General features: G+C 39.2%; 3 protein-coding genes across 6 annotated transcripts; all 3 read right to left on the bottom strand.

Moving 5' to 3' along the window:
* Positions 1-5092: 5092 nt before the first annotated feature.
* On the bottom strand, positions 5093-8221 carry LOC120441476 (mucin-13-like). The gene is made up of 10 exons (XM_039616707.1): positions 8196-8221; positions 7906-8012; positions 7681-7739; positions 7395-7546; positions 6812-6940; positions 6677-6722; positions 6552-6589; positions 6272-6359; positions 5816-6095; positions 5093-5711 (listed from the first exon to the last, which is right to left on the bottom strand). The coding sequence occupies exons 2-10, from the start codon at positions 7960-7962 to the stop codon at positions 5553-5555; spliced, it is 1008 nt and encodes a 335-aa protein (XP_039472641.1). The 5' UTR covers positions 7963-8012; positions 8196-8221; the 3' UTR covers positions 5093-5552.
* Positions 8222-44046: 35825 nt separating this feature from the next.
* Positions 44047-56089, bottom strand: LOC120441366 (mucin-2-like). Of its 2 annotated transcripts, XM_039616009.1 has the most exons (13): positions 55918-56088; positions 54509-54592; positions 51527-54235; positions 48040-48162; positions 47180-47289; positions 47023-47081; positions 46736-46893; positions 46131-46259; positions 45986-46028; positions 45863-45900; positions 45579-45666; positions 45211-45424; positions 44047-45079 (listed from the first exon to the last, which is right to left on the bottom strand). In XM_039616009.1, the coding sequence occupies exons 1-13, from the start codon at positions 55970-55972 to the stop codon at positions 44921-44923; spliced, it is 3969 nt and encodes a 1322-aa protein (XP_039471943.1). In that variant the 5' UTR covers positions 55973-56088; the 3' UTR covers positions 44047-44920. The 2 variants fall into 2 exon arrangements, with proteins under 2 accessions (XP_039471943.1, XP_039471942.1); XM_039616008.1 differs by having other exon boundaries at positions 51527-54592; positions 55918-56089.
* Positions 56090-63666: 7577 nt separating this feature from the next.
* On the bottom strand, positions 63667-71719 carry znf281b (zinc finger protein 281b). Of its 3 annotated transcripts, none has more exons than XM_039616866.1 (7): positions 71537-71719; positions 68664-69188; positions 68260-68373; positions 67986-68109; positions 67084-67176; positions 66851-66969; positions 63667-66518 (listed from the first exon to the last, which is right to left on the bottom strand). In XM_039616866.1, exons 2-7 carry the CDS (start codon positions 69114-69116, stop codon positions 64896-64898), a joined length of 2526 nt encoding a protein of 841 aa, XP_039472800.1. In that variant the 5' UTR covers positions 69117-69188; positions 71537-71719; the 3' UTR covers positions 63667-64895. The 3 variants fall into 3 exon arrangements, with proteins under 3 accessions (XP_039472800.1, XP_031584528.2, XP_039472801.1); XM_031728668.2 differs by having other exon boundaries at positions 67084-67167; XM_039616867.1 differs by having other exon boundaries at positions 71541-71719.
* Between the last annotated feature and the right edge of the window lie 211 nt (positions 71720-71930).

Raw genomic sequence — 71930 nt, 5'->3', positions numbered from 1 at the left:
GTCAGATGATAACAAAGAGAGGGAAGGGAGTCACAACTAAGGGGATTGAACTACCAGAAAGCAACATTGCAGACATGGAGGACAGCTACAAGTACCTGGGAATCCGACAGGCAAATGGGAACCACGAATAGGCCGCTAGGAAAGCTGCAACCATTAAGTCCCTGCAGAGGGTCAGGCAAGTCCTGAGGAGTCAGCTGAATGGTAAGAACAAGAACTGGGGAATAAACACCTATGCCCTGCCCATGATCAAGTGCCTTGCTGGGATAATAAGCTGGCCAAACGATGATCCTGCTGACATCTAGACCAGGCAGCTTCTCACTATGCATTGAAGGTTTCACCCAAGTCCAGCACACTGAGACTATGTGCTGAGCGGAAGGAAGGAGTTCGAGGACCGCTGAAGTCAGAACTACAGTCCAAATGAGACAACAAACATCCACAAGTACATCAGGAAGATGGCCACAACCGACCACGTGCTCGGTGAATACCTCAGGCAGCAGAAACCCAAGAAAGAGGAGCAAGAGGAGGAACCATGATGGAAGGACAGGCCCCTGCACGGTATGTACCACTGGCAGATAGAGGAAGTGGCTGACATCCAGAAATAGTAAGTAAGTAAGTAAGTAAAGTTTATTTATTAAGCGCTTTTCATAGACAGGTAGTCACAAAGCGCTGTACACAAAGATTAAAATAAACAGTACGATAAACAGCAAAATGCACAATATACACAATATAGAGGTTAAATGTAAATTAAAAATGTAAAAATGTAAAAAGCATTGGTCAACAGAAGGCTTGTTTAAACAGTTTTTAACTGCTTTTTAAAGGATTCCACAGAGTCAACCAAACGTAGTTGTAGAGGTAGACTGTTCCACAGCCTTGGTGCCACAGACTGAAAGTCTCTGTCCCTTTTCGTCTTCAGTCATGTTCGGGGAGCAACCAACAAACCCTGAGTCTGTGAGCGGAGATGGTGAGCAGCAGTGTATTTTGTGAGAAGCTTGGATAAATAATCCTGGGCCTGGCCATTTAGTGCTCTGTACGTTAAAACAATAATCTTAAAACAAATTCTAAAATCTATTGGGAGAGAATGTAAAGAACATAAAATAGGAGTGATGTGAGCTCGCTTGCTAGAGCGAGTTAATAGTCTGGCTGCTGCATTTTGTATAACTTGGAGGCGAGAAAGAGATGATTTATCCAAGCTGGTAAACAGGGAATTGCAATAATCTAAACGTGATGACACAAATGCATGGACAATTTTTTCCAGTTCAGCTAAGGAGACCATATGTCGCAGCTTAGAAATATTCCTTAAATGAAAGAAACAGGAACGAGACAGAGATTTTACATGTGAGTCAAGGCCCAAAGAAGAGTCAAATATTACTCCAAGATTTCGAATATTTGAACTACGACCCTTAGCAGAAGAACAGAAAGGGGCAAGAACCTGACTGATTTTAGAATATAGATCAGGAGGAGCCATGGTCTCTGTCTTGTTCATGTTTAAAACAAGGTAATTGTTAGAAAGCCAATCAGAAACCTTGGTTAAGCACTGGACTATGGTGGACAGCCTATCCAGCTGATGAGGCTTAAAGGACATATACAGCTGAATGCCATCGGCATAGAAATGATAAGACAGGTCACTAAAAGACTGAATAACGTCAGCTAAAGGAAGCATATAAAAATAAAATAATAATGGACCCAAAACTGAACCCTGTGGAACCCCACAGGTTAGGGCAACAGTGTTAGAGGAGAACCTATCAGTCCTAACAGAAAAGGTCCTGTCTGATAAATAGGAAGAAAACCAGTGTTAAGTCAAATTGTTGAATGTTGTCATTGTGTTTCTTAAATTTGTAAAGTCTTAGTTCAAGCAGTAGGATCAAAGCCATTCCTTTGATCCTGACCACCTCTCCAGCCACCCTGTGCTGGGGGAGGTTTTATTGTAGATACATCCTATCTGAAAGATCTGTTTCTTGTGTTATAAGCTTCCTGCTTTGATGATCCTTTTGGTGAGCAGGAGGTCACACAAACGCACCCCCATGACACACACATACACACACATTCCCACACACACACACGTTCTTGCACATGCATACATGTGCACACACATACACACACATAGTGCCTTGTCTTAGAACCATTGGGGGGTTTTACGGTGGGAGGTGCTTGTGTTGTGTTGTATTGTGTAAACTGTAACTGTCATGGGAATAAAAAGCTACAAGGAGAGCTGCTCTTTGAAGGATTTGGGCTAGAGACAGGTGAGGAGCATTGCTCCACCGCCTGGTTCTGACCAAAGCTCTCCCTTGTTAGCGAGTTAAAGACCAGTTGAAGATGTTCTGTCTTGTTTTCCGTTCTTCATGAGGAATAAGTCTCTAAACTAGCGGGGCCTGTGGAAATACAGACCCAACAACCAGTCTAAGTCTAAGTCCATTAGAGCACTTCGCTCTCGCTCTGCAGGCCTACTTGTTGTTCCTAGAGTATTTAAAAGTAGAATGGGAGGCAGAGCCTTCAGTTTTCAGGCCCCTTTTCTGTGGAACCAGCTTCCAGTTTGGATTCGGGAGACAGACACTATCTCTACTTTCAAGATTAGGCTTAAAACTTTCCTTTTTGCTAAAGCATATAGTTAGGGCTGGACCAGGTGACCCTGAATCCTCCCTTAGTTATGCTGCAATAGACGTAGGCTGCTGGGGATTCCCATGATGCATTGAGTTTTTCCTTTCCAGTCACTTTTCTCACTCACTATGTGTTAATAGACCTCTCTGCATTGAATCATATCTATTATTAATCTCTGTCTCTCTTCCACAGCATATCTTTATCCTGTTTTCCTTCTCTCACCCCAACCGGTCGCAGCAGATGGCCCCGCCCCTCCCTGAGCCTGGTTCTGCCGGAGGTTTCTTCCTGTTAAAGGGAGTTTTTCCTTCCCACTGTCGCCAAAGTGCTTGCTCATAGGGGTCATATGATTGTTGGGTTTTCTCTGTATGTATTATTGTGCGATCTCCTGTACAATATAAAGCGCCTTGAGGCGACTTCTGTTGTGATTTGGCGCTATATAAATAAAATTGAATTGAATTGAATTGAATTTGAAGTGTTCTCGATGGACAACCAGCCCAGTGGACTTCCAGAGACGCTCTGCTTTTCGACAGGAGCGTCGAAGACCACGGGTTTGATTATTTAACCATGGTGTGCGGGAACTAACAGTGCAATGACTAGTTTTGAAAGGAGCAAGCTGATTATGAATGGCAAGACAGTGTTCATTAAAAGAATTAATAAGGATGTCAACATCATCAGAAGGTTTAAAATTAAAAAGAGAAGAAAACTTAAAAATGACGGAGTCATCAATAAAGCGCCTGCGCCTAATAAAACTTTGGGGAAGAGACTCTGAGTTGACAGACACATTAAAAAAGACTGACTTATGGTCGCTAAAAGCAACATCATTTAAGTTCATGTGGTCAAGGAAAACACCACAGGTGAAGACCAAGTCCAGAGTATGCCCAGTCGTGTGAGTAGGACCTGATACATGCTGAACAACATTAAAAGAGTCCATAATGCTCAGGAACTCCTTAGTGGTACTATTTGATGAGTCCTCTGCATGAATGTTGAAGTCACCAACAATGATGACCTTGCCCAGTTTAATGGTGTAAGTTAAAAATTCTTGTAGGTCTGACAGAAAAGACGCAGCAGACCCAGGTGGACGATAAATTAAAATGCCGTATATGGGGTGTTCTCGTCCAATTTTTATCATAATCATCTCAAAAGAGTTGTAACAGCTTGAGGAGATCATCTGGCATAAAAATGTCTTTTTAAAAATTACCGCTGTTCCACCTCCTCGTCCAGATATCCAAGGTGCACAGAGAAATGAACAGTCAGCAGGACACAGCTCTAAAAGATGTGAGACATCATTCTCACGCTGCCACGTCTCAGAAATAAATATAAATCAAGCTTCTCCGTACAGGACAAGTCATTTAAGATATAAGACTTGTTGGCAATTGAGTGGCCATTAATTAACATCCATTTAATGCTGCAACCCACTGGGACAGGGGTAGAGTTTCCAGGAGCAGAGTTCGCACTATGCGGTAAGCTGCGCAGCAAAACAGGGTTCCTGCCGCGATGAGGCATTGCTTTAAATGTTTTCAGGCAAAAGCCTGAGTGGTAAACACAGTGGGTTGTGGGGATTAATCCAGCTCCGACAAGTTTCAGGCAGAGCTTACTGCTAGCAGCCAAGGAATAAAGCCCCCGAAGATCTGCCTCTTTCCGAAGACGATGGAGCAGGACAAATCCTACCAGTGGCTGGACTGAAAGACAGCACAGAAGCACTGATGGTAGTACAGGAAAAAGTTCTGAGCACAAGATCTATCTTTAAAGGATCTTGTGCTTATCTTAAAAGGAGTCATATGTGCCTTCTCAGCTGAATCACTGAAAAAACACCTTTATTTCAAAACCTGGTTCGTGTATTTTGCTACTGTATAATGTAAACATAAATTAAAGACTAATATACTTACATTTATTATATAGTGATAATAAAGAGATGCATTACAAAACTGGTAAAATATATATTTATTTTGCTTATAATTACTGACTTTAATCAGTTATTGAAGTTAAAGATATAATATACTCTATGTATACAAAGCAGGATATCATCCAATCTGCAACTTATAGATGGAATAGTAAGATATTTTTTATAAGCACCAGTGTAAATGATTTATAGGGACTTGTTTATTTATATACACATATAAATAATTTAAAAAAATCCCCTTTCACTCCTGTGGGCGGTCTATTCTTCTCGCTTGGAGCTTGAGGGTCCTGCACAGTATCTTTGCTGTACCTAGAAATGCGCTTTTCTGGACAGAGATCTCAACACCTGACTCTCACCTCGTTTATTCGGATGACGTCTGAGCTGGTATGGCTTCAGTTATCCGTCTCTCATTCATATCCAAGGTAAGCTTAGTTAGCATAGGGTATCTAGCAGAGGGACCCTTACTCAATACAGACGCTCTGGTCGGGAATCGAACCGACAGATTAGACATCAAGACTTTGAATCTTTAAGTTTCCTTTTTAGACACACACACACACATATGTGCAACCTCAATGCTTGATGCTCCACACACAGGTTCTTATAATTTTATTAGAAGATGCTGGTCTCATCCACAAAAACTGAATTAAACATTAAATTTCAGTTCATTACAAAAATTTAACACATTTGCATAAAAAAGTGAATTCATAGACAAATGAAGTATTAATCGGACAGCAAACAATAATAAGCAGCTCCTCATTATCGCATTATATTTGGACATGAGTGTCCATGTTTCTCATTCAGTTTAAATAGACAACTCTTCAATAATTCATACTTCAATTAACCAAAACAGATGAAAAAATGAGACCAGTCCTCGAAGTCATGTCTCCAACTTGATATAAAGTAGTCACGATCAGACATGAATGGTTTATGACAGCTTGTACTATAGTCAGTCACATAAGATTCAATAAGATTCATTACATAGAGTAATAATAAAAAAGAAATTAAAAACATAAATCTTCAAAAATGTCATTGCATGGTGAGCTTCTCTGATTTTGTACTAATAGTAGCGTCTTCCATCATCGTGTGTGTAGTGCGGGTTGCTGTGGCCTTGGTTCTGAGTATATGGGTTCATCCTGGGTTGATTCTGGGCATACGGGTTGCTCTGAGGTCGAGTCTGAGCGTATGGGCGTATGTTGTCTTGTTCATCATATATCTGCTACAGAGGAAAAAAGAATGAGAGTAAATTTAACGCCAAACACTAAGAAACCAAAAAAGTCTAATGAACGTATCTCTTCTTTGGACACACAGAGGCATACTCACTGAGCCACTGTTCATATGACCAAAGTTTTGTCCGCCATTGCTTGGTTTCATCTCCAGGTTGGTCCTGTTGTCCATGCTGTTGGTGGGGTTGGCAGCTCGTGGGAACATGGGCACCCCACCATTCTGAAAACCTGAATGGCCATTGGCTGACCCATTAAATGAGAGTCCCTGGCTGTGGCCAAACTTGTTGCTAGCCATTGGTTGTGTGGCAGAACTCAGGTTAATGAAGGGTTTTTTCATTTCTGCACTTTTGCTGTTCTTGGAGCTTTTGTTTGATTTTCTGAAATCACAGCAGGAAAAACATATTATAATTTATTATTGTATCTGTCAATGTCTGTCAGACATGAATGAATTCTCTTGATTTTAAATGCATTTGCATCTACAATCAAGTCTAATTCAAAATGAGAAAAACACTTTCTCGCATTTATGGGGCGAATGAGTTGGTAAGAAACTTACTGTGTAGCTACTACTGGTAGCAGGATGATGGCTATGAGCAGCAGTCCTCCAAGCACAGAGCCCACGATTACCAGAACGAGCTTCCAGTCTAATAACACACAATGAAGAGGACATCAAGACATGTTACTTAAAAACTTTTATGACAGTTTTTCAGCTTTTGAATAACCTTTCTAGCTATTGTATCATGTGTTGTCATTAATCTTGTGAGTTTTCTTTTAAATAGCTGTCATTAAGTAACCATGTTTCTGCATTCACTTTTAATAACATGCAGTATACTCACTTTCTGAGCAGTTAAAACCAGAATAACCAAACGAGCATCTGCAAGACAAAAAGGTTTTTTTTTAGTATTTTTTTAACACAAACTTGCATCAATAAAGGACATACAGGAGGAGGAGGAGTACTTACTTCATGCACTTATTGTCTTTCAATTTTTCCCCAAAGGAGCAAGCAGCTGTAAAAAAGAAAAAAGTTGTAGTTTGTTTCCATAGGACACACAAAGAAACAAACACAACACTTATCTTGCTCAATAAATTGTCTTACCAGTGCAAATTCTATCACTGTTGTCTGTTTTCCTGTAGCCATCTTTGCAGGTACACTCGTAAGTTCCATCGCCTGGTGTGCAATTTGTAGTTTCTTTATCACAGGAATTGGTAGCACAAAGGTCCGTAGCTTTAAGGGGAGAAGGGGAGAAAAAAAGTCTCAGTACTCAAAGACATGTTTCATAACATGTACAACAGTAAAATAAATGAATCACTAACATGCCATGAAATAAACCCTGGACTGAAATTAACAGCATGACTTCAGTTTAAAAATATCATCATCATCATCATCATCATCAGGACATCATAACTCACTGAATTATAAATGTAAAGATTATAATGCATGCAATGGCAGCTGCTGCCCTGATTGTGACACCCATGATATTTTTATTACAGCTAAATCATCTGGAAATAGTTAAATTCAGACAGTATAGATTTAGTATAAAGGATTCTGAAACACATCTTGTCAATTATATTATTTCTGAAAACAAATCTATATCTACTGTGAGTCTCATTCTAGAAACATATTGTCATAAAAGTGACTGAAACAACACAACATGGTGGAATACAGGTAACAAACTTACTCTCAATGGTGTTCTCAATCAGGACACAGTCCTCACACTCTGTTAATGTTTGTACAACTTGATCTTCTGTAATTTTAGAACTGGCCTCGTAGCTGATCTGTACTGATGCATCGACATTCACTACATTTCTTGACACTGGAGTGGTGCTTGGCCTGTAAAAACAGAAATCACATTTACTGAAAATTTGTATCCTGTGTTTACTCAGGACAATACCATGTTAGTATACTGTGATGTGAAATAGACTGAAGGATGGTATGATAAAAGCTGTTGTCAGTCTGAGACTTACCGGAGTTCCAGCACTATAGATCCAGAGTAACCATTCGTCCCTTTATAAACTTTATACAGCTGTGTTTTCAAAAGAAAATATGTTTTGCTCAATATAAGTAGTGATACTGATTAAACAAGTTATAGAATTGTTTTTAGTATAACTTTATCTTATAATGTCAAGTGCATTTTAAAAAATGTCCATAAAGACACATTCATTGATAGAGAGTACTAACCGATTACTTACCTCAGCAATAACTTTATCTGCAGTTTCTTTAAATTCCTTTGATTTGCGGTCTCTCATTTTTTCATTAAATGCTTTTTTCAGTTTAAGTTTTCCAGGGAAGACTTTGGCTGAAAACAAGAAAATATCATCAGAAGAAACTTGAAAACTAATAAAATTATACTTTATAAATATAATTTTCTTGCTGATAGGAGGAAGATTGATCCCAGTCTCATACACTGTCTGTCTGTTAAATATGAAGCTACAACTAACAGGCACAGGTAGCTAGTTGGGTAGCTAGCATAAAATCTAACCTGCTAACACATGGAAACAAGAATATTTGAGGATGTCCCTTCACCTGTCCAAAGTTAGTCCCAGACAAAAATCAAATTTGCCATTCTTACACTTAGCTTTGCATGGATAAAGTAAACTAAATCTAAAATGTTAATTACTGACATGAAATTTTGTTTCACAGATTGTATTAACTTTGCTAAGCCAGGCTAACAGTTTACCAAACTCAGCCACTATTTATGCCTATAGCTAAACTAATTGTTTTGAATGACCTGTCCTTCAGTGATCTACTCATCTTCCTCCATCCCACGTAGAATTGTATATTGCTGTATAATCTTCATTATGTCACTGTTAAATAAAGTAAAAACTTCATAGCAGCACACAAACAAATACTTACAACGTTCACAACTGTTTGAATCATTGCGGTAGAAATCACCAGGCAGGCACAAGCATACATAATCATCATAACGGGCCTCACAGGTGCTTCCAGTGCCACAGGGGTTTGGGTTGCAGGGATCTTAAAAGTGAGAAACAAAACAAATGCAAATGGAAGCACACACACACGCGCACACAATTTAAAACACGGTGGGAGGACTATAACCCGTTTCTGTCATGCTCATGCTAGACCTGACTGAACCAAGATGGCTGCTGATTGGGAAAACTGTGTTTGTTACTCTTAGCAATCCAACAAACATCACGAAAAGAACTTAACATCCAAACGATTGGTTAAGACTTGTATCTTCACAAAGAAGTTCTGCTTCATTTTGTGTGAGTATTTCCACAAATTTTGAAGTTTAGGGTCCTTTTTTTCATCACATGTGCTCTACAAGTAACACCTGGCCTATTGGATTACCTGGAGTCTGGAATTCATTTTGTCTTCTAAGAATTCAAATTGGTGATCAAGAAACATGACAACTAAGAGGCTAACAGAAGATATTGAAGAAGTTAAGAAGTCTCTTAACTTCATGTCAGAGGAATTGAGTAAGGTGGTGAAACAGCAAGCAGGACTACTGGACTTAATTGAAGAAGTAAGACAATTGAAGATTGTGATTAAGGAAAAAGATAAGAAGATTGAAGAGCTGGAAAAAAGAGTTGAAGATTTGGAGCAGTATACAAGAATGGAAGATGTGATTATTTCTGGACTGAAGACAAATCACTACACCTATGCACGGAGTACAGCAGGTGACAAGGAGGGGGAAGATGCACCAAGAGCTGAAAAGGATTTGCTTGAGCAGCAAGTTATTCAATTTTTCAAAGACAAAGACATTCTTTTGGATAGCAAAAACATAGCTGCATGTCATACTATTCCACAAAAACATACCAAGATGCCAACTATCATACTACGATTTGTGAACAGGAAATATAAAGTTGAACTGTTAAAGATGGGAAAGAAGTTAAAGGGAACCGACGTATATGTGAATGAGCATCTCACCAACAGAAATGCTGAAATTGCACGACAGGCAAGACTATTGAAGAAGGAAAGGCACATCCAAGATACCTGGACCAGGAACTGTAAGGTATTCATAAGACTTAATGGGACACCAGAACAAGCTAAAGTAATTGTTGTCAGAGACATTGCAGATCTTGAGAGATTCAAACAAAAGAAATAGAGTTCAGTGTAGAAAAGAATTGTGTTGCTGACTGTGATATGAACAATATCTGATAAGTGTGAGAAAAATAACTATGCATGTGAATGTGTGAACAAAAAAAAATAAGGCAAAATAATTTAATATTTTGGATCTCATGATTATAAATTTTATGAGTTGGACAATAGTATTGATCCAGATATCCATCTCTATCAGAATGTTGATATGACATGTGAATATTATAATGGGGAAGAGTTGGATCCCAAGATAAAAGATTTTTCATTAATCCACTTTAACAGTTGGAGTCTTTACAGTAATTTTTCTAAAATCAAAGCGTATCTTGATCAATTCCAAAATAAGTTTGCAGTGGTAGCAATTTCAGAAACATGGTTGAATGATGACAGAGAACTGCAGGATGGACTAGAGGGCTATGAAATGTTTTGGCAAAATAGGAAGAATAGAAGAGGAGGAGGTGTTGCTATGTTTGTTATTTCGTATCTTAATTGTAAAGTTGTTAACAATATGACTGCTGTGATTGATAACTTGATGGAATGTTTAACCATTGAAATTCAGGTTGAAAGATCTAAAAACATATTAGTTAGCTGCATTTATCGTACACCTGCATCCTGTATAGATCAGTTTACCAAAGAAATTTCTGTAATATTAGAAAAACACAAGGAGAAGGTGACTTTTTTTTGTGGTGATTTTAACATTGATCTATTGAAGGCAAACGACCATAATAAGACTTCAGAATTTATTGATACAATGTTTAGTTTTGGATTCCATCCGTTGATTCTAAAGCCAAGCAGAATAATGATGGATAGTGCTACTTTGATAGACAATATTTTTGTCAATAAGATAGACGGCAAGATACATAGTGGACTGTTAGTCACAGATGTAAGTGATCACTTGCCTGTCTTTTCAGTGTTTGAAATGAACAGTCAACTTCATTTTCAAGAGGAAAAGCAAATTGATTACAGTGGTAGAATAAAAACACCAGAACAAATTGTGGCTTTTAAAACAGATTTAGAAAATTATGACTGGCAAAAAGTTTATGTGGAAGACACTAATGATGCATATAATGCATTTTTGGATATATTTTTGTCAATCTATGACAGCCATTGTTCAATTAAAAAGTTTTCTGAAAATTATAAAAAGAAAAAAACATGGTTTACACAAGGTCTGGAAAGAGCCTGTAAAAGGAAAAATAGGTTATACAAGATTTTTTTGACACATAGAACAAAGGAAAATGAAGACAAATATAAGAAATATCGAAATAAATTAACATCTATTATGCGATATGAAAAGAAAAGATATTATGAACAGCTGCTTCAAAAACATAAAAATAATATTAAGGCTACCTGGAGTGTATTAAATAGGATAATAAAAAATCAACATAATATATGTTCTCCAACACGTATTGTAAAAAGAGGTAATGTAGTGATTGAGAATATTGAGAGCATAGTTAATGAATTTAATGATTATTTTGTTAATGTAGGTCCCAACTTGGCAAAAGAGATTTCTGTACCAGGAGGAAATGATGATAAAGTAGATTCTAGTTCTTGTAAATGTAACTCAATGTTTCTTGGTGGAGTCTGTGAGAGTGACATTGTAGAAGTGGTGAGTAAATTCAAGAGTAAAAAATCCATGGATTGTGACGACCTTGACATGTCGCTAATTAAAGAAGTTCTTCATAGTGTCCTAAAACCGTTAACATATATTTGTAACAAATCATTTCAAACTGGAATTTTTCCAGATAAAATGAAAATTGCCAAAGTGATCCCACTATATAAAACTGGTGATGAACAGATTGTGTCAAACTATAGACCGGTATCTTTACTGCCTCAGTTTTCAAAGGTTCTTGAAAAACTATTTGCAAACAAACTAGATTCTTTTATTGATAAATATGATTTATTGAATGATCATCAGTATGGGTTCAGAAGAAATCGCTCAACATCTCTAGCTGTGATGGAATTTATTGAAAATATTGCAACGGCTGTGGATGAAAAACAGTTTGAAATAGGTGTGTTCATTGATTTACGTAAAGCCTTTGATACGATAGATCATTCTTTACTTTTACAGAAGTGTGAAAGGTATGGTTTAAGAGGTGTTGTACAATTTTGGTTAAATAGTTATTTGAATAATAGGTTCCAATATGTGAGTATTAATAACATGAAATCTAAACTTAGAAAAGTTACTTGTGGAGTTCCGCAAGGATCTGTTTTGGGACCTAAGTTATTTTTACTTTATATAAATGATATTTGTACAGCCAGTGATACTTTAAAATATGTGATGTTTGCTGCTGATACAAACTTATTTTGCTCTGGAAAGGACATAAAGAAATTACTGAAAACAGTGGAAACAGAACTCATGAAGTTAAATAGATGGTTTGTATTTAATAAACTATCATTGAATGAAAGTAAAACAAAATTTATGTTATTTGGAGGTAGTAAAAGTAATATTAAAGTAAAATTGAATTTAAATAATGTTGAAATTGAAAGAGTATAGGAGACAAAATTTTTAGGAGTAATTATTGATGATAAACTTTGTTGGAAGCCCCACATAGAACATGTGAAACGGAAATTATCTAAGTCTATTTCTATTCTTTATAAAACAAAAGATTTTGTGAATAAGAATTGCCTTTATTTATTGTATACTTCCCTTTGTTTGCCTTATATGACCTATTGTGCAGAAATTTGGGGGAACACATACAAAACATATTTGGATTCAATATTTAAATTGCAAAAAAGAGCTATTAGAATAATAAATAAAGTTGGATATAGGGAGTCCACCAACCAGTTTTTTGTAGGATCATCTATGTTAAAATTCATGGACATTATATATTCTAAAACTTTAGAAATGATATATCGAGTGATGAAAAAGAATGTTCCAAATTGTATTTTAAGTATGTTTCAACTAAGAGATGGAAAATATGATTTGAGGGGGTCTTATAAGTTTGAAATACCTAAAGTGAGAACCAATGTTAAGTATAGATGTGTGTCAGTTTTGGGAGTGAAATTATGGAATGGACTTAATGATGAACTGAAGATGTGTTTTTCTTTGATATTTTTCAGGAAGATTTTAAAAATTTGTATTATACAAGGTTATAGAAATTTGGTTTGATTAAAAAAAAATTGTGTTGATTTAATTTACTGATTTATCATTGATTTCTTTCAAACTGTTATGTAACTTATTTATCAATGCTATTTATTTTCTTGGTTAAGGATTTGATTATTTTTTGGGGGGAAAGGGATAGGATAATTATAAGCCACAAGGCTTCCTTTTTCAGTTACTGTTTGAGTACTTTTATGTAAAATTATAATCTGTTGTTATTGTTGTTGTTGACTGAAATAAAATTTCAATTCAAATTCAAATTCAGCATTTGGATCCACAGGAATCAAATTACCTTTAAATGGTGGTGTTGATGTTCCTGAAGCAGTTCCTGCCGTTTGATCGGCTGGCACAGTTGCTGCAGTTTGATCGCCTGGCACAGTTGCTGCCGTTTGATCGGCTGGCACAGTTGCTGCCGTTTGATCGGCTGGCACAGTTGCTGCCGTTTGATCGCCTGGAACAGTTGCTGCAGTTTGATCGCCTGGAACAGTTGCTGCAGTTTGATCGCCTGGCACAGTTGCTGCAGTTTGATCGCCTGGCACAGTTGCTGCCGTTTGATCGCCTGGCACAGTTGCTGCAGTTTGATCGCCTGGAACAGTTGCTGCAGTTTGATCGCCTGGAACAGTTTCTGCAGTTTGATCGCCTGGAACAGTTTCTGCCGTTTGATCGCCTGGAACAGTTGCTGCCGTTTGATCGGCTGGCACAGTTGCTGCCGTTTGATCGGCTGGCACAGTTGCTGCAGTTTGATCGCCTGGCACAGTTGCTGCCGTTTGATCGCCTGGAACAGTTGCTGCAGTTTGATCGCCTGGAACAGTTGCTGCAGTTTGATCGCCTGGCACAGTTGCTGCAGTTTGATCGCCTGGAACAGTTGCTGCCGTTTGATCGCCTGGCACAGTTGCTGCAGTTTGATCGCCTGGCACAGTTGCTGCAGTTTGATCGCCTGGAACAGTTTCTGCCGTTTGATCGCCTGGCACAGTTGCTGCAGTTTGATCGCCTGGCACAGTTTCTGCAGTTTGATCGCCTGGCACAGTTGCTGCCGTTTGATCGCCTGGCACAGTTGCTGCCGTTTGATCGCCTGGCACAGTTGCTGCCGTTTGATCGCCTGGCACAGTTGCTGCCGTTTGATCGCCTGGCACAGTTGCTGCAGTTTGATCGCCTGGAACAGTTGCTGCAGTTTGATCACCTGGAACAGTTTCTGCAGTTTGATCGCCTGGAACAGTTTCTGCCGTTTGATCGCCTGGCACAGTTGCTGCAGTTTGATCGCCTGGAACAGTTGCTGCCGTTTGATCGCCTGGCACAGTTGCTGCAGTTTGATCGCCTGGCACGGTTTCTGCAGTTTGATCGCCTGGAACAGTTGCTGCCGTTTGATCGGCTGGCACAGTTGCTGCCGTTTGATCGGCTGGCACAGTTGCTGCCGTTTGATCGCCTGGCACAGTTTCTGCCGTTTGGTCGCCTGGCACAGTTGCTGCCGTTTGATCGCCTGGAACAGTTTCTGCCGTTTGGTCGCCTGGAACAGTTGCTGCAGTTTGATCGCCTGGCACAGTTTCTGCAGTTTGATCGCCTGGCACAGTTTCTGCAGTTTGATCGCCTGGAACGGTTTCTGCCGTTTGGTCCCCTGGCACAGTTGCTGCCGTTTGGTCGCCTGGAACAGTTGCTGCCGTTTGATCGCCTGGAACAGTTTCTGCAGTTTGATCGCCTGGAACAGTTGCTGCAGTTTGGTCGCCTGGCACAGTTTCTGCCGTTTGGTCGCCTGGAACAGTTGCTGCAGTTTGGTCGCCTGGCACAGTTTCTGCAGTTTGATCGCCTGGAACAGTTTCTGCCGTTTGGTCGCCTGGCACAGTTGCTGCCGTTTGGTCGCCTGGCACAGTTTCTGCCGTTTGGTCGCCTGGAACAGTTGCTGCAGTTTGATCGCCTGGAACAGTTGCTGCCGTTTGATCGCCTGGAACAGTTTCTGCCGTTTGATCGCCTGGAACAGTTTCTGCCGTTTGATCGCCTGGAACAGTTGCTGCAGTTTGATCGCCTGGAACAGTTTCTGCAGTTTGATCGCCTGGAACAGTTGCTGCAGTTTGATCGCCTGGAACAGTTTCTGCAGTTTGATCGCCTGGAACAGTTGCTGCAGTTTGATCGCCTGGAACAGTTTCTGCCGTTTGATCACCTGGCACAGTTACTGTAGTTGCTCTTGTTGAAGTTGCTTAGAGTTGTGTTAAAATGCAGTAGTTAGTACAATATAACCTTTGTTCACAACTTTGAAATTCGATACCAAAGAAACAAACAAACAAAAGAAAAAAAATCAACGTTATTAAAGCAGGATCATACAGTATATGAGTAGGCATGAAATGCAGGAGAAAAAGAAAAGGTAGTTTATGTGGATGTCAGTGTCAAATTCACTGAATAAAAAAGTTTATTTTTATTTAGAAAAAAATGCCCCTTTACACTAATCTGAACAGTACAAAACACTAATAAACGACATTAGTTATTTACTGCTTTTAATTAGGAAATGCAGTGTTAAGTAGGGCAATTTCACAGTCTCAGTAAGAGAGCACCAGCAGTGACACAGACTCTGCATGGAGACCATGAAGTTCACTCAACCATCACTCATGTAAAACATTACGCAGTTTGCCGGATCTGAAGTGAAGAGACTTCCTTCATCATGCCTTGCCAAAAGGACCATGGTATAAAAACATGGTCATAAAACATTAAAATGAAATAATGTTGGACTGTTGACATGAACACACTGGTCAAATTTGCTTATGTATGTGCTAAACCAGCCCAGATTCACAATGGTTGCAAAATAAAGCTGTGCAAGTTAGACCATTATTGCAAACATATGAGTCCTGGGCAAGTGTATAGTCTTTGTATAGAAGCAAAACAAAAGGAGAAAGGAAGTAGTAGCTGTTAATCATTAAAATAATATTCTTATATTCAAGCTAATTTGAGATATTTTGATTAGAGGACATTTATCCAGGCAGTCTTACGTCATTGGTATCTCTCCATTTTGATATTACAGCGGTAATCTTGGATCAGGAATGACTGAAAAGTCTTGAATATAATAATCAATTTTTCTGCTATTTATGTAAAGCCTATTAAAAATCCACCTGTGTACATAACAGTATAGATTGAATTAAAATTAAAGCCTGATGATTTTTTTTTAAAACCAACAAACAACTATATTAAAATGAATATTTCACCTTTAAAGTTTATCTGATGTTTTAATTTCTTAACATGTGCTCTGCCCTGTCACTCTATCATACACTATCAAACTGAAAAAAAAAATAGGATTTTAAAGTTGATGCAATGAGAATCAGGCTACTTACCAAAAATGGCTACAACTAACCAAAGGACAGACAGGAGGATGAATTTTTGAGCCATTGGAAAAATCAAAAACAACTTTACCACAGGAAAGAAAGTCAGTGAAGGCCAGAAGTGGCCAAGTCTGTAGTTCTCTAAATTTTTGAGCTGAAAACTGCCAATTGTCCTCTACTGGCGGTTTTAATCAGCAGCCACTCCTCGTTTAGTGTGCTAAAAAAAAAATAAAAAAAAATCCACGCCCAAATTTTGACCGATGGATGCAAAAACCTGAGATGCAGTGCAGAGAATTGGTCTTCTTGATCTTCAAAGCAACCAATAATTTGTTTTTGTTTTTGTTAATCTTACTCTTTTTTTTAGTTTTTTACTTTATACTCTGACTTCCTCATGTCCTTGTCCATTCCTTTATGACCACAGTGTACACATCTACTGACTGCTGCTTCCAGCAGGATGACGCACCACCTCATGAAGCTCAGATCATCCTAAACTGGTTTCTTGAACATGACTCAAATGGGCTCCACAGTCACCAGTCCAATAGAGTGTCTTTAGGATGTGGTGGAATGGGAGACTCACATCATGTGAAAGTGACAAATCTTCAGCAACTGTGTGATGCCATCATGTCAATATGGACCAAAATATTTTTTGAATTTTTTCATCACCTTAGAAAGAATGAAGGAAAAGGGGGTTCAGCTTAGTACTACCAAGATCTACTTGGCAAAGTTTCAAAAAATTGTGACTTGCACTATACCTGTTAAATCATAGTTAATACTGTTTTGACAGTTGTAGTACTTTTGCACAATATACACTATTAAATATTGTCAGCCATTTGTGCACAGTCAAAACAAGCTTATGTAACAATTTTTCACACAGATGGGTATTTCATGTCTCTGAATTGCCCTCCCCTCCAGCATGGCAGCCTTGATGTCAAATTAATGCCACATTACTGAAACATTATAACATTTACTGACAGCTTCTGCTGACTTCTTTATTACACATTATTACTGCAGTGTATGACCTTGTCAAAGCAATTCTGCTCAATTGCTTTATAGCACAAATGAAGATTTCATTACGGGAGAAACATATAATGATTGATGTTCTTACAGAAGAAATAAAAGTAGAGCTTAAAAGCCTAATAACAAATGCTACACAAGTGAGAGGTCTGTAAGGAAAACTTTTCCGTTAGATGTATTCTTTAAATTAAGTCTATCCCACGTATAAGATTCAAATTTCACTCACATGTTGCAAAAAAGGCAAAATAACAGAAATTGACATAATATAGTTGTGAACCCCAGTCATGGCTCAGACTAATCAGCGTACTTGTTATGGTTTATTTTTATTCACAACAACAGAGTGTTACAACAGCGTCGTACAGTCCACGACTACACAGCTCTCCGGCTGACTCCACACACCTCTCCAGGTGAATAAAGGGAGAGCCCTCATTACACAGATGAGCTGCAGCTGCTGCATCTTCCTCCCTGGCACTGCCTCTGGAGGCTGCTGCACCATCCTTCCCCCGCAGCGGAAGCATAGACCACACCCCTGCCACAAAAGTATTTTGTATTTATATTTTCTCTCTCTCTCTCTCTCTCTCTCTCTCTCTCTCCATAGATAGAAAGGAATTATCATTGCAAATAAAATAATTAGATTACTGTTACTTTCTTGTAGCACGCTGTGTTACTGCGTTAATAAACCGTGATTTTGTTTGTGAGAGTGTCTCATGACAATGACATACGAGCGTGCAACGTCAAAGGTAGCAACAGACGTGTGTAGATCAACAATGGATAAAATGGAGTGCGGGAGAGAGTACGACAATGCAGCGTTTAAAGCTTGGAAGTACTGACATTACTTTGAGTTTGATTCTGTAAAAAGTGACAAAAACATTAGTGTTTGCTGTACACTCTGTGTGGGAAGAAAACTTCTTTCTACAGCGAAAAATAAACTTATCCTGAACAAATCTGAGCAAGCACCGAGCATGCTTCCACGGGAATGTAAAATTCGGATCCCCCCACTGACATGACCGCTGCGGCACTGGTCAAACCTCCACCTGCCCCACTCCTGCTAAACAGGTGAAAATAGATTTAAAAATGACAGGACTTAGTGCAGCTGAATCTTTGATTTATTTTATTTTTGCTGTGTTTTACTTGCATCTATTTGAAAGAGTGAGTGTAAACAAAAAAAATTATTTTCTTTTATATGTTGGAATACTCAGTAAATCGGTTTAAATATTAGGCTAATTTCTTCAAGTCAGAGAATTCTGAATATATTTCATTTTTGCTTGATGCAATGTGCATAAAGTTAAAATATTACAACTAATAAAACAGGTTTTAAAAATAGAGTTTTTCATTTGATTCAATTATATAAAGTAACAAGATTACTTTCTTGGAAAAGTAATCAGTAATTAATAACTAATTACACTTTTCAAGTAAGTTGACCAACACTGACTGAGACTCACCAGCTGATCTACACTATGGCAGCAGGGATCAGTGAGCTGCTTGGCTACAAGTTAAACAGCCACATGGAGCAGTACCCTCTATAGAGAAGGAGACTAGAGGCTAAGATCAAGGTCATACAGAGGGAGGTTAGCCAACTTTTGGAGCTGCAGAAAGGTGCGATGAAGAAGGTGCCTAAGAAGTACAGCAAGCTGGCCATACCTGAGGCCTTGGAAACTGCCAAGGAAAGACACTTGAAGAGATATTCCAGAGAGATAGAAGGCAGGGAAGAAAAACACCTGTACTCCACAGAACCATCCAAGGTGTACTCTCAGTGACAGGGGAACAATATGAGTTCAGCAACACCAAGGCTGGAGACTGAGCAATACTGGAAGAGCATATGGAGGAAGGACACAACCCATAACAGCAATGCTCAGTGGCTAGTGGATCTAAAAGCAGACCGCAGCAACCTCCCTGAACAGGGAGGTTGTTTGAACAGGGAAGTTGCTGTGGTTGTTATTCGGTCCAGTAACCATCACAGTGCTGGCAGACATCCAAAAAGGGTCTCCAGTATGAAGAGTTGGACAGCACCAGGTCCTGACATGGTTTACGCCTACTGGCTGAAGAATCTGACTGCACTCCATGAGCGCTTGGCAGCACAAATGAACCGGCTGCTTGTCAATGAGAGACATCCGGAATAGCTAACTGAAGGCCAGACAGTCCTGATCCCAAACTACTCGAAGCTCCTGTCAGGCATCATAGTGGCTAAGATCAATAGGCACATGGCTCAATACATGAGCATTGCACAGAAAGAAATTGGTAGGGATATCAGAGGAGTGTAACACCAGCTACTGGTAGACAGAGCAGTCGCCCAAGACTGCAAGGCCAGACTGACCACCCTGTGCACTGCCTGGATTGATTAGAAGAAGGCCTATGATTCGATGCCCCATACCTGGATCCTGGAATGCTTAGAATTGTCTAAGATCAACAGGACCCTAAGAGCCTTCATCGGGAACTCAATGGGGATGTGGTGTACTAGAGGCCAACCTCAAGCCTATAACACAAGTCACCATCAAGTGCGGGATCTATCAAGGAGATGCTCTGTCCCCATTGCTATACTGCATAGGCCTGAAACCCCTCAGTGAGATCATTGACAAGACTGGCTACAGATACCGACTACGGACTGTGGAACAATTGTGAGGCACCTTCTCTTCATGGATGACATCAAGCAGTATGCCAAGAGTGAATGCAACATCAATTCACTGATCCGCACCAATAGGATATACAACAATACAGCAATGACACCCTAATGTACTATGGATTGGAGAAGTGTTGTCAGATGATAACGAAGAGAGGGAAGGTAGTCACAACTAAGGGGATTGAACTACCGGAAAGCAACATTGCAGACATGGAGGGCAGCTACAAGTACCTGGGAATCCCACAGGCAAATGGGAACCACGAATAGGCCGCTAGGAAAGCTGCAACCATTAAGTCCCTGCAGAGGGTCAGGCAAGTCCTGAGGAGTCGGCTGAATGGTATGAACAAGAACTGGGGAATAAACACCTATGCCCTGCCCATGATCAAGTCCCTTGCTGGGATAATAAGCTGGCCAAACAAGGATCCTGCTGACATCTAGACCAGGCAGCTTCTCACTATGCATTGAAGGTTTCACCCAAGTCCAGCACACTTGAGAGTATATGCTAAGCGGAAGGAAGGAGTTCGAGGACCGCTGAAGTCAGAACCACAGTCCGAATGAGACAACGAACTTGTGGATACAAGTACATCAGGAAGATGGCCACAACCACAACCGACCACGTGCTTGGTGAATACCTCAGGCAGCAGAAACCCAAGAAAGAGGAGCAAGAGGAGGAACCATCATGGAAGGAAAGGCCCCTGCACGGTATGTACCGCTGGCAGATAGAGGAAGTGGCTGACATCCAGAAATCCTACCAGTGGCTGGACTGAAAGACAGTACAGAAGCACTAATGGTAGAACAGGAACAAGTTCTGAGCACAAGATCTATCTTTAAAGGGTCTTGTGCTTATCTTAAAAGGAGTCAAATGTGCCTTCTCAGCTCACTGAAAAAACTGAAAACCTGTACTCCACAGAACCATCCAAGGTGGTTCTGTGGAGTACAGGTTCTGTGGGTGAAAAAACACCTTTATTTTAAAACCTGGTTAGTGTATTTAGCTACTGTATCATGTATACATAAATTAAAGACTAATATACTTACATTTATTATACAGTGATAATAAACAGATACATTACAAAGCTGGAAAAAAATAAAATTATTTTGCTTATCAGTTACTGACTTTAAGCAGTTATTGAAGTCAAAGACAAAATACACTCTGTATATACAAAACAGGATATCATCCAATCTGCAACTTATAGATAGAATATTCAGATATTTTTTATAAGCACCAGTGTGAATGATTTATAGGGACTTGTTTATTTATATCCACATATAAATAATAAAAAAACCTTTCACCGCTGTGGGTGGTCTATTCTTCTCGCTTGGAGCTTGAGGGTCCTGCACAGTGTCTTTGCTGTACCCAGAAATGCACTTTTCTGGAGAGAGATCTCAACACCTGACTGACCTCATTCATATCCAAGGTAAGATTGGTTAGCATGGGGTGTCTAGCGGAGGGACCCTTACTCAATACAGACGCTTTGGAAAAACCCAGGCTTTGAATCTTTAAGTTTCCTTTTTTAGACACACACACACACACACACACACACACACACACACACACACACACACACACGTGCAACCTCACTGCTTCATGCTAATACATCCTACACACAGGTTCTTATAATTTTATTAGAAGAAACTTGTCTCATTCATAAAAACTGAATTAAGATAAGATAAGATAAGATAAGATAAGATAAACTTCATTAGTCCCACATGTGGGAAATTTGTTAAACAATAAATATTAAATATTAAACATTAAATATCAGTTCATTACAAAAATGTAACATATTTACATAGAAAAAAAAGTAATTGTGATTTCATGAACGAATGAAGCAATAATCGGACAACAAACAACATTAAGCAGCTCACATTATTGCATTATATTTGTACATGAGCTTCCAGAACTCTGGTTAGTGTAGGGTTTTTCCATTTTGGCACTTTCGTTCTTCTTGGAGCTTTTGTTTGATTTTCTGAAATCAAGCAGTGAAAAAACAACAACCAAAAGGTCTGATGAATGTATCCCTTCTTTGGACACAGAGAGGCATACTCACCGAGCCACTGTTCATATGTCCAAAGTTTTGTCCACTGTTGCTTGGTTTCATCTCCACATTGGTCCTGTTGTCCATGCTGTTGTTGGTGGTGGCAGCTCGTGGGAACATGGGCACCCCACCATTCTGAAAACCTGAATGGCCATTGGCTGACCCATTAAATGAGACTCCCTGGCTGTGGTCAAACTTGTTGCTAGCCATTGGTTGTGCAGCAGAACTCAGGTTAATGAAGGGTTTTTCCATTTCTGCACTTTTGTTCTTCTTGGAGCTTTTGTTTGATTTTCTGAAATCACAGAAGTAAAACAACATTATAATTTATTATTGTATCTGTCAGTGTCTGTCAGACATGAACAAATTCCCTTGATTTTAAATGCATCTACAATAAAGCCTAAATCAAAATGAGAAAAACACTTTCTCGCATTTATGGGGGACGAATGAATTGGTAAGAAACTAAGTAAGAAACTAAGAGAGTATTTCTCAGCAGTTAAAACCAGAATAACCAAACGAGCATCTGCAAGACAAGAATAAGTTGTTTTTTTTTAAAGTGCAAACTTGCATTAATAGAGGAAGCAAAGTACTTAGTTCACACACTCATTTCATTTACATAACACACACACCTTTTATGTTCCTCACTAAATTTTCTTGCCAGTGCACATGTTTTCCACTGTATCCTGTTTCCATGTAGCCATCTTTACAGCTACACTGGAAAGTTCCATCGCCTACTTCACAGTTTGTAGATTTTTTATCGCAGTCATCACACTTAATAGCTTTAAATGAAAGCAAGAAAAAAAGTCTCAGTACTCAAAGACATGTTTCATAACAAGGACAACAGTGAAATAAATGAATCATTAACATGCCATGAAATAAACCTAGACCTAAATTAACAGCATGACTGACTTCAGTTTTGAAATATCATGATCACCAGGACACCATAACTCACTGAATTATATGCAATGGCAGCAGCAGCCCTGATTGTGACGTCCAAGAGAAAAGATCATATATATACGCACACATATTTTGACCAACTATCTTTGTTTGACAGATGGGTTGATTAACGCATTTTAGACACAAAATCGTTTGTGCTGTATCTACACGATATAGCAAAAAGGATTTTGAAAATGGTAAACACTGTTGTCACTCTGAGACTTATGGAAGTGCCAGAAGTGCCAGATCCAGAGTAAGGTGGTCCTCCAAAAGCACTGCTCAGCTATGTTTTGGAAAGAAAATGCCATTATTTTTAGATCATCTCACACAACAGGCATTAGAGTTGATACCAAAATGTGACATGTGTGAGAAATGTTTGTCACTGTTGTTAGTATAACTCAGTGGTTCCCAAACCTTTTTTGCCAGGCCCCCCTTTGTTTTACAAGAAAAATGTTCGCGCGCCCCCCTGCACAAACACATCCTCCAAACACACACACCCATTGTTTACAAACTCCATTGCGGTTTATTTCACACCTCAAACATTTAGTAAACAATTAAGCAAATACAAGTAAACGGCAATAAATTACAGTTAGTAATGAAATATACTACTAACTCTTTTACGCTACGTCCACACCTACGCCGGTATTTTTTGAAAACGCAGCTGTTTCTATGCGTTTGGGCCTTTGTAAACGGCGTTGCGATTCACCGAAAACGGAGATTATTTAAAACTCCTTTTTTGTGTTTATGTGTGGACGAGGAATACAGAGTTCGTCATGCAATGACAAAGGTATGTGCCTCTTTTCACGTCACGCTGTGCGCCACGTTATTGTTTACATGAAATGGATTGCAGAATGGCAGATAGAGACAAAATACTGTTACTGTTAATCTGACTATCTTCAGTTTTTAAACGCTTACATATACACACGCAGTTACTGTTCCTCCATTTAGAAAGGCAGAGGCGTCACGGTGTAATTATTTTACGTGTAGTTGTTTTTTTCCCTGTGTAATAATATTCAACATTGCTGTCAATACATTTTTCAAAAAATGCCTCTCTGTGCAAAATGGGTTCAAAAACAAAAACAGCTGTGGGATACTGTTTGTCCGTGATTTGAACAGGGGGAACAAATTATGGCAGGATCAGCCTGATATTATTTGTATCCCGCTGTAACTTTACTGCATAAAGAGCTAACATGTCCAAAATGTCAAGAAGTGTTTGTGAACTAAAAATCAAGAATGTTGGATACTGTTTGTCCGTGATTTGGAGAGCCCAGCGCTGCTCCCGACACAGGGAAACTAATTCTGCAGGGGAGCTTCACCATATTTTCTAGTCTTTGGCTTGGAAGGAAGTTGGTTTGGAAACATATTTGGCGATGCTTCATCTCCTGCTTTGCGTTTGTGTGGGAGCCCCGGCAAAAACCTTTCCATTATTCATTACTAGCCGTGTCCAAGCGTTCTTTTTTTTTTTTTTTTTTTTCATACCGCACCCCCCCTGCAATCGCTCTGCGCCCCCCCTAGGGGGCGGGCTCCACACTTTGGGAACCTCTGGTATAACTCAAAGTTACAAAAATGTTTGCAAATACACACTGAAAAACAGTGAGTACTAGTGATTGTTTACCTCAGTAGTAATTTCATCTTCAGTTTTATTTTTAATTCCTCTGAATTGTGGTCTTTAATGTTTTCATGATATGGTGTTTTGGGCAATTTTTCCAGGGAAACCTTTGGCTAAACAAGAAAATCTGATTAGAAGAAATTTGAAAACTCATTAAAATAATACTTTATCGTTTTAGGAATATAATTAACTTGCTGATAGGAGGACAATTGATCCCAGTCTCATACAGTATTTGTCAGTATCTGTATCTTAAATATGAAGCTACAACCAGCAGGTAATAGCATTAAGACAGGAGGTTTCCATGAAATCTAACCTTGTAACACATGGCAACAAGAATATTTGAGGATGTCTCTGCACTAAGTTAGTCCCAAACATAAACTCAGAAAAATCCCCCAAAATAAAACATTTGTCATTCTTACACTTAATTTTGCATGGATAAAGTAAACCAAATTTAAAATGTTAATTACTGAAATTAATTATTTTTTATTTCACAGATTGTATTAACTTGGCTAAGCCAGGCTAACAGTTTACCAAACTCACTCACCGTTTATGTTTAACTAAACTAACTGGGAGATAGCTAGTTCGAAAGGTACCTAGTATATATCCTATTGGTGCAGATCAGTGAATTGATGTTGCATTCACTCTTAGCATATGGCTTGATGTCATCCATAAGGAGGAGTTGCCTCACAATTGTTCCATAGTCCGTAGTCGGTATCTGTTGCCAGTCTTGTCAATGATCTCACTGAGGGGGTTCAGGCCTATGCAGTATAGCAATGGGGACACTGTGGCCACCCCAGGTGCCACCTCGAAGCTAAAATAAAATTCAATGAAATATGAAATGTACGATTATGTTTTCACAGTGAAGCTCAGATATCCGAGTCTAAGTGAATGCAGCATTGGATTCTGCACTATGAGCATCACCTTAGGAAAGGAAAGAGCCAAGCACGAAAGACGGCACCACAGAAAACAATTTTTCGGCAAAAGAAAATGAGGAGAGAATAAATGTCCCGATAAGTAATATTAAGTTTGTTGAGTTTAGTAAACTTCGGTGAAATTAGAATGCCAAAGAAAAAATAACACTTAAAGAATTATTGCAACCGTCGATAATTTCAGACAGTAGGCATCTCGGGGGAGCTAGCATAAGAGTTATGAGTTATAAGATATAATCCAAGTTGTAACATTGCTGTATGGAGCTGCAGATTTGGTCGCAGGTTAATACTGGCAGTGTCACCATGCCTTCTTTTTTTTTTAATAGGCAGATAAAGTTTTGTGTTGGCATTGGCTAATTTGCCAATTGTATGTTAAAAATGTTCGTATTTTAATATTCAAAAATGTTTTTCCCAAAACATATGTGCACTACATGTCAGTAAAAATACTATGCAAATATTGCTGTCCTTGAATGCTGAATAAACACTGACAAAGGACTGATTGTATCTCTTGTACTTTATCAATGCAGTATCTGAAAACTTTGCACTGTAGTGGTTAAAATCTCATTCTAATAAGAGTTAAAAGCGCATTCGGTTATTAGGTTTATAGGGTTACTGAATTATGGTTAACAGTTGGTAGAATTTTTTTTTAACATTATCTGCCAATTACATCTGCCACCCTTCTCCAAATCTGTGCCCCTACCTGGCCCCCCCAACAAAAATTTTCTAGACACGCCACTGTGGGGACAGCGCATCTCCTTGACAGATCCCACGCTTGATGGTGACTTGTGTCATGGGCAGTAATATTTGAATTATACTCTAATGATTGATGAATGAAAATTATGCTGACTGCCATTTGAATCGACTATTTAGGAAAGAATAAAATATCCCTTGATTTGGAATGCGATGTATATGAGTAGGCATGAAATGCAGGAGAAAAAGAAAAGGTAGTTTGTGGGGTTGTCAGTGTCAAATTCACTGAAATATAAACTTTTTTTTATTGAGGAACAAATGCCATTTCATATTTATATACAATACAGAAATACAATACAAAACTAACTAACACAAACTAAAACACTAATAAACAAGACTATACTGCATTTTTTTTTTTTTAAAAGGAAACAGAGTTAAACAGGATTCTAGGGTCATTTCTGATTCTCAGTAAGAGAGCACCAGCAGTGACACAGACTCTGCATGGAGACCATGAAGTTCACTCAACCATCACTCATGTAAAACATTACGCAGTTTGCCGGATCTGAAGTGAAGAGACTTCCTTCATCATGCCTTGCCAAAAGGACCATGGTATAAAAACATGGTCATAAAATATTAAAATGAAATAATGTTGGACTGTTGACACAAACATACTGGTAAAATTTGCTTATGTATGTGCTAAAACAGCCCAGATACACAATGGTTGCAAAAGAAAGTTGTGCAAGTTAGATCATTATTACAAACATATGAGTCCTGGGCAAGTCTATAGAATTTGTATAGAAGCAAAACAAAAGGGGAAAGGAAGTAGTAACTGTTAATCATTAAAATAATATTCTTATATTCAAGCTAATTTGAGATATTTTGATTAGAGGACATTTATCCAGGCAGTCTTACGTCATTGGTATCTCTCCATTTTGCTATTACAGCGGTAATCTTGGATCAGGAATGACTGAAAAGTCTTGAATATAATAATCAATTTTTCTGCTATTTATGTAAAGCCTATTAAAAATCCACCTGTGTACATAACAGTATAGATTGAATTAAAATGTTTGTTTTTAAACCAACAAACAACTATATTCAAATGAATATTTCACCTCTAAAGTTTATCTGATGTTTTAATTTGTTAACATGTGCTCTGCCCTGTCACTCTATCATAAACTATCAAATTGAAAAAAAAAAAAAATAGGATTTTAAAGTTGATGCAATGAGAATCAGGCTACTTACCAAAAATGGCTACAACTAACCAAAGGACAGACAGGAGGATGAATTTCTGAGCCATTGGAAAAATCAAAAACAACTTTACCACAGGAAAGAAAGTCAGTGAAGGCCAGAAGTGGCCAAGTCTGTAGTTCTCTAAATCTTTGGGTTTAAAACTGCCAATTGCCCTCCACAGAAAATTCACAAACTTTTTGTTTGACATATGAGCTCAATGAAGTGCAGAGAAAAATGATTCTTTGAGATTGTGAAATTACTGTGGACCATCTGGACTGATTGGCAGTTAAAACCAAACAAAGTGAAAAAGAGAAGAAAGACTTTCATAAAATTCAGCCTGTTTTTTTTTAATGAATTTGTATTTTTATTTTTCTATGGTTATGCCTTTTACAGCCAATACCATTTACAGCATATATCAAAACTAAACCCATACACAAGGAAGATAAATTACAGTTATGGTTAAAATTGAAGAGATTCAAATATATATTTTTTGTTTGTACTTATAATTGGAATGACCACTTTTCATAGTTGAAGTTTGATACTAGCATATGAAACTATGGAAGCTTCTTTCCAACACTGAAATAAATACATTTCCACGAAGAGCTTACTCAAAATTTAATAACTCAAAATTCTGAGATTGTGACCCCAAATTTTGACCTATGAATATCAAAACTTAACATGCTGTGCAGTGAGAAATGTTTTTCTTGGTCTTCAAAAAAAACAATCATTTATTTTCGTTTTAAAGTTTTGTACAACTTTTTATTTTTGAAGTTGTGAACCTAGCACCTGAAAACATTTCAGCTTGTTTCTACCACTGAAAAAAAGAAAGAAGAAAATTACCAGGCAGAGCTTAATCAGAGTTTTGAGTTATTATTTCAAAATTTGGACTTCTGGATGGCATCTTAGCGGATCATTGAAAACAATATTAAAGCTACCATTTTCTCGTCCTCACTGCTTGTTAGTTAAAACCAAAGAAAGTGAAGCAGAGAAAGAAGACTTCTTGAAAAAACTTGCCCCAAAATTCAGCCTGGTTATATTTTCGTAGAAAATTTTCTATTTTTCTATGGTTATACCTTATTTAGAGTAGATTTCATAGTTATAGGTAAACTAGGTGCTATATAACTAAAGTTTAAAGATTATTTATAAGATTATAAGATTAGAGATTAGATTAGATTTTAAAAAAATCTTTAAAAAATAGTTTCCATATGAAACTATGGAAGCTTGTTTCCACCACCTAAATAAATAAATAAATCTGTGTGAGGAAAATGTTTTTTTTAACATGTAATACTGGTGCTGACCAATGTCAGCAAAATAGAAGGGAAGGAGGAAATAGGAGGAAAATAGGGAAGAAGTACACGGACACATTTAATCTTATCAAAGATCAAATGCCAACTTGTGCTTGTGTCCTTTGTACCATCTAACAGAGTTTGATTTACAATGGAACAGCTACCCATGGAGGTTATTATCACTGTGCAATATAAAACACGTCACAGTTGCCCTGAGCGACGCCACACATGCTTCTTTTTTTCTTGCTGAACTTCTCTCCATATAGCTGATGCTTTCAAATGTGTGCATCACAACAAAAACCAAAAGACACAAACAATGCTTCAATATTTATGTGGCACTGCAATGTTCAGCTCATTTTCTAGTACATCTCAACTTCAGAGTTTCATTTTCTAGTAAATCTCATCCTCAGAGTTTATATGTTAGTGATAGGGGCAATAACGAACTTGAGGAACAAATATTCCTGCCCAGTCATTTTATGCCATGCCATATGGCAATTTGGTCAGTGCTTATTTAACCCTCTTTAAGCATCTTCACAATCCCCATTGAAACACAGGTGCATTCACACAACACCACAAAAGAAATGATGTCCATGAAATCCAATGTGATTACTAACAAAACATTTGAAACCGTTGCCTTATCAAATGGTTCACCCCATTTATAAGGTGTGCCGGAAACTAGACAGCTCATAAAACAGTGGTGAGAAAGCTAAAGTGACCTTTGATTTCTAGATGTCATATGATGTGAGATAACACAGTCGGGGCTAAACAACTAAAATTATACGAGGCTGAAAAGACTTGAACAGAAGATTCTAAAGTTTTAAAGTTTAATGAGAGCTATCATCGCATGACATGACATTGTTGCCAAGTTGACCTTGATCACATTTGAATAGCGTTACACGTCACTGTCACCATGGGCACCAATGCAAAACAAAAACAGTTTTAACCAAAAGTCAGTAATAATAATAATTATAGTAACATATTGAACAACGATTCATTTATTGAATTGAATTATAAGTGCTAAACAGGGGATGATCTAGAGAAATTTTCTTAGGGTGGCATGGAAATGACACGGGGTGGGAAAATCAAAGCCATTACTTTACACGTAGACAGGTGTTACGTTCTGTAATGTGCACTATATGTGGTTAAAATACATCAAATGCAGTAACTACACACATGTTTCATATTACTTTAATCATCTAGAACTTTCTTATTCTCTTTGGCCCAAATAAAACATTTCACTTATATAAAAAAAGTGAATTTTAATTTGAAGTACTGTACAGCCCATATATTAAATAAACATGTAGCCCAATAAGTATAAAATCCAGAAAGCTGCACAACATGAGGTGGATCAGTTAGATATACACGTCTAGCTTAAGTTTCACACTCTTTTATTAGAAATAATCAAATTGTTACATTCTTAAATTTAAACAAAATGTCAGAAAACTGCACTGTTGGTTGCTACTGACAACAACAAAGCCATTTCGATGCTATGGGCTGAACTGTTTTATTGGGGGTGGATTGTGTATAACATTAAGCAATTTATTTTATTTTAAAATATATTCAGTGTTAATTGAATGTGTTAATACTAGCTTATTTTAATAAACAACACTGTCATATGCAAAACTAGGCACTAGGGGTGGAAAGAGAATATTTCAGGGTTGAACATGCCACCCCATGCAATCACAGTAGATTCGTCCCTGGTCCTAAAGGACGTGAACTTACACTGTTCTCAAAGGACTGTTGCTTTTGTTCATTCTGTGTGTACTGTCAGTTACTCTCAGTGTGATTTCCTTAATGTTTTTCCCCATTATTTTTTTCATCTTTGAGGGGGAACTGTTTCCTTATCACAAAGGTGGGTCAAGGGGCTGAGAGTGGACACTTAAACAAACACCCAGTGCATTATTAAACAAAATAGTAAGGTTTCCTGATAGTGACTGGTACTTTTGGTGTTATGAAATAAGACTTTCTGTGACAAAAATCTATAAAGAAAAAATGACTTTGTCTTATTGGCAATATAAAATTATAGCAAGTCAGAATAGAGCAGGGATGCCAAACTCATTTTATGTCGTGGGTCACATGCAGCCCATTTTTATCTGAAGTGGGCCAGACCAGTGAAACTCCCCTTTCCTACTGTGTACAGACAATAAATGACAAAAAAAGTCTTAATATAAGAAAAAGAAGCGCGATTTTAACAGTTTGTCTCAGTTTTTCTAGATAATAGAGAAATAATGTTGCAATTAATGTAATAAATATGTTAGCATGAATAAATAAATGTGTAAAGATGTGGTTGCTCACTGCCCAGACCATCAGGTAATTATTTATAATTACCTGATGAAAGTTTTTGCCTATTCAAAGGAAAGTTGTTTTCTTCTTTTTTACTGGAAACAAGTTGTAAAAAAGAAAAAGGAAAAGCTGTAAAACGTATTAAAATACATTTTAAAAATTTCAATTTCATTTTCTTTGTGCTTATGTTTGACACCCTCAGGTTGAGGAAGCGCTCCTGTAAATAGTAATAGTCTGCATTTCATATGGCTGCTTTAGTTCCTGTGGCCTGGGTGTGGTGTTTTTTTTCACCTGCTATCATAAACAGGGTTGCTGCCACGAATTTGAGCAACAGTGAAAAAAAAAATCACTTTTGCCCTCATCACTTTATTGATGAAAACCATGGCAACTTCAAAATATAAGCCTAAACAGACATTAACAGTTTGCTTAGATCAAATCATAGGATAAAGTTATTTGATTATTTGCAAGACCGATTTGTGCAAGTCATTTCTCCATTGTTTTTAATGACAACACACACGCTCTGTTTAATATTGTGTTATTATTATTATTACAAAATAAATAGTGTTTAGAAAAAAAATTCCCAAGGGGTCTTCTGCACTTATACAAATTTTTTTGACATAAAGGAACTCACCTACTTCTTCAGATATCAGTGGGGCTGATTCAGTGTCATGAGTGTGGGTATGGCTAGAAATGGGAGTGGCACAGCTGAGCCTGAGTCAGGGGTCTGATCTGTCTGGACTGACAGCAGGATGCAGGAAAAAGTGATTTAGTATGCACATTCTCTACAGACCCCTAACATAAACTATTCAGATTGGTGCCCTCAGGCAGGTGCTACAGAGTGCTGTTTACTAAAAGCAGCCCACACAGAGACAGTTTCTTCTCCCAGGCTGTCACTCTGTTGAACACTGTGATATAACTCACTGTTGCCACATATGCATGTGCAAATTGCACTACTGAGTTTTGGACTTTGAGAAGGGTCAATAGAAGCATGATCATAGAGCAATAACTGGCTCTCTTGTTAAGTCTAAGTCCAAAGTCACTTATTGCTACGCCCTTCAGTAACCTCATCTAACGTTTTATTCCTGGCATTGACGCATTGCCTACCCATAACAACTGTAATTAAGGACACAATTTAAAAAAAAAGGGACAGAATGAGACTGATAACAACTTGGTGAAAAAGAAAAAGGACAGTTCTTGTATTTATCCTGAGGAACACTTGAATATGAAATTACTTCTTTCGGAATGCACTGATTCATTTGATTTGTTTTGTTTTTTTTAACTGATAAACAGAACAGGATCACAATTCATGATTTCAGTGACAGGTCACTGTAAATAATAGAATAGTTTTACTGCTTCTTGACATAGAAATCTGGAAGTCTGATATGGAACACTCTTCGAATGTTTACACTGAACTGTAACCACGAGGGTCAAAAAAAATGTGGCCAACACAAAAGTACCAAAATTTCAATTTATCAAATGGCCATTTGAGGCTGACTCAAATGAGTCAATCAGCAAAGTGAGAAATGCCCAAATTTTAGCATAGAAGTCAACTTATTTAGCACCTGATTCTAAATAAATAATTTAGTTTTAAATAATGTTTGAGTTTTGTGCACTGATTAAGCTGCTAGATGTCCTGTTTGTCTGTTAAGCTGGACCTCAGCTAATTAATGCCACTAAGTTTATGTCACTTTTCCCCAGTTACATATTAAATAATTTGGTTTGTAATGAAGTCAGTTGTTCTAAATCATTCAAGAAATCCATGCTCATGCTTTAAATTCTAGAGTTTTATTTTCATATTAGGACTTATTAGCAAATATCTGTGTCTGTGTAATGCAGTTTACTGATGCATACTGTTAACAGCTTGCTTGTGTTAGCTAATAGCTTGGCACTTTGCCTTATTTTCCAAATATAATCACTTCTAATCCCAAACATGTCAGCTGGATCAGTCTTTTTAAAATAATATTATAAATACATGCTTTATAAGCAGTGTTGGGACTAACGCGTTATTAAGTAACGCGTTACAGTAACGACGTTATTATTGTGGTAACGAGCACGGTAACTAGTTATTATGCCAAAACCAGGAACGCGTTACTCGTTACTGGGATTTAGATAGGCTCGTTACTCGTTAGTTCGTGTGGTGGATATCGTGGGGCTTCCACAGATTCAATAACATTAGCAAGTGGTGGAAGCCAGCAGGTGGATGAAGGAAAAGGGAGGCAAGAGGAGAGACCCGAAGCGGCCGCCGGTCCGAGTGTCAGGTGAACTGAACTTCAGGTAAGAAGTTATGACCTGCAGTCTATCTGGGTCACATATAAACCAAGTTTAGGTGGAGTTTATTTTCGGTATGCTGACATTTTCGTACTGCGTGCTAGCTAGCATGACAGAGTTTCTATACAGCTGGGTGGGTGCTATGTTACTGATGTTGAACTTTATTTTGTTCATACGGTTAATTATTAGAGTTGCCAACCGTCCCGTAAAAAACAGAATCGTCTGGTATTCAGAGAAAATATTATGCGTTTTCGTACTGAGGTGAAAAGGAACACAGTTTGTCCCGGACTTCAGCTACAATGAAAAAGACACAAAGCTGAAGCTGCACAGCTGCCTCTTCTTCTCTCATTCTCTCCTGTTTCTACTTCAATCACGAAACTGATCAATGATCAGCTGATCGGCTTTTCTCTTGTTTGTTTATTGCCCACTTTGCGCCAGAAAGAGGAAACCAGCGGATGTCGCGTTAAACAACAGCAGCACGTTTAAGCTTGATCAGCTGTTGTTAGAATTTATTTAATATTAATTTCTAGTATCAGCTGATGTTTGCTGGAGCCACAGCTGTAAAGCTGCTGGTCATGATATCGGTTTGGTTATCTGGTGAGAGGGAAACATGAAGATGAAACCAGGAGATGTCCTTACTGAATCATCAGAGTTGAACAGGTGATGGAGAAACAGGTTTACCTTTTAGGTGACATGAATGAGTTGAAGGAAGTTATGAACTGTTTCTGAGAGACAAATAACACCAGGATCCTTTTCTAAGTAGCTGACAGCTGGTAACTGTGCAGGGGCGGGTCTAGCAAAGTGTTGCCAGGGGGCAGGTAGGGCATTAACAGGGAAAGGGGGCACAAAGAAATATTTTCTTTATTATTCTCATTTAAAATGTCTAGCTTTTAAAAAAAATAATTATCTGAGTCTTACAACAAACGATTGATAGATTGATCCATATATACCATCAGAACAGTGTACATCACTGTCACAACAGTGTTTGTTTTCATTCAAAAGGCTTTATGATTTTTCCTATAATGGTGGGCGGTCTCTAGTCAAAATGCCCGGGATGATTGTTTTGTCCCAGTCCAGCTCTGTATGCAGTTCATCTGCAGTCTGGTGTTACCTACATCTTCCTATTCAGAAGGCAGAATTTCCAAGTTCTGAGTACAATCAAAAGCACCACGACTGCAGTTTTTGTGTTGGATGTAAAAAGCAGGCTAGAATCATGGCGGCGGTCAACGACGGTCCAGGCGTCGGATTTCTCTCATGGAAATGTGCACATTATTTTTTCCTTTCTATTGGTAGGTGGCACAGTGCACTTGTGGCAAGTAAGCAAGCTAGAAGACTGGCAATCTTGCTGGGTATCCAGTTACGGAAGCAACACATTAACAAGAGAATTCTGAGTAAAACCAAAGTTACTTTCCCTAGTAACTAGTTACTCTGAAAGTAACGAGTAACTTGAAGTAACTGAGTTACTTTTTTAGAGAAGTAACTAGTAATGTAACTAAGTTACAAATTTAAAGTAACTTACCCAACACTGTTTATAAGTGATCCATCATATACTCCATGGAAGCATCTTCAGTTAGTAAATGAGGGTTTTCTGTTAATTTGTCAATTAAATGCCATTTTCTCAAAAATGTGCTAAAGGTATTCACATTCTGACACTAAGACAGATCTCCTGAAGGTTTTAGATATCACCCTGGGTCAACACACCTGAATCAAATGATTAGTTCATTACCAGGCCTCTGGAGAACTTTAAGACATGTTGAGGAGGTACTTAAGCCATTTAAATCAGATGTGGTGGATCAAGGACACATCTAAAACCTGCAGGACACCGGCCCTTGAGGCCTGGAGTTGGACATCCATGCACTAAGACATAAAGTCACCCTTCTGGGTACATGGATCAATGGTTACAGAAGCCTTGTTGGATGTGTCTTTTGGCAAGAAAAGAATATTATTCTTTAAAAATCTTGGATTACAAACTTAGACCCCACTATTTGCCCCAAGAGTTCACACAATCACAGGGATATTGGTGTATGATCCTGGACCTGATTTTAATATATAACCTCTTGGCTACCAAACTTGGAACAATAATGAACAAGAGGAAGACCTCTGTTATGGAAATGTACCTGGAGCTTATATCTCTAAAGCCTGCCCTCCCCTTGGTTGCTCAGACCACAATAAAACTAGTAAACTAGTAAAACTACTCTTATTTCCTTCTCTTACTTCCTCAAACAAAAACTCCAAACAAACCAAATCCAGACAAAAACCATCAAATTATGGGACAATGAGTCGGTTGAGAAACTCAGAGGCTGCACAGAACTGACTGACTGGACTGTGTTTTTCAAATACAATGATTCTGATCTCAACCTGCTAACTGACTCAATTTCTTCCTACCTGATATGTTGTACTGAGTCTTTTATTTTATCTAAGCAGATTAGGTTGTACCCAAATAACAAGCCTCGAGTCACAAAAGACCTGAAGACGTATCTGAAAAAAATAAGGGCCTTTGACCCTTACAGCATTTGACCAAAATCCACTAAAAGAATAAAATGGAGGAAAAGTTTATAACCGGGAATGTGAGGGAGGCCTGGCAAGGACTTGACACCATGATGAGCAGAAAGCAGAGGCCAGCCTAGGTGGTCCGCATCCTTTCTCGAATAAACCCACAGAAATCTCCAAGCCCAAATAATTTCAGTATCAGTGCCATTCAACTTGAAGGTGTCATGACCCAACTCTTCTAGCTGCTTCTGGAGTCTGGCTTTGTCCCACATGCATGAAAGGAATCCACCATCATACCTAGACCATAAATCACAAAAACTATGACCTATGGCACTTACAGACCCACTCCAGTTTGCTTGTAGAGCTAAACGCTGGGTCGAAGATGCCTGCCTAATACTCCTGGACACTCTTTAGTACAAACTTTGATCACATTCGCTCATGTACTAGGAATTTATTTGTGGATTTCTCCTCTGCTTTCAACACTTTCAGCATAAACCTTTTGCTTAATTGTCTCACAAAATAACAGATAAACTCTTGTCTATTGGTTAAATGGATCAGAGATTTCTTACAGGACAAATCCTCAAACATTGTTCTAAACACAGGGTGTTGTATCTCCCATTTTATTCTCTCTTTACATAAATTATATAACCTGTAATCTCAACAATATGACACTTCTGAAAAATGCAGACGACATGGTCACGCATCTGACTGACTCTAGTAGCCTGGCAGCATATCGTCAGCAAGTAGATTTACTCATTGCTCTCATAAATGAAAGCTTGTGGGAGCTGAATGCTTCTAAAACCAAAGAGCTGTGCTGCTGTTGGAGAGTGACACCTGATGATGCGTTTCACATACTGTTTTTCAACCACTAGAGATCAAAGTGCAGGTGGTAAAGCCAACACCATCATGCATGATTCGTCAAACCTGCTGCACAACTCATTCCAACTCCTCTCATTGGGCTAGTGCTACACCAGATGGTTCCTGCGCATATTGTCACAAAATAATTAATCTCAACCGCTATTAACACGATTAACAATTCATAATGATCTTTATATGTGCATGTATATATCCAGGGATATATGTATGCATGCATGTGCATGTGTTTTTATGTTTTTTTTATTTGCTTTTTTTCACAGATTATCTGTTGTTGTTCTTTATTTGCATTTGAATACCATCAAAAACTAGTAAACTGGCTACCATCAAGTTATGTTTGATGTCAGGAAGTGTGATAATGACCTGGTTAGAACTGCTCTGGTAGTAATGTTTGGGCTGAGTCTTATATTTTTATTCATACAATCAAGTGAAAACAAAATCTACTTCCTTTATTTGACAGAAACTAGCCCTTTTCAAACAGAACAAAACACTTAGAGTTGCTGATATGTTCCATACAGAAGATACAGAGTCAGCTGCACTCTAGCACTTGTTTAGTATCTAGGATACACAGGCTTTTCAGAGCAATCAATATTGTCTGAAGTCGATGTGAAAACCACAGACATTGTTGACATTACATTCCACTTTGTCATGATATAAATCTATATTGCTGGTGTATCTCCATCACAGCTAATGTGATGGAGAGCTTCCCAGAGATTCTGGGTTATTTGGTAGAAAAGAGCTCCATCTTCTGGCAGCAGAGCCTCTTGCATAGCAATACTGTAATAAAAACACAAATTTTCTTGCAGGGATCATACGACTATAAACTAGATATGTAAACATACAGTATAAAAGAATAAAATTATCTTTCATATTTTTTGTCATTAAAGCAAGGTGCATTTATTCTTGCCCCATCCACTTCCACATTTGCTAAAATGGAAGCTTCAGGAACTCGGGGCGGACCTCATCCACACCAGGGGCTCTGCCACCAAGGAGTTGTTTAACTGCCTCAGTGACCTCACCCCCGGAAATTGGTGGGTCATCCCCGTCATCCCCAGACTCTGCTTCCTCCTCGGAAGACGTGTCAGTGGGATTAAGGAGGTCCTCGAAGTATTCCTTCCACCGCCCGACAATTTTCTCAGTCGAAGTCAGCAGCGCTCCACCAGCACCATACACAGTGCAGGTAGAGCACCGCTTTCCCCTCCTGAGACGCCTGACGGTTTGCCAGAATCTCTTCGAGGCAGTCCGAAAGTCTTTTTCCATGGCCTCTCTGAACTCCTCCCACACCCGAGTTTTTGCTTCAGCCACTGCCCGAGCCGCATTCCGCTTGGCCTGTCGGTACCTGTCAGCTGCCTCTGAAGTCCCACAGGCTAACCAAGCCCGATAGGATAGGACCACCGCGACAGGCTCCAATCACCTTGCGGCCACAGCTCAATGCAGCAGCTTCGGCAATGGAGATGCTGAACATTGTCCATTCGGACTCAATGTCCCCAGTCTCCCTCGGGATGCTGTTGAAGCTATGCCGGAGGTGTGCGTTGAAGATCTCACGGACTGGGGCCTCTGCTAGGCGTTCCCAGCACACCCTCACTACGCGTTTAGGTGCACCGGGTCTGTCCAACGTCCTCCCCCGCCACCTGATCCAACTCACCACCAGGTGGTGATCAGTTGACAGCTCAGCTCCTCTCTTTACCCGAGTGTCCAGAACATATGGTCGCAGGTCTGGTGATACGATTACAAAATCGATCATCGACCTGCGGCCTAGAGCGTCCTGGTGCCATGTGCACTTATGGACACTCTTATGTTCGAACAAGGTGTTTGTTATGGCCAAATTGTGGTTTGCACAGAAGTCCAATAACAAAACACCGCTCGGGTTCAGATCAGGGAGGCCGTTCCTCCCAATCACGCCCCTCCAAGTCTCGCTGTCATTACCCACGTGAGCATTGAAGTCTCCCAGTAGATTCTCCAGGAAGAGCACCTTCCAGCAACCCACCCAGGGACTCTAAGAAGGCTGGGTACTCTGAACTGCCACTCGGCGCATAAGCGCAGATGACAGTCAGGACCCGTTCCCCGACCCTAAGGCGCAGGGAACAAACCCTCTCATCCACCGGGAAAAACCCCAACGTACCGGCAGCAAGCCGAGGGGATATTAGAATACCCACCCCAGCCCGCCACCTCTCACCAGGGGCAACTCCAGACTGAGACAGAGTCCAGCCCCTCTCCAGGAGACTGGTTCCAGAGCCCAAGCCATGCGTAGAGGTGAGCCCGACTATATCTAGCCGGTACCTCTCAACCTCACGCACTAACTCAGGCTCCTTCCCCACCAGAGAGGTGACATTCTATGTCCCAATTGCCAGTCTTGGTAGCCGGGGATCAGTCCGCCAGGGCCTCTGCTCCTGGCCGCCGCCCGGCACACAATGCACCCAACCCCTACGGCGCCTCCTGCAGGTGGTGGGCCTGCGGGAGGATAGGCCCATGTCCCCTTTTCGGGCTGTGCCCAGCCGGGCCCCATGGACTAAGGCCCGGCCACCAGATGCTTGCCCTCGGGCACCCTCCCCGGGCCTGGCTCCAGTGCGGGGCCCCGGTAACCCTATCCCAGGCAGGGTAAACTGTCTCACTCAAAATGAAATTACTCAGCAACACAGAGATGACGCGAGAGAGACACACTGCTTCGGGGGTGACAAAGACAAAGGGAAACTACAACAATGTAAACACACGGTAGTTATCCTGACAGAATGTTTCCTTTGTGTCAGGAGCAGCCTGTCCAAATGATGGCCAAATATGTGGAATTAAAGAAATTATTTTACTGCTACTGTTCATAACCATCATCTTTATCATTGCATTAATCATCATTTCATTAAAGCATTTATTGAAGCTGTTGGCATTATGTTACAACTTGTATTACAGGTGTTGTCATAATTTCATATTAACATTTTCATTACAGGTGCAGTTATAACCCTTTTATACACACCCTGCATTTTTGTGCTTGTTAAATAGTTGGAGCTCAGTCAGTTAGGTGAAGGTCATAAGCTTTGTTTGGCGCTATGTCCAGACAATCTATTGTGTAAGTGACTTTGAGCTATGGAAAGAAGGGCCTAGACGCTTACAAAACACATATACCACATATAATCTAGAAACAGGCCTGAGCAAAGGCCTGAATGTATTCAGCAACTTGTTGCACTTGAGTTTGCTTAGTAACAGGTGACAGAAGATGTGCTAAAAAAGATGTCCAGTCCATGGGGACCTCAAAGGCCTGGGATCATCACCATATTTGGAAGAAGATGCTAGAGAGGGGAACTTCTGTGTCTGCATTTATCTCTTAAAATTGCTCATTGTCTATAAAACATGCAAATGATGTTCTTAAAATACAAATTATGTTCTTCTAACGCGTGAAGGGGCGTTCAACCCTGACAATATATAACAACTGCTTGTGCATTTTGGGTGGAGATCGATGCTGGTGTGTGCAGTGTTCATCTCCCCACGTGTGTGTTCATTAAAAAATCATTGTTTGACCGAGCTCTTCTGGACCATCGTTATTTTGTTCTCATCCTCAATATTCTGAACACGTGACAAATAGTATCCCACATTCTTAATTTTTAGTTCACAAACAGTTCTTATAATAACTTATTACTCCTGATATTTTGGAGGTTTTAGCTGTTTATACAGCAAAGTTACAGGAGAATACAAATAATTATCAATCAAAATGTCCTCTGTTTGTGGAAATAATACCACATAACACGTGAAAACAATAATGTAATGTATAATTTTCTGTTGTAACCCACAAACTGAACGGTAATGTGACAGCCAGTGTTGGGAAAGTTACTTTGAAAAAGTAATTAATTATAGTTACTAGTTACTTCTTCAAAAAAGTAACTGAGTTAGTAACTGAGTTACAAGATTCTTAAAGTAATTAATTACTTGAAAAGTAACTATTGCATTACTTTAAAAAAATGTTTAATTGGCCACTTTTAACTAATTTTGATTTTACCTCTACATTTCACCTTTAAAAACTATTTACTTTGTCTTGTTTGGTATCATCCTTTTCAGCACAACCTCACGTGTCTGAATTTACAGTTATGTTTTCATTTTGACATACTGTATTAACACAATTGATCTAAAATCAGACAAAAAACAAAATCCAAGTAGAAAAAGTTATATTTTCTACTGTAAAAACATGTTTATTGAATCATATTTCATAACTTTAAATGTAAATATAAATTGTAAATTTTAAAATCATATGGACAGGTTTTGCAAACAACAAAGTCATTTGCAGCCATTTATCTTTTACCCTTTTTTTTTTAACCATTTCAAACTATTTACAGAACAATCAGCTGTTCTGCATTCAATAAGATGCCACACAAATTATTTGTGCCACTCCAATAATTTCTGTCCACTATAAAGGAGAACATCACAGCCTGATACCTGCAGGTCTGACAGCAGCAGGTGTATCACTCCTGTTTTGATTCAGCAGTCGCCTCATTGTTCTGACACACAACACTAAACTATCCACAACACTACACAAGACAACACATTAACGCTAAACGTCAAAAATCTCTCACATCTCTAAACTCGCTCTCTCTCTTTTTCTGCTGTCTTTCTTTCTCTCTCTCTCTTGCCGTCACTCCTAAAACTTCCCCCTCTTCCTTTACAACCAAATGTCGTATTGCCATATCATTTTTGATTGGTCGACATGGTGCATTTTTCCACCAACACGAAAGGGCTGTTTTTTGTTTTGTTTTGTTTTTTTTGTGTGTTTTTTTTGGTCATAAGCAGAAAGTGCTTGCTAGCGCTGTCCTTAGACAGCAAACATGATGAAACTATTCAGGAAACAACACGCGTATATATTGTTTATCATGACTCTGGTTTTACGTGGCCTATCAACACGATATAAAAACCGGTATATATCACCTTGTTGCTTTGTCATCTTGAAGTGGTCATGTGATTGGCTTACCACTACTTTATTCTTCCTCAGTCAAACAGCAACACTCATGTGATTGTTTTGCCCTCCTGACTCACTTTTTGGCACAACACCTGCAGGTGTTGTGCCAAAAAGTGATCGTCGGGCAGAAAGTGATTGCCGTCTGCGGGAGCGCGTGCTGCTGCTTAAAGCTGTAGCGCCCAGATTACTTACGTAGAGAGCTACTTCCGTGCAACTAATATAAAGTGCGGTAAGCTGAACACAGCTTCAGCCGTTTGTTGAAAAATAGTAACGCGACCACACTGCATTTTCTTGTTAGTAACGGTAACGGCGTTGTAACGACAGAAATAGTAATTAGTTAGATTACTCGTTACTAAAAAAGTAACGCCATTAGTAATGCCGTTATTCCCATCACTGGTGACAACACTCACCTTTTACTATTTCACAAAAGTAAAACATCACTGATTCAATGTCTAACTGGGTGTAAAGGAGGAGGAGTTTACTGGATCTGCCATCCCTGCCCAGTGCATGCTCCCGACGCAGGGGGAACAAATTCTGTCGGGGATAACTATCTTGGCACAGCACCAGTAATGAGGGAGGAGAAAACGGGTGAGAGCACAGTTGACACTAATCAGAGGAAGGAGACAAGGAAAGTTAAACTGAACATGCACAGGAAAAGGGACCGTCAAAATGACACAGGAAACTAACACTGAGACAAGCAAGAACAGAAACGTAAACAAGCACAGAGACAAGACTGAAAGGGGAACAAAACATCGGGAAGAGACGTGATGTAGCTTCCAGCGGAAGAAAACTTAAGCCTGAACCAGGCACCTGCAGAGAAGGGGAGGGGCAGAAGGGGCTTGGGCACCTGCCCCTTTCCTGATGGGTGCCCCCAGTGCCCTTTTCTTGAGGCTTTTTTAAAAACTTTATTAAAATGTTTTTTATGTGTGTGCGCATGTGGAGTCCTGCCCCTCAACAATAACATTTAACTATTAATCTCAGTTTTTCTAAATAAAAGGATCTGGCTGATGCTGACTATGAGCGTGCTGTGTGTGAAACAGCCCGACAAACATTACCTGTCCTTTTATTAACTGCACAAGTAGTGGTGGTTATTAGCCGCTAGCGAACTGGGTCAGGTTGTCATGGGTTTGTAGCTCTGCTCACAGTTTAAAAGTCAGTAAAATTAAAATACAACAATTGGAAGTTGGATGAATTGACAATATCATGAGTTTTTATTATTCCAAATGAATACTAGGATAATATTCAGAGTCATTTAATTTGTTTAAACACGCACTGCTCATCTAAATGTAAAGTTATGTGAATACTGTGAAATTTTATAGTTTTATATGCGCAAATCACACAATTATGGTCCTTTAAGATCTAATATTTGGCATATGTAATTCTATTTTAAATACTATCTGTTGAAATTAAAAATAATGTAATTTAGATTCCAGTTATTGCTATTTTTGACAAGGAGAGAAACCTCTGTGCTTTATATAGATGCTACATGCTTCATCCAACAATTAGAGATTTATGGCTGATCATTAAGAGCCACCAAAAAGAAATCTTTTTGCAGCTGTAGCTGAAACAAGCAGAACAGATATTATAAAAAAAATACACACCTTAATTTGAGGTAGACTGAAGAGGGCGGTAGAGACCTGTGGCAGACAGAGTTCATGTCCTCTTCTGTGACCTGTCCCGTGCCCTTTGATGCAGAAGTGGCTACACTGTGAAATCTAACTGAACAATTTCCAGAAACAATAAAAGATTTATCGTTCTTTGAAAACGTTGTGTATAATTCATCAAATGACACTTAAATGACTTTTTATAATCTCTAGTCAGTATTACTAGTACATATAAAAGTGGAAAGTAACAGCAGGACAACTGGAAAAGGGTGTTGTTTGGTGCCTAAGCAGCTAAGTTTCTTTTGCTATTATAATTGTTTAATTTTTACGGAAAAAAAAATACTTTAGCTTTATCTTACTCCTCTCTGGTGGCCAGAATGGGTTTCATTCTTTTGAAACTTATTTCTATTATTTACATTTTTTAAATTATTGTGAAAATCTATTTTTTTACTCTGAATTAAGAAACTGCTTTATTTTAAATTCGATTTTTTATTCAGCGTTCAGTGCTATTTCTGCCAATTCCTTTTCCATTTAAACTTTTGTTAATTTTCTAAACTTTATTTAGAAATACTTTATATATTGTGTATACTGTTATATAACATTTTTTTCTCATTGGTACATCTGCTCTGCATGTAGTCACTGGTTTTCTGTACTTAAATTCTAGCAAGACCTACAGAATTCTTTTTGCACAAATTTTTAATTTCTACCGATAGAAAACCAAGAAGAAAACATTGGTCAAAAAGTCATATACAATGGTAGAGTTTGAAGAAATTCAGCGGTGTGTGCCCAACAATTTCTCCCTTCTTTATGACAGTAAACTGGGTAGGAGCAAAATGTGCCAAGCACGACATTACTCTACTGCATGCCTGCTTCACAAATGTTTGTTAGCAAAACTTTTCTGTACTGCAAAAAAAAAAATCCATCTCATTAACAGAGATGGATGAATATTATGGATAAGTTCAATAAATTAGGGTTAAAATTATGTAATCATTCCTGTAACATAGCCATAATTTTAAAAACAAGAACAACAGCCTAATGCATCTTCTCAATTATTTCATCTCAGGAAGAGTCTGACAAATATGAGTATTTAGAAGCTCTTTATTTCAAAGTGGGGTTTTGTGTATTTAACTACTATATAATATAAACATGAATTAACCATGAAATAAATATCATACTATAATAAATATACAAGTGACAAAAAGTGATGCAAAATTAAAGTGATCAAAGACATTCAAATAATAATATTATGTTGAATAAAACAATGTTTCAGTAATGAAGGCCAGAAATAAAACAAATAGATACTTATCAAACTGTTTGAAGCATTAAAGAGTCAACAAGTACTTAGCCTTTTTGTTTTTTACAAATTATAATAAAATATACAGGCGAATCTAACATCCAATAAGTAGTAAGACGTTTTAAGGACCTTTATGAAGGATTAACAGTGACTTAATAATATAAATGGAATAGTGTTTTTATTAATTGTTTTAAGTGATATGGAATACCTTGTAGCCACAAATTGCTGTGTCTTTGCTTGCTTAGAATGAGCCCTAAACAAATACAAAAACTAGTTAAATATCAAGTTGTCACTAATTACAAGAATCAAACATAGTCAAGTGAACAAGTGAAGCATTATTGGGAAAAGAAAGCAACATCAAGCGGCTTCTCATCAGTTTAAGATGGATCTCCAGGTTTCTGGTTCATGTCCAATAAATAATTCACAAGTCATTTTTCAGGGAAAAAAACCAAACAACAAAGGAAAAGCAATTAATACTTTTTCAAATTCCATGTGATATAGTCAAGAACAGTTTATGCACAGGAAACAATTCCTGTAAAAAATGGTGAAAAGCCTGATCGCTCATTAAGATTCCTTGTGTGCAGTAACTGGAATACAATTCCAAAAAAAACAGAACAAAAACAAGTCATTGCCATTGTATGGTCAACTCTGTGTGAGTTTTTACTAACAGAAGTCGCTTTCACTGTCGTACTGGTAGTAAGGGTTATCGTAGCCTCGGCTCTGAGCGTGTGGTTTGATCTGGGGTCGATTCACAGCGTAGGGGTTGTTCTGAGGTCGAGCCTGAGTGTATGGGTTTGTGTTATTTTGGTCACTGTATAACACCTACAAAGGAAAACAACACAATTACTTTCTCAGTGAAATGAACAAAAAACGCCAAAAAAACAGAAAGCTTCATAAGATCAGGGAGAAATGCAAATCGAAGCCTACATCTGGACACACAGAGACATACTCACCGAGCTGTTATCCACAAACAAAGGGCTTTGTCGACTGTTTGAAGTCATCTCCAGGTTGGTTATGCTGTTGGTGGTGGTGGAGTTGGTGGCTCGTGGGAGTTTGGGCGCGCCATTGGAAAGAATTGGCAGGTTACTGAACCCTTTAAAAACCTGGTTCATGTATGGGTTTTTCATATCTCCATCTTTGCCGGTTTTGGAGATTTTCTTTGAGGATCTGATAACAAAATGGTAAAAAAGCATTACAGTTTACTATTACAGTGTTCATCAGGCATTTGCAAACTTTTAAATTTAAAATTTGTAATAAAGATGTGGATGGCTTAAAAAAAAAAAATGTTTAAAGTGAGTGGATGGGTTGGTGGGAAACTTACATGGTAGCAGTTATTGGTAGAAGAATGAAGACTATGAGCAGCAGTCCCCCAAGAACAGAGCCCACAATTACCAGAATGAGCTGCCAGTCTAATAAAACACAACACAGAGTTTTTATTGAATACATTTTCTAGTATGGCGAGTTTTAGAGAAGCAATTTAAGTCCCTAACTGAATTCCCTTAGATAGAAAATCAATTTTAGTATTTGCTGTCAATACTCTTTAGGGTTTTTTTTCTCAAAAATTATGTTTCAGCTTTCACTTGTAAAAACATACAGTATACTCACTTTCACTGCACTCCAAACCAGAATAACCAAATGAACATCTACAAGACAGAAAATTGTTTATTTTAGGATTTTATTTACCCAAACTTACATCAATACTGAACATACAGGAGGAGGAGCACTTACTTCACACATGTATTATCCTTAAATCTGGACCCACTGGGACAAGCTGTGAAAATGATGAGACAGTTAAAGAACTAGATAAATAACTATTTAAAAGAAAGACACACACACATGGAGAGATGTTTGCTTGTTCACTAAGTTATCTTACCAGTGCACATTCTGTCGCTGAAGTCTGTTTGAAAATGTTTTTCCAAACAGGTACAGTTGTAAGATCCATCCTGTGATGTGCATTTTGAAGTTTTTGCATCACAAGGGTTTTCAGCACACAGGTCTGTTCCTTTAAATAAAGGAGGGGGGAGGGGAGCTTTAGCACATACAGCTGAATACAAAATGTCCTCAGCAGTTACATAATTCAATATCCAACATGTCATGATGTGAACTGTGGACTGGAATGTACAGTCTGATGCAGTTTAGATATACCATTACCATTATGATGTCATAATAGGTTATCTAAATTATAGTTTGAGTCCAAAGTCCTGAATAGAAGCAGCCATGAGCAAGAATGTTCCATAGATCCAAAAACATTTATAAAGGATTTTGTTTTTTGCAACTAAATCATCTTGGACAGATGGTGGAAACAGTTAGATTCAGACAGAAATGTAGATATAGTATAAAGGATTCTGAAACACATCGTGTCAAATATATTCTTTCTGAAAACAAATCTTTATGTTGTGTGAGTCTTATTTTAGAAACATATCGACATAAAAGTGACTGGAAAAACACAGTGTGCTAGAATACAGGTAATAAACTTACTCTCAAAGGATGCCCCACTCAGCACACAGTTCTCACAAATATTGTTGTTTAATTCGTTTATAACGTCATCTTCTTTTATTTGAGAACTGGCTTTGAAGATGATCTGTACTACTGCAATGATCCCTGGGGCTGCCCTTGACACACGAGTGGTGCTTGGCCTGTAAAAAATGGAAATCACATTTAATGCTGATTGCATCCTGTATTTATCCAGGATAATGTCAGTGTACTGTGATTTGAAATAGGCTGAAAGATGGTATAGTAAAAGCTGATGTCAGTCTGAGACTTACAGGAGTTTCAGCACTACAGATCCAGAGTAAGTGGGATCACCTCCATAGACAATTTTCAGCTGTGTTTTCAAAAAAAAAATGTTTTCCTCAATATGAGTAAGATTGAAATTTTAGTATAAGTGTATTGATTGACAGAGAGATATAATTCATTGCTTACTTTAGCAATAATGTCATCTGCAGTTTTTTTAAATGTGTCTGATTTGGAGTCATTCATGCTTTCCTCATATGTTTTATCAGAGAATTTAAGTTGTCCAGGGAAAACTTTGGCTAAAAACAAGAAAATATCATGATAAGAAACTTGAAAACTTTTAATTTCATAAATATCACTTTCTTGCAGAGAGGAGGAAGAGTCAGATGTCCAAGATCAATATGCAATCTGCAGATCTCATGCAGTATCAGACAGGAACTGGCAACATAAAAAACCCGCTAACATAAAATTTTCTCTGCTTGCCTGGCAAACTCAAGGAAACAAGTATAGTTCAGGATGTCACTGCTCCTGCCCAAAGTTATTTCTACACAAATAAAAGATTTAAAAAACCCCACAACCTGCTATCCTGCTTACAGTTTTGTTTGTCTTTTTTGCGTGGAATAAGTAAAACAAATCTAAAATGCTATTTGACAGATTTATAATTTTGTCACTAAGCTAGGCTAACAGTACTCACTGTTTATGCTAAACTAAACACACTGGGAGATAGTTAATAAGGGCATTTTCACATCTATAGTATGTTTACTTTGGTCCGAATTGGTTGATGCGTTTGTAAACTTGTAGCTTTTCCCCTTGGTTTGGTTTGTTTCCACACAGTGAAAAATACAAGTCCATGGGGCATTTTATAACAAGGGAGAAAAATGAACCAGAGTTTGATTTAAATGGACTAAACACAAAAGATGTGAAAACACCCTAAGAGAACTCTGCTGTAGTTCAAAAGATGCTTATGGTTGTAAATTACCTATTCTTCACTAACACTAGGTAAGACTTTGTAAGAACTTGACTGCTATTGTACACAAACAAATACTTACCATTTTCACATCTCTGGGTGATATTATTGTAAAAATCACCAGCCAGGCACATACATACAAATGTGTGGTCGGCACGGGGTTCACATTTGCTTCCAACACCACATGGATTTGAATCACAGGGACCTTCAAAGTGGAAACAGAAGAACAAATTATATAAGCCTTTGAAGCATTATGTAAATACTTGAACTGGATACATATAACATTACAATTTTTGTATAGGCTAATCAGGGCTCTAGACTAACTTTTTTGCCATAGGCGCACCGGCAAAGAAGTTAGGCGCACTCAAAGTTTTCAACCGCATTGCTTAACACCGCAGTTTTTCATGTGCACTTTCTTTGGGGGGAAGTTGCAGTCTATACAGACAATATTCATTTCTAAATTATTAACTAACAAACTTGTGCTTAAAGTCTTTTGTCAATATTGTAGAAAATGTTCAACTTAATCATCATCTTGGCTCCTCTGACGACCTGTTTGCTGTTGCATGCTGCTGAAAGGCAGTGGGGAGAAAGGACAGCTGGGCAGTGCATTTACTGCAGCATATAATGTGTTTTTTGGATACACTGCTGCTTTTTCAGCATTCAAAGATTGATGGCACCGTGTCAGAGCACTGGCTATGAATTTCAGACGGATCAGGCCTTAACTTAACAAAAAAATTATCAATAGTTCCTTTCATCTTTTCTTATTACCCACAGCTACATCCACTTCTGTCGGGCCTAGGCTGCTCACCAGGGCTGGGTATCATCACTGATTTCTATAATCCATTCGATTCCGGTTCTCAAAGTCCTGATTCGATTCAACTTGGCCTCAGACAGTCAGAAATATTATAATTCTGATCATTTATCAGCACTGATACATGTGAGACTTCATCAGAATTGTGAACATCACAGCAGATGCCTTTGTGTCAAAGTAACTGAGAATAAAACACAGAAAAACATGAAGGAGATTTTCCTGGCCTGGCTTTTTATAGCAGATAACCTTAAAAATATTCTGCAATATTCTGTAATTTTGCACAAGTTTAAAAAGTTTAAATTTCTTCAGTACTGAACAGCAGAAATTAGGCTTTCTTGTCTGAGGTCATTTAAGTGAAAAAAGAAAAGAAAAAGACAGCGGCCGACAGCGCTGTAAACAACGTAGACTGGTGGGTAATAAGCGAATGAATAATGCAGAAAACAGATTTGAGACGGGAAACTGTTCTTGAAGTACAGAGAGAGAGAGCTGTGCATGAAGTGTGATTTTTATCGTGGTGGAAGCAAAACAGCAAAAGTCAGAGGCAATTCATGACGACATTGAGCAAATGTGAAGCGTAGTTTGCTGCTTCTTTTGCTGCTGGCTCTGTGAATTTTGGTTGGAGAGAGACAAAACCTGCAGCGCAAAAAGACGTAAACACAGCGCGGACCCGACGCATCAGAATCGGTGAGCTCCGACTCCGTCTACGTGCTGTCGGGTGTATAAGCCGAGAAAGAATAAACTGATTCTGATGCGTCGGGTCCGCTCTGTGATTACGTCTTTGTGCGGAATCTGTGTACCTGCTCTCATTTGCTGTTTGGTGGTTGTTGAAATAGTTTTGTGAGCTTTAATCTGAGAAACTGGCTTTTCAGACAAAACACAGTTACATTTAAAAGTCAATTCAGGATTTAATGAATCGATATCGCTTTATTCAAGCTACTCACCTCCAATGTTCCCTCTAATTTTTCATGGGGCTGAGCGAACACACAAACTCCCTGAGCGATCCCTTGGACCACTGTGAGTGACATCAGACGTGTGCACTGTGGTCACGCCAGCATTGAATCCATCCAAGTTACATGGTTTATTAAAATAATCAAATCACAGCATTTACATTTATGTTAGACTACTTTTAAACTGCTTCAGCCCACTTACAATGAAAATGTAAAAAAAATCTAGCCATTGGCCTGTGTAGTATGTTAACACTATTGGAAGTAAAATTAACTTGAACTCCAATTTTGAAAACACAACTTTCTTTCTTTTTAATTTTTTTTATAAAGCTCTGACTTGTATTATGAGTATGAGTCTGGGAGAGAGTCCTGTAATGCTCTGTCTGCAAAATATAGTAAATAATGACCAATGTTGGGTAATTAATTATATAGTTACTTCTTCAAAAAAGTAACTGAGTTATGCAAACAAAGTTTTTTGCAACTGTTTACCTAAAAATGCAGCCAAGGCGTTTTTTTAAATAAACATTTCAAACTATTTACAGAACAATCAGCTGTTCTGCATCAAATTTGATGCCACACAAATAATTTATGCCACTCCAAAAAATCATTTCTGTCCACTATGAGATAAAGGAGAACAACAGCCTGATACCTGCAGGCCTGACAACAGGAGATGTATCACTCCTGTAACACTTGTAACATTCAGCAGTCGCCTCATTGTTCTGACACACCAACAAAACTATTGACTACACTACACACTAACTACACAAGATTTGCGCTAAACGTCTCAAATCTCTCACATCTCAAAACACCGCCGTCACTCCTAAAACTTCCCCCCGTTTCTTAACAACTAGATGCCACGTTGCCAGATCATTTTTTGATTGGTCGACATGGTACTTTTTTGGACAAATAGGAAAGAGAGAGGGGGATGGGGGTTTGTTTTTGCTCACAGGCAGAGGGTGCTTTCGAGCCTTTTTTCTTATAAAACGCCATTTTTATCGTTTCTTCCTGCAGTAAATAGAAACAACGATAGCATTCAGGAAGAAAACCAAACTTTGCACATTTTTATATCACAACTCTGGTTTTACGTGGCCTATCAACACAATTTAAAAACTGGTATAAAGTCCACACTTTTTCCGTCAATTGTTCCGTCTGTCCTGATCACATCTCCAATGGTTGTTCACGTTGTCATTAACGTGGCTTCACTCCACATCAGCCACACCGCTTTGCTAACTAAAACACCGGTGTCAGCACATGAGGACGCTGTCATAGCCTGTCAGCGACGTTAAATGGCTGCGTATACGAATGTGAATCGCATTATTGGCTGGACTGTGGGATAAGGTGGCATCGTTCTAATCCCATATGAGAGCAGCCAGTCACTTACTAACTAACACTGCAAAACAGAATTGTTAAAGTTTTAATTTTAATTTCAATTCAGGTCAGATTATTTTTGTGCGCGACGCAGATTTTCTCTGCGCAGAGATGATGCCAGTAGTGCGCAATTGCGCACGTGCGCAGCTTAGAGGGAACATTGCTCACCTCCCTCTTCCACCTGCACTTTCAACTGGACCACGGCCAATCAGAGAGGTCCCGCCCCTGACTATCTCTGATTGGTTTAGTCCATGATAGGGGCATAATGCATATCTGTTGTTGACCACACGGAGAGTTGCAGTGGAGATTTTTTTTTTTTTTTTTTTTGTTACCCGAACAGTTGGTCGGTGCGACCAAATATTTTTTTTAGTCGCACCACTGAAAAATTTGGTCGCATTTACCACCAAATTTGTTGCACTCTAGAACCCTGCTAATGGTCACATTACCTGGAGGGGCCGAAGTACTTGGAACTGGTGTTTTAGGAGTAGTTGGGGCTGCTGTTGCTAGAGTAGTTGAATCCGCTGTTATTGAACTAGATGGATTAACTGAAGTAGCGTGGTCCTCTGTTGTTGCAGTAGGATTTGGTGAAGTAGCCTGGTCTTCTGTTGTTGAGGTAGGATTTGGTGAAGTAGCCTGGTCCTCTGTTGTTGCAGTAGGATTTGGTGAAGTAGCCCGGTCCTCTGTTGTTGCAGTAGGATTTGGTGAAGTAGCGTGGTCCTCTGTTGTTGCAGTAGGATTTGGTGAAGTAGCCTGGTCCTCTGTTGTTGCAGTAGGATTTGGTGAAGTAGCCCGGTCCTCTGTTGTTGCAGTAGGATTTGGTGAAGTAGCGTGGTCCTCTGTTGTTGCAGTAGGATTTGGTGAAGTAGCCTGGTCCTCTGTTGTTGCAGTAGGATTTGGTGAACTAGTCTGGTCCTCTGTTGTTGCAGTAGGATTTGGTGAACTAGTCTGGTCCTCTGTTGTTGCAGTAGGATTTGGTGAAGTAGCGTGGTCCTCTGTTGTTGCAGTAGGATTTGGTGAACTAGTCTGGTCCTCTGTTGTTGCAGTAGGATTTGGTGAAGTAGCCTGGTCCTCTGTTGTTGCAGTAGGATTTGGTGAAGTAGCGTGATCCTCTGTTGTTGCAGTAGGATTTGGTGAAGTAGCATGGTCTTCTGTTGTTGCAGTAGGATTTGGTGAAGTAGCATGGTCCTCTGTTGTTGCAGTAGGATTTGGTGAAGTAGCCTGGTCTATTGTTGTTTCAGTAGGATTTGGTGAAGTAGTCAGGTCCTCTGTTGTTGCAGTAGGATTTGGTGAAGTAGCCTGGTCCTCTGTTGTTGCAGTAGGATTTGGTGAAGTAGCCTGGTCCTCTGTTGTTGCAGTAGGATTTGGTGAAGTAGCGTGATCCTCTGTTGTTGCAGTAGGATTTGGTGAAGTAGCATGGTCTTCTGTTGTTGCAGTAGGATTTGGTGAAGTAGCCCGGTCCTCTGTTGTTGCAGTAGGATTTGGTGAAGTAGCGTGGTCCTCTGTTGTTGCAGTAGGATTTGGTGAAGTAGCGTGGTCCTCTGTTGTTGCAGTAGGATTTGGTGAAGTAGCGTGGTCCTCTGTTGTTGCAGTAGGATTTGGTGAAGTAGCCTGGTCTATTGTTGTTGCAGTAGGATTTGGTGAAGTAGCGTGGTCTTCTGTTGTTGCAGTAGGATTTGGTGAAGTAGCCTGGTTTTCTGTTGTTGCAGTAGGATTTGGTGAAGTAGCGTGGTCCTCTGTTGTTGCAGTAGGATTTGGTGAAGTAGCGTGGTCCTCTGTTGTTGCAGTAGGATTTGGTGAAGTAGCGTGGTCCTCTGTTGTTGCAGTAGGATTTGGTGAACTAGTCTGGTCCTCTGTTGTTGCAGTAGGATTTGGTGAAGTAGCCAGATCCTCTGTTGTTGCAGTAGGATTTGGTGAAGTAGCGTGGTCCTCTGTTGTTGCAGTAGGATTTGGTGAAGTAGTCAGGTCCTCTGTTGTTGCAGTAGGATTTGGTGAAGTAGCCAGATCCTCTGTTGTTGCAGTAGGATTTGGTGAAGTAGCCAGGTCCTCTGTTGTTGCAGTAGGATTTGGTGAAGTAGCGTGGTCCTCTGTTGTTGCAGTAGGATTTGGTGAAGTAGCGTGGTCCTCTGTTGTTGCAGTAGGATTTGGTGAAGTAGCGTGGTCCTCTGTTGTTGCAGTAGGATTTGGTGAAGTAGTCAGGTCCTCTGTTGTTGCAGTAGGATTTGGTGAAGTAGCCAGGTCCTCTGTTGTTGCAGTAGGATTTGGTGAAGTAGCCAGATCCTCTGTTGTTGCAGTAGGATTTGGTGAAGTAGCGTGGTCCTCTGTTGTTGCAGTAGGATTTGGTGAAGTAGCCTGGTCCTCTGTTGTTGCAGTAGGATTTGGTGAAGTAGCCAGGTCCTCTGTTGTTTCAGTAGGATTTGGTGAAGTAGCCTGGTCCTCTGTTGTTGCAGTAGGATTTGGTGAAGTAGCCTGGTCCTCTGTTGTTGCAGTAGGATTTGGTGAAGTAGCCAGATCCTCTGTTGTTGCAGTAGGATTTGGTGAAGTAGCCAGGTCCTCTGTTGTTGCAGTAGGATTTGGTGAAGTAGCCAGATCCTCTGTTGTTGCAGTAGGATTTGGTGAAGTAGCCAGATCCTCTGTTGTTGCAGTAGGATTTGGTGAAGTAGCCAGGTCCTCTGTTGTTGCAGTAGGATTTGGTGAAGTAGCCAGGTCCTCTGTTGTTGCAGTAGGATTTGGTGAAGTAGCGTGGTCCTCTGTTGTTGCAGTAGGATTTGGTGAAGTAGCCTGGTCCTCTGTTGTTGCAGTAGGATTTGGTGAAGTAGCCTGGTTTTCTGTTGTTTCAGTAGGATTTGGTGAAGTAGCCAGGTCCTCTGTTGTTGCAGTAGGATTTGGTGAAGTAGCGTGATCCTCTGTTGTTGCAGTAGGATTTGGTGAAGTAGCCAGGTCCTCTGTTGTTGCAGTAGGATTTGGTGAAGTAGCCAGGTCCTCTGTTGTTGCAGTAGGATTTGGTGAAGTAGCCAGGTCCTCTGTTGTTGCAGTAGGATTTGGTGAAGTAGCCAGATCCTCTGTTGTTGCAGTAGGATTTGGTGAAGTAGCCAGGTCCTCTGTTGTTGCAGTAGGATTTGGTGAAGTAGCCAGGTCCTCTGTTGTTGCAGTAGGATTTGGTGAAGTAGCCAGGTCCTCTGTTGTTGCAGTAGGATTTGGTGAAGTAGCCAGATCCTCTGTTGTTGCAGTAGGATTTGGTGAAGTAGCGTGGTCCTCTGTTGTTGCAGTAGGATTTGGTGAAGTAGCCAGGTCCTCTGTTGTTGCAGTAGGATTTGGTGAAGTAGCCAGATCCTCTGTTGTTGCAGTAGGATTTGGTGAAGTAGCCAGGTCCTCTGTTGTTGCAGTAGGATTTGGTGAAGTAGCCAGGTCCTCTGTTGTTGCAGTAGGATTTGGTGAAGTAGTCGGGTACTCTGTTGATGGAAGAGTTGTCTCTGCTGTTGGCAGGGCAGAGCTTTGTGCTCTTGTTGAAGTCGCTGAAAATTGTGATAAAACCCAATAATTAGTATATGATGTGCACATATTCAAAGTCTTCAGCTTCAGCTGACTCTCAAATTACATGTAGGATCTAGCAGTACTACTATTGCAAAATACCTTATAGAAACAGAGAGATAATGGTTCATTGTTTCTTTTTTATGAAGTTTCATGTCATGAAGTTTTCGTTGTACATACAGCTTACACTTTAACAAGTCGGTGATGAACCAAACGATCCTGCCACAGTATATACTGATCGCATGAAACCACCTCAAGCCCAAATGTTCACTGCAACAAGATTGTATGTTTCGTTTTATGAGAAGCTGCAACCAAAGAATAGCCAATCCACTGGTTTTACAGGAACTGTCCACACTGTTCAATGAACCTGCCTTGGCAAATTTAGTGTTTTATGGAAACCTATGTAGAAATAATTCCAAGATTTTAAAAAGCAGTTTATTGAAATATCAGTGTTAAATTAAAAGAGTGACTTTGTTTTGTTTTTTGCATTTAAAAAAAAAAAAAAGTAAAAAAATGCACCATTTCAGATTTCTTTGAATAATTTGACTTGCCTAAATGAAAACAATCCAAAGTAATAAAATACAAAATGTATTTGTAAAATGTAAAAAAATAAATAAAAATAAAGACCGTTTTTTTCATGAAGAAAACAAAGTAAAAAAAAAAATCCCAGAATTGACACAGGTTCTACACTGACAACATACTATTTGCCTAATTTAACTTTCACACATAAAGAGCATTAACCTGACTAAAGACTGCTTTGGCAAGGGAATGTAGTATAGCAACAGGGTCATAAGATAAGGTTAGACTGTTGACAGAAACGCACTAGTCAAATACTTAGATCTGCATGTACGTGTGATAAATGGCTGCAAGGGAAAACCTGAATCAGGTGTGCAAGTTACACCTTTATTATTAACATAGTGGACAAGTGTGGGGATTTTTAACTTGTTTATTAGAACAGAAATAAAGGGGCAAAAAGCCATCTGTTAAAAGATAATGAGTAATAGAATTTTTTAGTTTCCACACGTTTTAAAAAGAAAAGGAAAAGAAATATTTTAATTAGAAGAAAGCTAATGTACATCACTCATAGCTTTCCATTTTGCTACTACAAAGATAACAGTGGAATAGGAATGATTACACATATAAAATCTTTACTGAAATAATGCTTTTATCACTATTTATGAAAAGCACTTTAAAACTTGAACTATATTAAACAGTTGAGCTGTAATTTCAGCTAAATCTGAATCCAATGAAAAACACAAGTTGAAAATGTGTGGCTTTAAAGTTTATGCAATAGGAACAGACTACTTACCCAAAAGGGCTACAAGTATCCAAAAGATAGACAGGCGAATGAATTTTTGAGCCATTGGAAAAAAATTTATCTTAAACACAGAAAAGATGTCCAATGAAGGTCAGGAGGATCAAGTCCTTAGTTCTCAAAATCTTTGTACGGTTAGAATTCAGTTGCCCTTCACAGGCAGTTTTAATCGTTAGCCACTCCTCCTCCTGTGGACAGTGCTAAAGTACAGGTCCCACCCAAAGAAGATGACTTAACGGTTCACTTTTCAAGCCATTTATCTACTTATCAATTTTCCATGACATAGAGTATTTCAGTTATCATTTAAACGTTGGTTAAAAAAATATGCCACTGATCTAATGCAGATATGAAAACCATCCCAAGCCTTTATATTTACATTTCAAGAGGAAGGAAATTACCATTAACCACTCTTTTCTTGTTTAGCCGCACATTTTTACATGTTGATTTTTTATGTCTCTTTACTTTGCATAGTTCTCTGAAGTAAGAGTGTGTTTAAGTAATGTCCTTTAAATCTAAGGCTTACTTGAAATTGCATGGTTCCTTCTATGGTTAGGCCATATATAACTATAAATTAAACCTTTCCACATTCTTACTTAAAAATCCCATTTCAAAACTATACATGATCTAGATTCATTAATCACTAGTGCTGAGTCGGGTAAGGAATATGTGCATATCAAATTATATCGAAACTCTAATCCCAGAACTGGAATGTGGAAAATCTTCTTAATAAATAAGGAAGGAGCTGCAGACGTTATTACAATTGTACACGGTAAAACACATCAGACTAGCTATAAGGGATGTCACAAAGACATTGTTCAACTATACATGGCCAATAAAACAGGGTGGGGAGAAAGGTAACATGAACTTTGATTTGTAGACATCACAAGATATGTGATAAGATGATCTATGTGCAAACAGCTGAGATAATAGAAAAAAGTCTTTTAAAAAGACTTTAAATTTTTTTTACCATTAAGATCCAAAGTACTTTCTCATTATACTTAAATTGACCTTGATCACAATTGCAAATCTGAATAAAGTTGTGTACACAACTTCACCGTTACCATGGACGTCAATGCTAAAACATAGCCCAAAGATAAAAATACATAGAGTACTGTGCAAAAATCTTGAGCCAGTCCTCATTTCATTATATTAAACTACGAAAACTGGAAATAGCTGCAGTCATTTTCTGAAACGTGCAAACATACATGGAAATTAAGCACAGAAGCCAAAAACAGTTTGAACAATACCTTCAAGCATGAAAGTCAATATTTGGCACAACCACCTTTATTCTTCTACAACGCTTTTATTAGAACAACAAACAAAAACTATTATCAAAGTACATCAAACGCTTTCCCAAGATTAGCAAAAGATTGTGATTATGTGCTGGCTATAACTGCTCTGGATGGTGAGCAGTTATAGCCTGTGGTGAGACTAGATGCGCTTGGTACTCCTGATACGATATATGACACAGAGTCATTGTATTGCATGGGAATCCGCACATATGGCATGGGGAGCTATGTGGAAGTAAGATTATTTCAGTGTAATTGCTGGAAATGCCTCCATCATCTGTCAGTGATGCAGGCAAGCTTACTTGTCATTTAATTGATTATTTAAGTAGTCTTCAGGAACAGTCCTCCAGTTTTCATGAAGGAAAAGATCTCTTTTGGATGTTGGCTGACTTTTGCTCCATTCTCTGTCAACATGATCCCACACTGCTTAAATAATGTTGAGCTCCAAACCATAGCGTCTTCTTTAATTCATTTTAGTGTCCGTTGATTTCCAGGGTTTATTTTTTTATTTCACTTTAGTTTTTGCTTTTTATTACATTGTATTGTTTTATTGTTGGATTGTTTTATTGTTTGCTACTCTCTGTTTTCATAAGGTTTAGTGTTAGGTTTGGTCTTTTTAATGAATATTTTAAACTGTTGTCTTTTACTACTGTACGGATGGCATATGCCAAAGGCAGGATTTGGGAAAAGGTATTACAAGAAAAACACAGAACTTCTTGAAAGCAGTTGACTACTGACAAAGCTTAAATAAAGACATCTACCAAAGCCTTGTCAGGTAAGTTGTAATACAGTTTTGTAGTAAAGATAAGGTAGATCTTTAGAGTTATAATACAATTTTAAAGCTAAGGATATTTTGTCTCTATTTTTTACATTTTAGTTAGTTTTCCAAGTTCACGAAAAAAAATTTTTGTTGAGTAAAATGTTGGGTTTTTTTTCCTTTTTATAATTATTGTCAACTATAATAATCTTGGTAAATTCTCACTGTTGTACATCTCTCCTGACCTCTTTATGTGCTCACAGTGATACAAACAAAACATTTTTAGATTTGCCCTCACTGCAGAAACCTTTGGTCACAGTTTTTCAGTCCAGTTCTTTTGTAATTTGTCAAACAGTAAATGGATCAGCTGAAGGGCCAGGTGAATCACTCAGATCTTGAGTAATGTCTTTCCTGGATGTTTTTCCATCCAGGACATGACTTTTAGATACCATTCATCTGCAGTAGTTTTTCTCTCTCCTTAATTATCCATGTGACCAGTTTCCTTAGATTCTAAGGACATACTGTACACCATGTCAAGATACAGTGGTGTGAAAAGTGTTTGCCTCATTTCCCATTTTTCTGTATGTTCGTCACACTTAAATGTTTCAGATCATTAAACAAATTGAAATATTAGACAAACACACATAAACACAAAATGCAGTTTTTCTAAATGAAGATCTTTATGATTAAGAGGAAAGAAAACCAAATCCAAACCTACATGGCCCTGTATGAAAAAGTGATTGCCCCCTAAACTTAATGACTGATTGCACCATCCTTAGCGGCAACAACTGCAATCAAGCCTTTGTGATAACTGGCAATGAGTCTTTTACAGTGCTGTGGAGGAATTTTGGCCCCCTTATCTTTGCAGAATTGTTGTAATTCAGCCACACCGGAGGGTTTTCGAGCATGAACCACCTTTTTAACGTCATGCTACAGTATCTCAATCAGGTTCAGATTGAATCAGATCAGGTCAATTGAGCTATTTGTATATATTGGAGCTATTTCTTATATTTTGCGAACTTTCTAGTATATTGTATAATTTAATTACTTCAGTCTGTTACTGTTATTAGTCCCCTTCAGCTTGAGGTCACAAAGAGATGGCCGGACATTTTCCTTCAGGATGTTTTGGTAGACAGCAGAATTTATGCTTCCATTTACCACAGCAAGCCTTCCAGGTCCTGAGGCAGCAAAACAGCCCCAACCATCACACTACCACCATTGTATTTTACTGTTGGTATGAAGTTCCTTTTCTGAAATGCTGTGTTACTTTTACACCAGATGTAATGGGACACAAACCTTTCAGAAAGTTCAACTTGTGTCTCATCAATCCACAAGTATTTTTTGAGTATTTTCCCAAAAGTCTTGGATATCATAAAGACCGCTTTTTTCACACAGGGCCATGTAAGTTAGGATTTTTTTTTCTTTAATAATTAACACCTTCATTTAAAAACGTTGTTTTGTGTTTACTTGTGTTCTCTTTGTCAAATATTTAGAATTATTTGATGATCTGAAACACTTTAGTGTGAAAAACATACAAAAAAAAATAAGAAATCAGGAAACACTTTTTCACACCGCTGTATTTTGGACTCACCTTGTTGGTACAAAAATACTAAGTGGAGTTAATGGGAATGAATGTTTTGTTTTTAAGACAGGCTGAAACACCCAATGAATCCAAGGTCCACTACTGATGATGTGTCCTTAAGTTTTAATATTAAATTAAAATCTAGATCAGTTTTCTAATCCCAAAACCTAACCAAGGAGGGTAAAAAGAAACTAAAAATGGCAGAATAGCTTGTGATAAAAGATCGAAACACCCTGTGAAGTTGAGGCACACAACGATGTGTCCCGCTGGGAAAGTTTCCGGGCTGCCTTTCCTCATAGTAGCCATCCCTCAAGACTTTCTCCATTTGAAGCAATGCATTATCAGGGATTGTAACATCTAGTCTTTTTTTTGAATCAAAAATAAAGTGCCTAAAGACATCATTTAAAATGGGTTCTTTGCTAAGTTGTCTGTTACGTGTAGACACAACACTGGCTTTTTGATGTTTAAATAATCCATAAATCAGTTTTAAGTGACAAAACAAACAAAAAGATTCCTCTGAAATGTTCAGGTACAACGACTGGAAATGAGTGAAAAATCAGACAATGTCCAAATGAATCAAGAGGTGGCTCGAGACTTTTGCATGTTACTGAATGTGTCCAACTGGAAAATTGTTACTAAAAACAGAGATAAATCTGAGTAATGGAAACAGCAATTTTATATTAATGAATAACGTTACTACTTATTTCTTGAGTGAGTCTTTAGTCATAAACTACAGAAGTATATGAACTGTGTTTTTAAAGGATTATTGTCTGTTTATTGCCTGATAAGTGTGCATGCAAATGCAGATATCTACCTATCTAGTCCAAAGCTACGTGATTTGCCAGAATGTTTTGTAGACATGCCATGACTACGCGGCAATAACAGCAAAACCTCTTGCAAAATCTAAGTCCAAAGTCACCTATAACTCTACGCATCTGTATCCCCACCCAAGGTGTTTCTCCTGACAGTGACGCATATCCCACCTATGATGACTATGAGTAAGAACATGATTTTCATGAAAGGGAAGGAGGGTGATAACAGCTTGGCACAAAAAGTCAGCGCTAATCATTATCTTGAAGAACCCTCGACCTTGAAGGCTCCTTAACTGATTGGTTTGATTTTTTTTTTTACCAGCCAATAATGTAGCATCACAGTTCATGACTCAAATAATATCACATAAGTCACCATTAAAATAGCTTTACTGCTTCTTGACGTAGGCTTGCAAATCTGGAAGTGTGATGTGACAAAGCTCATTCTTCCAAAACATCCATTAACACAAAGAGTATAGCTCCAAAGTCAGTCACCGCAAACTCATGTCCTGTGTTAAAAAGCCATTGTCTTTTGGTCACTAGCTGATTTACCCTTCATTTGAACAGGTGCTCAGCCTATTTCAGTCTCAGGAGTGTGTTGAATCTCTTGACCATGTTAGTGTTTTTTATGCATTCATATGATAAATGGGTTGGGTTGCTATGCAGGTAATTCTGGTAGCTGATTGATCAACAAATCAGTGCTCAGGTTTTGGTTATTGAAATTCTAGTATTTTATTTCCATATAAGCACTAATTGGCAGGCATTTGTGTCTGTGCAATGTGTCAACGCCGTCTACACATAACTGCATTCTGACCTGAAAACATCAATATAGCAGAAACCGTGAACTTACACTTGAGGCTTCAAAACTGGAGGCAACAAACCTGTGGGCTGCATCATATCAATGTCATGTCACATCTGGTTCCAACATTTGGAGAGCCATGATGTGTTAGTCCAGAGTCCTCTATGATTTTAATTAGGTGATGAGCTTGACATAATTTTCACACTATAAGTGATCCTTCATCATTCGCTTACAAGCTTTTTGACAACTCCCCATTCATCATTCAGGTATTTACATAATACTGGCCTTTTGACACTGAAAGCCATTATTTTCCATCAATTATCATTGGGTATATTTATGACAACCCTTTGCAACCTGTTACCAGGCAAGAACATAGCTCTGAAAAATTTTGGATTACATGTCAGAAAATTATTTACTTTATATTTCTCACCACCACTCACTATTCAGAGCAGTGGCGAGACCTAGAATCACCTGGTAACGCTCATACGTCCGATACAGATAACAGTTTACGGGCATGGGAATTAGCATGGCACGAAGGCTATATAGAAGCAAACATGGGAATATATCAACGAGATTATAACTCTGTCAGTGTAACGCCCCCATCATCTGGCAGTAGAGCCTCTTGTCAAATAATACTGTAATAAAAAATTTAATCGTGTCCGGGGAGGGATCGCAACAGAGACGGTAAACTGTATTTACAAACCCAGTTCCTTGTTTGCCGAAATGGAAGCTTCTAGTGCGTTATTTGATGTCAAAACTGAAGTGCTAATATATTTGCTCCTATTTAAATTTAGTAGACATGGACTACATAAGAGGGCCAATTATGCCACCAGAATGTGAATAGTTAAAAGCACACAGTTATATTTATGTGAATACAGTAGCCTGCTTTGATATAGTACTGAGATATCTGAAGTTAAATGCTTTTAGTCCATTTACTGCTCCTTATCAATAAGTATTTCTAATCAACAGTATTGAGGAATCCTTTGGATTTTGATACTTCTGGGAGACAGAACGACAAATGTGCTATTTTCTGTAACAAAAAGTTTTTATTGGCTTCTCTAATCCGTTCATCATCTCAATAACAGGTACAGCCTGGGAAATCGTATCACATGGGGTCTAGAACAAATAAGACAAAGGAACGGGGAGGCCTCTGCTACAAAATTTGGTATTGAGGTGACAGTCAGAAAAAAAGCCATACAAAAAATGTCTTTATCATGCATACTGAAGAAAAAAAAAAAGAAAAATTAAAAAAAAAAAAAAATGAACACACATTTTTAGTGTTTTTGTACATTTTTGTAAACAATATCCTTCTAGAGATCATATCAAAACACATTATGGCAAGTAGCAAAAATAAGGGATATAACATGAGAAAAATGAATGTTCTATGAGGCATCTATAATGCAACACTGCTTGGCGTGGATGTTTTTTACAGAAAGAAAAAAAGAAATACATTTGCATTTTGATGAGTCATTTGCTCTATTATTGTAAACACAGGCAGTGTTAAATGATTATACATATGTCGAAACTATACTACAAATATTCCCACTACATACATGAAACGCGTGTCCCTGCCTTTTTTTTTTTCTTTTTTATGCTTTAGTGATATGAGGTATATTTAGGTCAATCTTTTTGTCTTTTTCCCCCCCCTCCATTTCACCCACTCTTTTTTTTCTCTCCTTTAAAAGCATAGTGTGTGTTTGGAGTGAAGTGGCTGGTCAGTCAGTCTTTGTTCCCTGTGATCTGAGCAGCTTCAAAGTCTCTTGGCTGTGGAGCTCACAGACATAGGAAAAGGAAAGGGGGGGGGAGACTACAGCTCACAGGAAATCAACTAAATTAAATATCAACCCTGGCTGCCGGGACAAAATGGCTTTAGCCACGGAAGACAAAGAAGGCCATTGTTTATTCTTGCGAGTGCAGGGCTGCATTTATGGGGAAGGGAGGTGGACATAACTTTTTTCTTTCTTAACTGTATAACCGAACCAATTCCTTGGAGTTACTACATCAGTGTGTTTTAAGCAAATCATAACAAATGAGAGGGATTGGCTGTAGGTCCGGTGATTACTTGCCTTCAAGAAAAAAAAAAAAAAGAAAAAGAAAACTAAAAACAAGAAATCTGCAAAGTCAGTTGTGGCTAGTGAAAAATAAATAAGACGGTTAAAGTATGCAGTCAACATACTCATACGTTTAAAGATATAGGGGTTCCAGCATGTCAGCCCATCTCTCGAAAACACTTAAATACAAAGAGGTACTCTCAAAATATTGTATAACAAAAATTATGGCAAATCTTTTTTTTAACATCACCCGAAAAACCGTAAGAAAAACAAAAAAACCAAAAACACCCCCCCCCCCCAAAATCTTCTAGCCTTGAGAAAGGCATCACATCAAAATACATTTAAATGCCCACGGTCATGCCTAGTCAACCCCTATCAAAGCCCATCAAATAACCCACCCTCACCTCCCTCCCTCCCTCCCTCCCTCCCCATTACCCACCCCTCTATCCCTCCCTCCCCAAATCCCATTCACAGTTTTCTCCTCTTAAAATAATATTAATAATCATTAGCATAATAATGACGTGTCACATATGCAAATTGAATGGGTTATTGTTGTTTCCAATGATGATCTGTTTAAAAAAAAGTGCTTGTTTCATTCCACTAACACAAAGGAACAGCAAGGAGTGGAGTAGAAAAAGTGGTGAAAATAACCCAAAAAAAAGAAAAAAGGAAAGTTAAAATCACTTCTGCAACAGCACGTTGAAAAGATCATCGAGACTGGCGCTCACTCTCAAAACAGACGGCTGTACGGGGGTGCAGAGTTACTTCGACAACCAAGCTGCTGCGCAGAAGCAGAGGAGTGTGTTTGTACAGCCTTCATCAACTGACACTGACCAATCAGTGCTCAAACATCCTCTTCACTTCAGAGCGGCGTGAAAACAATGCACTAGACTTTGCTACAAATCATCCTAACTGATGTACACGTGGCTCTCAACTAAAAAACAGAATAATGTGAATGTCTTCACATTTACAAAACAGTACCATAATCTCGACAAAGCTACAAGCAGTAGAAACCATACATGATCACCTATTGTAATTCGTTGTTCTGACAAGTTAAATAAACCCACCCCTCCCAAAAAAAGAAGAAGAAAAAAAATCAAAGCTTTGAAGTATCAAGAATACCTGTAAAACTGTGCTAATTGCATCTCATAATACAAAGTCTTATTACACAATTTTGCCTATTTTCCTGAGTTAATACGTTTCTTGTAACAGACAATATATACTTTTTTGCCATTTGAATTCTGGGCCTTTCCCTGACACAAATGTTATTATTACTGAAATCATCAACAACAACTATTATTACTTTACAATTGTATGATGATTGGTAAAACAAGGGTACAGAAGATGAAGAAAAAGAAAAAACAAAAACAAACAAAAAACAAAACAGCAAGTTCATAGCTACCCTCTAAATGTTTTAAATTACATTTATATCTACGGTACGTTCATATCAAAAATCACTACTCTTCAACAGAAAATTAAGCGACTACATAATAAAAATGAGAATTTTTTTTTAAAAATTGCATTTGAGGCCATGGAAGACCCTCCCTGGTCATTTCTGTATTAACATTTAATGGCAGTGTTTAAAAAAAAAAGTTTGCTACAAAACAAAATTAGGATGGTGGAGGGGGGCTTTTATGAACAGTAACAGAGCAGCCCCCCCTTACTGGATACACCTCGTTTGACCCTTATCTGAAACTTTGGCTTGTCGGGGTTTTTGATCCTGTACTCACTGGCTCACTGACATCAGCTAACAAACTGGTATACCCTGAGAATTCTGACACTGGAGTCCGTATTCGATGGTCGACCTCTGTCCCAGGATCACTGCCGTAGCTCAGAGGGGTCCGACGTCCTGACTTGAATTGGGAGCCAAAGGCTTGGGCGAAGTTCTCAATCTGGTATGTGGTTTCTTTCGGGGGGTTCAGTGGGGACAGGTCTGGGTAGGTGGAGCCATTTGTGGGTGCTGGAGCACTTCCTCCAGCCTTGGGTTGCTGCCCCTTGGAGCTCTCTGCTGGGGCAGTGAGGTCCTGGGGAGGTAGGTTGAAGGTGCCGGGTGAGTGCTGCTTCTCCAACTGCTCAGTAAGCTCCTGAGATGGAGTCAGCTGCTGGTGGCTAGCGGATTCCAAGCTTAAGTGGTAGCCTGTCTGGGAGGGGGATCCAACGAGCATACCATAGTGGGATTTTGAGGAGGAGGAGGAGGAGGTTGATGAAGGAGCAGCGATGGGCAGCGGGGAGGAGACAGCAGGCGGGTAGCCACAGTCCAGCGGGGATGTGGTGTACACGTGTTTGTCAGAAAACAGGGGCCCTGTGGGACTGGAGCTACTCGAGAGGAGCGGGAAGGGCCCTGTTGCACCGAGGCTGGGGAAGGGTCCGCTATGGCTGGTGCGTTCCAGAGCCTGCAGGAGGAACTTTGAGTACTCGCTCATCACTGCTGTTTTGTCACCACCATTTGGCGAATCATCCTCCAACTCCGGAGTAACAGGAGCTGCTGGCTGAAGGTCTACATGGTGCGGGTGGTCTGACAGGTCGAAAGTCACATCATGGTGGTGTGTTCCCTCTGGTTTATGGCTATAATGGTCTAGCAGGCTTTGCAGTACCTCATCTGGAATGCCCGACTTGTCGTGCTTCAGTTCCAGCGGCGAGGAGTCTAGCATGGCCAGGGTGGGCTCAGGTCCCAGGGAGCCCTGTATTACGCTACTGCCCTGGGACGCCATGTGCAGGGAGCCAGCTCCAAAGTCATTGTTAACTGCATGGAGGTAGCGCCGCTTTTTCACAAACTGCATTGCATCGTCATAGTTGCTGCTGGTGGTGGGCCCCTGCTTGTTGCCCCCGGGTCCCTGAAGCAGACCCATGTTATCTAGGCCAGAAGCCTCCACATGATCCATGGAGCCAGGCTTCTGACCCAACAGTTTTTGTCCATCAGAACCATCTTCCAGAGAAAGGAGGCCCTTATCAAGTCCCTTACGGCCAGCCTTTTTAAACACCAATTTGGGAGTACGTCCCTGCATGACCTGGTCAGAGCCCGAGGGATCCATGCTGAAGTCTTGCAGGCCCAAGTCACGGGCCATCCCCCCAGAAGATGAGGCAGCTGCCGCCGAGGCATTCTTCTTTCTCTTGCGTTCGCTGCCCTCACCATTTTTGGACTTTGCTCTCCTGCGTCCGGAGGTGGTAGAGTTTCCCTGAGTGAGTGAATAGCTGCCCTGGCCTAGCTCTGCTTCGCTGAGCTCCAGCATGCTTGGGTCTAGGCCCTTCTTTATGGCTTCTCCACAAGTCCGTTTGTGCTTCAGTAACCGGTCTGTTCTTGAGAAAAACTAAAAGAGAGAAATGTGGGTTTAGTCTCCACAGATGGACATTAGTATCTATAAAATCCCCTTTTTGAAATTTTAACAGAAAATACACGGCAGTGGTAAGCAGCTGGGAACATAGCCACTGAATCTGAACAACAGAACTTTATATTCGCTGACCTCTTGTGTGATACAGCTAATCCCATTAAGACCAGGGCTTAAGAGTGGCTTAGATATAAATGCTCAGATGCAAATTATGATAATGTATGCACAACTGAAAGAAGGATTTCAAACATATTTAAAAGCTCAAGGAAATGTACACAAAACTAAACAGAGACAGAGATTCTACAAAGTCCTACTTGTTGGCAGGTGTCGCAGCGATATGGCTTTTCGCCACTGTGTGTCCTTTTGTGCCTCTCCATGTGGTACTTCTGGATAAAGCGCATGTTACACTGGTCACAGCTGAAAGGTTTTTCCCCTGAAAAATACAGCAGTGACAGCATCAGGCCCTCTGGTACTCCCAACAAGTTTACAAAATAAACACGCTGTTCTGGTAGAGCCATTTATTTGAGTTTACTGTGTAGGGACTCACCACTGTGAATCTTCTCGTGCCGCTGGAGCAGGTACTTCTGAATGAAGCTCATGTTACACTGACTGCACCGGAAAGGCCTCTCACCTGTGCAGTCAAGAGTACAACCATCCGCTCACCACATTAATTAAATCCCAGCCCGCGCCATAACTGAAGTCACAATAAAATCTAAGCTATTCTGGTCGGGTTGCGTAAATATAAGAAACCTGTGAGAGTCGTGTAGTAACCAGTAGATATAACAACATATTAGCATGTTTGAGAAACTGCGCTGCATTACAGATATAGCATAGCAAAGATGCTATTGCAAATCAATGTCTGTAATAACGGAAAAACAAGGAAATGGTTTCAAAATAAAAATCATATTGGATGGATTTTCCATTAAATGGTTTATGAGTACTACTTCAATGAGCTAAGTGAGGAATTCCCAGCACAGAGAATGATTAAGATTTCCAGATAGACATGACTAATCCGTGACTCAATGCTGGCTTCAGTGACTGTCTGGTTTCAAAAGAGGCCCCAGGTGCTTGTGGTGAAGAGCACAGCACCACATGTGTAGATCCATCACATCACAAATCCAAATTTCATTTTCATTCCTCAAATTCTGGTAACAGATCTTTACCCCTATTAGCAGATTCCAGCTGCCTTGACATGAATCCGGAGCTATGTGATTTATACAAACTTATCAGATGTGTTATAAAGCAAAGAGACACAAAAAACAGAGACTGCCTCTTATAGCTTTCTCTGTTCTGTTACCGATTTAACGCATCCTTTTTGCATCTCTCATCACTTCATATCTCCCCGACTTAAAGCATTGAAAAGCGACTTCAACTAAAAAAAAAATCATTTGAATGTATTTATTATTTAAATGCATGAAACATTGCCAAGAAGCACTGAAAGTCTCTCACCTGTGTGTATGAGCACATGTCTACGCAAGTGGTAGGAGCTGCGGAAGGCAGCATTACAGTGCTCACAGATATGTGGTTTAGAGTTGGGGGATAGGCAGGCTCCATCTGCATCCAGCATCATGTTCTAGAAGGGAAAAAAACAGAAACAAAACACAAAAAACATGAGTATAAGCTCAAAATAACAATCTGCTGACTTGAATCAACACTGTAGGATACCTTTTAACTAATAACACACACCATTTTCTTGTATAACAAGTCTAGAAAAGTCACCAACCTTTGCAGCATCACTGCGTTTCCTTCGAGCTTTGCCTCCCTGTCCATTTCCATTGCCCTTCCGCCCTCTTCTACCTGAGGACTCTTTTGGCTCTTTAACTTGTCTCCCAGACATCTAAAGGCAAACACAACAAGCATTGGATTATTTAATTTAGTTTAGTTCGTTACAGTTCTTATTGTCTTTGAGCAACTGTAACCACATAATTTCCTTAGGGACTAATAAAGTATTCTGATTCTGATACACGCAGTTAACAGATGGCTGATATCACTGCTGTTACAGTCAACCAGGCTCCATTATTTTAAAATTTCCACCCTGAAAGTAAAGGGAAGAAACGAAGCAGAAACAAGGAAACTGGAAAGTTTTACTTAATTAATATCTAAAAAAAAAAAACAACCCCATCTCACCGGTTCTCCAAGGGTGCGGACATTGCTGAGGCTGAGGTCATGCAGGAGCATGTTCTGGTGATTTTGGTGGTGGCTTCCAAAAGACATATCTGCCATGTCGGTACCACTCTTCCCCGCGCCCCCTCCACCACAGTTTACCCCCTGTGCTCCACCCACGCCGTAGAGGGGCATACGGTAATCCAGCTCACTTGGCCGCTCCTGCTTAATGCCCATGCTGTGAAGGAAGCCCCCTGTGTTTGCAGCAGTGGCGCCCTGGTGTTCTGGAGGCGAGTCACGTTCCTTCTTCAGGATCATCTCCTGGGGCAACTCGCCCATGACGGACTGCGAGGCCAGCCGTGTAAAGCTGGTGACTGGCGGTAAGTGGCTGAACATAAGCATACCTGGTGCAAAATTGGGGTCCATGCCTCCGTTTCGCAAAAACTCATTGCCTATCTTGTCCTGAATAATACTCATGGTGGTAGGTTTCCTTTGTGCAGGGGAGAAGGAGGGTAATTAATCTAAAAAGGAATGCAGGAGGAGAATATCCTGAAAGAGAGAACAGATAAAAAGCCGGGTTGATGATAACAGGCATGAGAAAGTTCACAGATCCAAACAAACCACTACTTTTTGATGTGTGTCCTTATCACAGCATCACTTCCTCAATCTATAGCAGCTACAAAGCAGAGCTACAACAAATTAGAGCATTACTGATTAAATAATTCAGACATATTGGCTAACTGCCTAATTATTTTAACTCTGCTACAAAGCCTTCACAGGGTGTTCTTTGTGCCCTATAATATCCTCTAAATTTTTCTAAATCTTTAAACTTTTTATTTATTACATAATTTTCTAGGAGTGACCAAAACCTCAGGGTATGATTTGTACAAGTATATTTAGTTTTCAAAGGGAAAAAATTTAAAACCATGTGATGTGTCTTACTTAAAACAAATACCTCACTTTATAATTTACAACCAAGCATAATAAAACACCAATTACAACAATAGACTGAATTACTCCATAACAGTGGTTCTTAACCTTGTTGGAGGTACCGAACCCCACCACTTTCATATGCGCATTCACTGAACCCCTCTTTAGTGAAAAATAAAATATGATTTTTTTCAAATTCAAGACATAAATATGTTTTTTACTGGTGCACAAAATGAGCCGTGCATGTCACGGCGGAGGCTTTGCCGAACCCCTGAGACCGACTCACCGAACCCCTAGGGTTCGATCGAACCCAGGTTAAGAACCACTGCTCCATAATAACTTGCATCAAAACACTCAATGTACCACAGAATTTGCCATGGGTTATGTCAAAATGTTTCATCAAGAAATTTCAGTTTGAAAATTGTGTGAATGTAAGATTTTTGACTTTACATAAAGGAATACAGGTATTTTCTGAATGTACCAGAAAAGACATGTTAAGGATTAATAGAAATGTATGTGAGCTTAGTGAAGTGACTTTAAAGTCATAGAAACCCCAAAACTGTTAAGCTTTTTTTGAGGGGGCACTAAAACCACACCATTTCTATTCAATACCAGCAAGAGGAGGTGAAAAAAAATCAAAGATTGCATCTGAAATATTTAATCCTCCTCACGTATTGTTCTACATCTGACTCCACATGTGACTTGGACGGCAGCCAAAATAAAATCGGTGTAGTAGCTTGATCGCTTAGACGTGCATCCCTATTGTTTTGCACTTTGATGCATGCTGGACCACACCGCTTGCCATCTCTGACTAATAAACCCAGCATGAGCGCAAAAGCTGGAGGCACTGGGCTGCAGTACTGGCAAATTAATCGGCTGAGTACACTTGCCTAAAACAAACGATATTTAGGTCAAATCGTGCCAGACATTATGAGTGATTTTACGCAGACACAGTCGGGTGACTGTAAGCGCGGTGTTTGTGGAGAACAAGCAGAGTGAGAATTTATTGTTTGGTCTGCACCAGCTGACCTTTTGGCTACGTGACACTGCTGTTCAACAGAAAGCGGATGAGCTTTTGTGATGCATAGTAGTTAGCCAGCTAGTTAGCATAGTTAGCTACCCGACTAACCACAATGAGACAACGCATCTCTGCGACCTCAATCAAAACAATCGCCTAAAAATGCCCCAGAAACGAAAAATCAGCCCCTCAAATAAAAGTCACAGCAATCCCCAGAGTTACGGGGCTCCAAATAACCGTGTGTGTGGTCAGCAATTCAGAATTTGATAAGAAATATAACCTTTTAGCATGTTACCTATAGTTGCTATCAAGCTAGCTCACGCTAAAACAGCACCGCTGATTTAACGGTATCAAGGTAAATATTTATGAAATTCACCAGTTTCATTATTTGTAGGGAGTTTTTAAAGAAGTGAACTGGCACGTTTTGGGCAGGAAAATACAAGAAATGGCTATTAACGTGAAGTTAAAACGCACGCTGGCTTTGAAGTGAGCTCAGCGAAACGAAACGCTCATTCTCCAATTCCCCAGCTTTGATGACGCTCGTGAAATCAAATCTGTCTGGCTGCGAGCGACGCTGGCGCTCCGTTTATTGATAGCTAACTTTAGCTGCAATTACAACCACACAATGCTCACCGGGACACTCGGATATCAAATCATTCCTCCCAGTTTCCCCTCGTACATGCGGACTTCCGACCTAATGAGCGAGCTACATAAAACTGCGTGCTTTGCAGCAGCTGTGTTTATAACAATCAACTTGCCACGAGCTAGCTCGTTAGCCGTTAGCTGCCCCGACTGAAAACCCGCATTACGGCCCGTGGAAGAGAAACAATGATGCTGGCTCTCCGTGCATCCCCCGTTTGCGCCGAGCCAGACAATCGTTCGCATTAATCTCCACAGAGTCCTAAGAGAAAATCGCCCCGATTAAAAACCAATTTAATTTCCCGCTCACCTACACATGACCGCAGCTGGTTTCAAACGTGCCCGTATTCTCTCTGTAATCGCCGCTTTGGGGTTTTATTGCCAAAACATTGTTCTCCGGCGGTCGCTGTTTTCTTCCATCTTGTCCTGGCGCGGGGAATTATGGGTGTCGCGGACGGGTCGTGAGAGGAGACAGGCGAAGTGCTGCTGAGGTTTCAGAGGTGCTCAACTGTGCTGCTTTAGAAGCTCCGTGCATTACAGAAGCGTATAAGAGAGTTTAAGTGTAGATCTGCGACAGTTCTAATTGGGTTAATGCTTAGGTTAAAGGATACTTTCAACTCCTTTGACATAAATTTTAATATACATGGTTAGATCACTTCGTGGCACTTCACAACATAAACTCACTCACAACCACGTGGCTAATA

This window comes from Oreochromis aureus, linkage group 8 (assembly GCF_013358895.1).
Source record: "Oreochromis aureus strain Israel breed Guangdong linkage group 8, ZZ_aureus, whole genome shotgun sequence".
Taxonomy (NCBI): Eukaryota; Metazoa; Chordata; class Actinopteri; order Cichliformes; family Cichlidae; genus Oreochromis; species Oreochromis aureus.
This window is presented reverse-complemented; position numbering and strand designations above follow the sequence as displayed.

Bases quoted from the DNA above. Each gene is read 5' to 3' on its own strand.
- LOC120441366 (XM_039616008.1), bottom strand. From the start codon at position 55,972: ATGGCTCAAAAATTCATTCGCCTGTCTATCTTTTGGATACTTGTAGCC. The intron at 54,593-55,917 runs GTAAGTAGTCTG...CACAATTTTCAG, and splicing joins GATACTTGTAGCCCTTTTGG to CGACTTCAACAAGAGCACAA. The intron at 46,260-46,735 runs GTAAGTTTATTA...CTTTATTTAAAG, and splicing joins GAGTGGGGCATCCTTTGAGA to GAACAGACCTGTGTGCTGAA.
- znf281b (XM_039616866.1), bottom strand. From the start codon at position 69,116: ATGAGTATTATTCAGGACAAGATAGGCAATGAGTTTTTGCGAAACGGA. The intron at 68,374-68,663 runs GTGAGATGGGGT...GTTTGCCTTTAG, and splicing joins TCCGCACCCTTGGAGAACCG to ATGTCTGGGAGACAAGTTAA. The intron at 67,177-67,985 runs GTGAGAGACTTT...GTTGTACTCTTG, and splicing joins ACATGTGCTCATACACACAG to ACTGCACAGGTGAGAGGCCT.
- LOC120441476 (XM_039616707.1), bottom strand. From the start codon at position 7,962: ATGAGAGACCGCAAATCAAAGGAATTTAAAGAAACTGCAGATAAAGTT. The intron at 7,547-7,680 runs GTAAGTCTCAGA...CTGTTTTTACAG, and splicing joins TCTATAGTGCTGGAACTCCG to GCCAAGCACCACTCCAGTGT. The intron at 6,590-6,676 runs GTAAGTACTCCT...TTTGTCTTGCAG, and splicing joins AAAGACAATAAGTGCATGAA to ATGCTCGTTTGGTTATTCTG.